At 35.6% G+C, this 72,089-nt stretch overlaps 1 long non-coding RNA gene across 1 annotated transcript; it reads right to left on the bottom strand.

Annotated features, from left to right (window-relative positions):
* Positions 1-40,381: 40,381 nt before the first annotated feature.
* On the bottom strand, positions 40,382-59,545 carry LOC140622367 (uncharacterized). Its single transcript, XR_012022133.1, has 4 exons — positions 59,253-59,545; positions 53,664-53,861; positions 49,693-49,839; positions 40,382-43,088 (listed from the first exon to the last, which is right to left on the bottom strand). It is a non-coding gene; the product is annotated as an uncharacterized lncRNA (long non-coding RNA).
* Positions 59,546-72,089: the final 12,544 nt, after the last annotated feature.

Raw genomic sequence — 72,089 nt, 5'->3', positions numbered from 1 at the left:
AAAGTATTTGAGCAGCAAGTGCAATCAATAATGAAAAGGCACCTGTGTAATGAGAAAAATATTTGCAAAGCATGTATCTAATAAGTTTAATTTCCAAAATACATGAGGAACTCCAACAACTCAATAGCAGAAAACCAAAACAAAACCCCAAATAATCCAATTAAATATGGACAAAGGACTTGAATGGATATTTCTCCAAAGAAGACGTATAAATGACACCAGTATATGAAAAGACACAACATTATTAATTACCAGAACACCGTAAATCAATACTACAATGAGATATCACCTTACACCTGCTAGCATGGCTATTAGCAAAATGTAAAACAAAACAAAATAAAAAAAAAAAAACAGCAAAAAACATGTTAGAAGGATGTAGAGAAATTAGACCATTTATACACTATTGGTGGGAATATAAGATAGTATTGCAGCTAAGGAGTCCTCAAAAAATTAAAAATAGATATTTCATATAGCCCCAATAATCCAATTCTGGTGATATATCCAAAAGAATTGACTGAATTCAGGATCTCAAAGAAGTGTCTCTGTCCCCATGACACAACATTATTCACAAAAGCCAAAATATGGAAACAACCCATTGTTCATTAAGAGATGAAAGAAAATGTAGTATATCTATGTATTTCCAATTGAAATTTAGCATCTACTTCTATCTTGTATGTAAGCAGCAATTCATAGTTACAGCAGTGGTAATTATCAATTAGCACCAATGGAATAAAAAAATTTTATACCTATGATTTATTATGTATACCGAAAAATATCATACGTGCATATCAATCCTTTCAAATGTAAGAATACTTTGTTTAACCATAATAATGAAGATGTGAATACAAATAGATACAGATCACAATTTAATAGTAATATTTTGCCAACTGTATAATTGGTTTCCTATAAAATACTGTTTATTTTGTGTGTTTATTTTGGATGTTTTAAGTAAGGATTCATGGATTCATTCGACTTTTAAGTCCCATGGCATGGGATGCCATGGTGGTGCAGTTGCTTAAGCATGGACTCTTGGTTTTGGCTCTGGTCCTGATCTCAGGTTCTTGAGATCAAGCCCCATGTTAGACTCCACACTCAGTGCAGAGTCTGGGTTAGATTCTCTCTCCCTCTCCCCCTGGCCCCTATGCACTCTCTCTCTCTCTAAAAAAAAAATATATATATATATATACATATATATATTAATATAATATAATATAATATAATATAATATAATATAATATATATAATTTTCTTAAAGAGTCCTATGGCACATAAGGTTTAAGAATCCCCATGTGAAATATTGAATACCTAATATGTGATCAATAAATTTAGAGCAGAATCCTACATACTATCTAAGACTTAATTAAAAGGTCACATTTTCTAGAATACTTTCTCTGACTCTAATTTCTTCTCTCCAAACTCCAAAAATTTCAACAGAGAAACAGAAAGACAGTATATACTCTCAGTCTTCTTTTTATTTATTATTTTAAAAATAGACATGTTTAGAGCAGTTTTAGGTTCACAGCAATATTGAGCAGAAAATAAGAGAGTTCTGATAATCTCCTGTTCCCACATGTGCACAACTTCCCCCATTAATATCCTCCAACAAAGTGTTACATTTATTATAATCTATAAACCTAAATTGAAATATCACTATCACCCAAAGTCTGTAGTTTACTTCAGGGTTTGTTCTTGGAATTGTATATTCCATGGGTTTTATTTTTTTTTATTTTTTTTTTATTTATGATAGGCACACAGTGAGAGAGACAGGCAGAGACACAGGCAGAGGAAGAAGCAGGCTCCCTGCACCGGGAGCCTGATGTGGGATTCGATCCTGGGTCTCCAGGATCATGCCCTGGGCCAAAGGCAGGCGCTAAACCGCTGCGCCACCCAGGGATCCCTATTCCATGGGTTTTAATAAACATGTAATGACAGATATCCACTATTACAATACCATATAGAATAGTTTCACTGTCCTAAAAACCCTCTTTTCTCTTGTTTACTTATCCCTCCCTGCCCTGTAAACCCTGGCTACCACTGACTTTCTTATTGCCTCCATAGTTTTGCCTTTTTTGGACATCATACAATTGGAATAATGCAGTATGTAGCCCCTTCAGACTGGCTTCTCTCAGTAATATATATTTAAGATTTTTTGTGTCTTATTATGGCTTGATAACTCATTTCTTTTTACTGCTGAATAAAGTCTCGTTGTCTGGATGTACTATAGTTTATTGATTTGTTCACTTACTGAAGGACATCCTCGTTGCTTCCAAGTTTGAGTAATGATAAATAAAGCTGTTATAAACATCTTGTGCAGGTGGTAATGCTATTTGTACTTTTAGAAGAAGCTGCCAAACTTTTTCAAATTAACCAATTGTTGCAGGCCCATGGGCGATGAATGAAATGTCTTTTGCTCCTCATTTTCAGTAGTATTTGGTGTTGTCAGTGCTTTGGATTTTTGCTGTACTAAGAAGCATGTAGTGGTTTCTCCTTGTTTTATTTATTTTTTTATTTTTTATTTTTTTAACTTTTATTTATTTATGATAGTCATACAGAGAGAGAGAGAGAGGCAGAGACACAGGCAGAGGGAGAAGCAGGCTCCATGCACCGGGAGCCCGACGTGGGATTCGATCCCGGGTCTCCAGAATCGCGCCCTGGGCCAAAGGCAGGCGCTAAACCGCTGCGCCACCCAGGGATCCCTCTCCTTGTTTTAATATGCAATGCTCTAATGACAGATGATGGGCAACATCTTTCATATGCTTACTTTCCATTTGTGTCTCTTTTTAGTAAGGTGTGTTTTCATATCTTTTGCCAATTTTTAAAGTGATACTATTTGTTTTTTATTGTTGAATATTAGCAGGTGTTTTTGGTTTGAGGGTTTTTAAAATATTTTGGGGGGATAGTTCTTTGTTGGATATGGAGTTTGCAAATATTTTTCTCTCTTAGTTTATGGCTTGTCTTCTCATTCTTTTGAGAATAATTTCAATTAAGTTCATCTACCAATTTTTTTTCATGGCTTTTGCCTTTCATGTTGTATCTAAAAAGTCATTGCCAAGTCCAATGTCATCTAGATTTTCCCTAAATTATTTTCTACAAGTTTTAAAGTTTTGTGTTTTATATTTAGATCTTTCATCCATTTTGAGTTAATTTTTCTAATGGTTTCAGCCTTTTTGAATACAGGTAATATACATTTTTTCCTTTCCATCAAGCATATTTATCAGATGTTTTCTATAGCTTAGTAAATGTTTCACCTAATAAATGAAAATGTGTATCATTATTGTGAATCTCTGTTTCACTGTCCCTTTTTATGTTCCCCATTATTAAAATTCACCCCCACTGGGATAAGTGATGTGAGTGGATGATAAGAGAATCTCACTGATTATAGTTTTATGTCATTTCTGTGTAGTTGCCAGAAATATCCAGGAAAGACTGTCAAATTTAAACATGAAATTTATTTGTGTGAATGTGGACAAATCTAAATGATCAAAATTAACTTTTTTTTTTCCATTCAGCTTTTTAATGGCAAGCCAAAGAAGATATCAGTGCTTCTAGAATTGTCATGTATGTTGTCTTAAATTTTCATGTATGACATTTTAAAAGAAAGCAGCCTAGAGAGAGGTATATTAAGTATTTTCCTTGCTAAATGAGGTTGAAGTGGCAGAAATTCATTGATGATGGGAATAATTTGGGATTTATAAATGATGTTAATTTATCATTAGTGATTCTCCTCCCTGGCATGTACACACATACACGCACACACAGTCTTCTAGTATGTTCTCTGAGTAACCCAGAAGACAGCTCTTTCATAGAGACATCAGGGAGAGAGAGAGAAAAGAAGTAGGCTGCACAAGGAAATCTCTCTCTCTCCCTCTCTCTTTCTCTCTCTCTCTCTCTCTCTCACACACACACACACACACACACACACACACTGGATTTTCACTATACTAAAAAGCATGTAGGGGTTTCTCCTTGTTTTAATTTGCAATGCTCTAATGACATATAATGGGGGACATTTTTTCATATGTTTACTTACCATTTATGTGTCTTTTTTTAGTAAGGTGTGTTTTCATATCTTTCACCATTTTTTTGGCATGTGTGTATTTGGCATGTGTGTGTATTTAAATCATGAGTATGTCTCTAAAGCTATCATCAGATTAGACTATATTGCTGCAGCCTTTTAAGTATTCACTGTTTCATTTATCCATATATTATATTCTTAAAGAATTTCTTGATTTTCTTGTTGATGTTCTTATGTCCTTTCCCATTTTTCTTGTTTCTTTTCAGTAATTTCTATTACAGTAAGGTAAGATATGATCTTTATTCTACCATTTTAAAACAGAAATACATGCACAACATTTCTATAATGTTGAATGTTTAATTGCATGAATTATTATTGGAAATAATTTTATTATACAATATTTTAATAGAATGCATTTAAATCAAGAGTTTACCTTCAAGTGAGTGATCAAGCTACAATAAGATAAAATACACCAGGAGTAGATTCCTGTTTTGTAGGTGCCGGTCTCCAAAATAAGTAACAAAATCGGAACAGAAAGGAATACTGAATCTGGTTGCAGTTTAAAATATTCTAGACCTGGTTTTCATGATGGAAAGAAGGTGCAGAACAAGGGAATCCCACTGACCCATAATCAGATTTATATGCCAGCACTTCCCAAAGAGATAATCATAGAGTCATATATCAGAAGGGTATGCTTCCGAAGGGAAAAAAAAGACATAAGGTTTTGTTAATTTATATTCAAAAAATAAAAGTAGACAATTTACAATAAAGGGGTTCTGTGGATAGTAGAATAGGAAGAAACAAAAATGGAATCCCACTGAATTTATTAATGTTAGTCCCCCCACTAGAGATTCCAAATTAAATGTGATTGCTTGATAAGCTTGATATACAGGATATACAGTAGTTCTATTCCTTAGGTTAGTTGTCTAAAACCAAGAAATAAGGGTTAGATCACTAAATCAAGGTGTAATGATTTAAAAAAATCCTTGGAATAATGTAGAGAAAAGTATTGGAATAATATAATGGAATACATCCAACTAGAAAGGTAAGAATCTTGCATATCACTTACTGCATACCTTACTTGCCCACCATCCATATAATTTAACTTATCAGATCCCAGAGTTATTTTTATCAATGAAAAGTTGAGAAATACATTGATGAGGGTAGGACTAGCACATTGAAAAGTTGTTGGGATGGTTATTTTGATTTCAGCTAAGAATACGTTTTACAGGTTCTGGCTTTGAAATGGGCTCCCTTATTTCAATGAAAAAAATTGTATTCCAGGGTGAAAAAGGTCAAATTTTAAGAGGATCTGCCAGAGGCAAAGTGAAAGTGATCACTGTTATAAGCAGGAGGTCCAGACTTTTAATTAGAACAGTCTCACCCACAGCAACCTTTGACATTAGTAAATAAATTGTCAGGTCCTTGGAAGAAAGGAAATGATCTTCCATCAAGCATCCTCTATGCATACTAAAGAATAAAAATCTAACTTTGGAAAATGGAAATCTGACTTCACACTTCACTCCAAAATGGAGATTCATTGTCCCTAAACAAACTCTTGGACTTGAATCAGTTGAAAGTTCCAGAGCCCACTGAATGAAAGTGAGGAGAAATACATTGAGGGTGAATCTCTTAATACCTCACAAAAAAGTCCCCCCACCCTAAATTTCTCTAAAATTGCCAGCAGCTATATATTAAGGTGACTATTAAGAGGAAAGGGAAATGCACTATTTTCATGGCATTATTGGAAATTAGACCTGAGTTAATGCTTTTTCCTGAAAATCAGAATACTTCCTTCACCAAAGTAATGGCTTCTGAACATCAAGTGATAAATGAAGTTTTGAACTTCTTCAATCTTAGTGTGCCCCAGTCAGTTGACAAAAACAGTCGGTGATCACTTCTGCAGTGACGGAGTGTCCAGATGCAGTGAGAGACACTGAGTTTGAGTCTGTTAAAAGTGCTTGTCAGTGCCTACAAAAAAGCCACTGTGATTTTTATCAGGATTGCCATGGATCTCTAGATTAATTTGATAGAAATGAACATCTTAGCAACACTGAATTTTCCAACCCATGACATGATATTTTGCTTCATTTATTTTGATCTTTAGTTTCTGTCAGTAAGATTTTGTAGTTTTCTTAAAAAAAAAAAAAAGATTTTGTAGTTTTCCATATATGGCTCTTACACGATTGTGTTAAGCTTATTCCTACATGTTACAATGGTATTTTTTCTTTAATAAATATATTATCATTTATTTTTATTTATTCTCTAGTTGTTTGTTACTGATTATAGAAATACATCTGAATTTTGTGTATTGACACTCTGCCTTGCATTAGCTTGGATCACTGGTACAATGACGAATAAAAGATCTATGTTTAGTAATGCTTTTCTTTCCCAGTTCTATGGAGAAAACATGTAATCTTATACCATTAAATATGTGGTTAGGAATAATGGGAGGAAGAACATAGATTCCTTTCATTTTGAAGCAGTACAAATAAGTTCTATTCTATTCCTAATTTTCTGGGGTTTCTTTTCATAAATGTGCATTGAATTATATAGAATACTTTTTTCAGAATCAGTTAAGGTATTTATATGTCTCTTCTTTATTCTGAGAATACAGTGAATTACATTGAATGATAATGAATATTAAACCAAACTTTAATTTCTGGGATAGATTTCTCCTAGCTAAGTTGTTTTGGTTTTCGGTTTTTAGTTTTTTTTTAATGAACAAACCAACTATGTAAACTTGGATTCATATTAATAAAGTACCATGTTTTTTGTAGTCCTGAATTAACAAATGTGATAAAATATAATTAATAAATTGAGTGTTGAACCATATTTAAAAAATAAAGCTGTTTATTTCTCTAGAGTGTTAATTCATTAATTCTTTTGTAAAACGAAATAATTAATGATATGAACCTAGATTGATCCTTGGTCTCATTCATTCAAAAAACAAAAAGTTCCTCGGTGACCAGGTCAAAACAAAGGTCATGGGCTTTAAAATTAGAGAATATTAGACAATTATTTATTTTTAATCATATTGAATTACTCATAATCTGAAACAATGGAATACATATAAAAAGAGAAAATTTGGAGGAGGGGTTAAGATAGCGGAAGAGTAGGGTCCCCAAATCACCTGTCCCCACCAATTTACCTAGATAACCTTCAAATCATCCTGAAAATCTACGAATTCAGCCTGAGATTTTAAAGAGAGAACAGTGAGAAGAGTTCACGCTTCTACCAAGGCAGGAAGACGGGGGAAAAGAAATAAAGAAACAAAAGGCCTCCAAGGGGGAGGGGCCCCGCGAGGAGCCGGGCTGAGGCCGGGGCGAGTGTCCCCAGGACAGGAGAGCCCGGTCCCGGAGGAGCAGGAGCTGCACCGACCTTCCCGGGTGGAAAGGGGCTCGCAGGGAGGTGGAGCAGGACCCAGGAGGGCGGGGATGCCCTCGGGCTCCCGGGGACACTAACAGACACCTGCGCCCCGGGAGAGTGCGCCGAGCTCCCTAAGGGCTGCAGCACGCACGGCGGGACCCGGCGGGACCCGGAGCAGCTCGGAAGGGCTCGGGCAGAGGAAGAGGCCCCGCAGAGGGGACTGCGGGGTGGGAGTAGGAATCCAACAGCGCAGGCCCCGGAGCACAGGGCGCCGGGACACAGCCCAGGATCTGGCCTCCCCCAGGACAGGCAGAGGCCGGGAGGGCCCAGGACAGCAAGGACGCTCCTGCCCCAGCTGAGCAGATCAGCGGCCCCGCCCCGGAGCCTCCAGGCCCTGCAGACGGAGAGCTCCGTGGTGACTGCGGGGGCTGACTCCAGGGCTGCAGAGCTGGCCCCGCCCCTGCGGTTGTTCCTCCTGGGGCCTCACAGGGTAAACAACCCCCACTGAGCCCTGCACCAGGCAGGGGCAGAGCAGCTCCCCCAAGTGCTAACACCTAAGAATCAGTACAGCAGGCCCCTCCCCCAGGAGACCCCTAGACGGACAAGTTCCAGGGGAAGTCAAGGGACTTAAAGTATACAGAATCAGAAGGTACTCCCCCGTGTGTTTTTTTTTCGTTTTTTTTCTTTGTTTTTTTTTTTTTTATTTCTGTTTGCTTCCCCCACCCTTTTTTTCCCCTTTCTTTCTTTTACTTTCTCTTTTTCTTCTTTTTTTCTTTTTTTCTTCCTTTTTTCTTTCTTCTTTTTCTCTTTTCTTTCCTTCTTTCTCTCTCCTCTCTTTTTCTCCTTTTCACAATACAATTTGTTTTTGGCCACTCTGCACTGAGCAAAATGACTAGAAGGAAAACCTCACCTCAAAAGAAAGAATCAGAAACAGTCCTCTCTCCCACAGAGTTACAAAATCTGGATTACAATTCAATGTCAGAAAGCCAATTCAGAAGCACTATTATACAGCTACTGGTGGCTCTAGAAAAAAGCATAAAGGACTCAAGAGACTTCATGACTGCAGAATTTAGATCAAATCAGGCAGAAATTAAAATCAATGGATTGAGATGCAATCCAAACTAGAAGTCCTAACGACGAGGGTTAATGGGTTGGAAGAACGAGTGAGTGACATACAAGACAAGTTGATGGCAAAGAGGGAAACTGAGGAAAAAGACAAACTATTAAAAGACCATGAAGATAGATTAAGGGAAATAAACGACAGCTTGAGGAGGAAAAATCTATGTTTAATTGGGGCTCCCGAGGGCGCCGAAAGGGACAGAGGGCCAGAATATGTATTTGAACAAATCATAGCTGAAAATGTTCCTAATCTGGGAAGGGAAACAGGCATTCAGATCAAGGAGATAGAGAGATCCCCCCCTAAAATCAATAAAAACTGTTCAACACCTGGACATTTAATAGTGAAGCTTGCAAATTCCAAAGATAAAGAGAAGATCCTTAAAGCAGCAAGAGACAAGAAATCCCTGACTTTTATGGGGAGGAGTATTAGGGTAACAGCAGGCCTCTCCACAGAGACCTGGCAGGCCAGAAAGGGCTGGCAGGATATATTCAGGGTCCTAAATGAGAAGAACATGCAACCAAGAATACTTTATCCAGCAAGGCTCTCATTCAAAATGGAAGGAGAGATAAAGAGCTTCCAAGACAGGCAGGAACTGAAAGAATATTTGACCTCCAAACCAGCTCTGCAAGAAATTTTGAGGGGGACTCTTAAAATTCCCCTTTAAGAAGTCCAGTGGTACAATCCACAAAAACAAGGACTGAATAGATATCATGATGACACTAAACTCATATCTTTCAATAGTAACTCTGAACGTGAACAGGCTTAATGACCCCATCAAAAGGCGCAGGGTTTCAGACTGGATAAAAAAGCAGGACCCACCTATTTGCTGTCTACAAGTGACTCATTTTAGACAGAAGGACTCCTACAGCCTGAAAATAAAAGGTTGGAGAACCATTTACCATTCGAGTGGTCGTCAAAAGAAAGAGGGGTAGCCATCCTTATATCAGATAAACTAAAATTTACCCCGAAGACTGTAGTGAGAGATGAAGAGGGACACTATATCATACTTTAGGATCTATCCAACAAGTGGAATTAACAATCTTCAATATATATGCCCCGAACGTGGGAGCGGCCAAATATATCAATCAATTAATAAACAAAGTGAAGAAATACTTAGATAATAATACATTTATACTTGGTGACTTCAATCTAGCGCGTTCTACACTCGATAGTTCTTCTAAACACAACATCTCCAAAGAAACGAGACCTTTAAACGATACACTGGACCAGATGGATTTCACAGATATCTACAGAACTTTACATCCAAACTCAACTGAATACACATTCTTCTCAATGCACATGGAACTTTCTCCAGAATAGACCACATATTGGGTCACAAATCGGGTCTGAACCAATACCAAAAGATTGGGATCATCTCCTGCATATTCTCAGACCATAATGCCTTGAAATTAGAACTAAGTCACAAGAAGTTTGGAAGGACCTCAAAAACGTGGAGGTTAAGGACCATCCTGCTAAAAGATGAAAGGGTCAACCAGGAAATTAAGGAAGAATTAAAAAGATTCATGGAAACTAATGAGAATGAAGATACAACCGTTCAAAATCTTTGGGATGCAGCAAAAGCAGTCCTAAGGGGGAAATACATCGCAATACAACAATCCATTCAAAAACTGGAAAGAACTGAAATACAAAAACTAACCTTACACCTAAAGGAGCTAGAGAAAAAACAGCAAATAGATCCTACACCCAGCAGAAGAAGAGAGTTAAAAAAGATTCGAGCAGAACTCAACGAAATCGAGACCAGAAGAACTGTGGAACAGATCAACAGAACCAGGAGTTGGTTCTTTGAAAGAATTAATAAGATAGATAAACCATTAGCCAGCCTTATTAAAAAGAAGAGAGAGAAAACTCAAATTAATAAAATCATGAATGAGAAAGGAGAGATCACTACCAACACCAAGGAAATACAAACGATTTTAAAAACATATTATGAACAGCTATACGCCAATAAATTAGGCATCTAGAAGAAATGGACGTATATCTGGAAAGCCACAAACTACAAAAACTGGAACTGGAAGAAATAGAAAACCTGAACAGGCCAATAACCAGGGAGGAAATTGAAGCAGTCATCAAAAGCCTCCCAAGACACAAGAGTCCAGGGCCAGAAGGCTTCCCAGGGGAATTCTATCAAACTTTTAAAGAAGAAACCATACCTATTCTACTAAAGCTGTTCCAAAAGATAGAAAGAGATGGAGTACCATCACCTTAATTCCAAAACCAGACAAAGACCCCACCAAAAAGGAGAATTATAGACCAATATCCCTGATGAACATGGATGCAAAAATTCTCAATGAGATACTAGCCAGTAGGATCCAACAATACATTGAGAAGATTATTCACCATGACCAAGTAGGATTTAACCCCGTGATGCAAGCCTGGTTCAACACTCGTAAAACAATCAATGTGATTCATCATATCAGCAAGAGAAAAACCAAGAACCATATGATCCTCTCATTAGATGCGGAGAAAGCATTTGACAAAATAGAGCATCCATTCCTGATCAAAACTCTTCAGAGTGTAGGGATAGAGGGAACATTCCACAGCATCTTAAAAGCCATCTACAAAAAGCCCACAGCAAATATCATTCTCAATGGGGAAGCACTGGGAGCCTTTCCCCTAAGATCAGGAACAAGACAGGGATATCCACTCTCACCACTGCTATTCAACATAGTACTGGAAGTCCTAGCCTCAGCAATCAGACAACAAAAAGACATTAAAGGCATTCAAATTGGCAAAGAAGAAGTCAAACTCTCCCTCTTCGCCGATGACATGATACTCTACATAGAAAACCCAAAAGCCTCCACCTCAAGATTGCTGGAACTCATACAGCAATTTGGCAGTGTGGCAGGATACAAAATCAATGCCCAGAAGTCAGTGGCATTTCTATACACTAACAATGAGACTGAAGAAAGAGAAAATAAGGAGTCAATCCCATTTACAATTGCACCCAAAAGCATAAGATACCTAGGAATAAACCTAACCAAAGAGGTAAAGGATCTATACCCTCAAAACTATAGAACACTTCTGAAAGAAATTGAGGAAGACACAAAGAGATGGAAAAATATTCCATGCTCATGGATTAGCAGAATTAATATTGTGAAAATGTCAATGTTACCCAGAGCAATTTACACGTTTAATGCAATCCCTATCAAAATACCATGGACTTTCTTCAGAGAGTTGGAACAAATTATTTTAAGATTTGTGTGGAATCATAAAAGACCCGGAATAGCCAGGGGAATTTTAAAAAAGAAAACCATACCTGGGGCATCACAATGCCAGATTTCAGGTTGTACTAGAAATCTGTGGTCATCAAGACAGTGTGGTACTGGCACAAAAACAGACACATAGATCAATGGAACAGAATAGAGAACCCAGAAGTGGACCCTCAACTTTATGGTCAACTAATATTCGACAAAGGAGGAAAGACTATCCATTGGAAGAAAGACAGTCTCTTCAATAAATGGTGCTGGGAAAATTGGACATTCACATGCAGAAGAATGAAACTAGACCACTCTCTTGCACTAGACACAAAGATAAACTCAAAATGGATGAAAGATCTAAATGTGAGACAAGATTCCATCAAAATCCTAGAGGAGAACACAGGCAACACCGTTTTTGAACTCAGCCACAGTAACTTCTTGGAAGATACATCCACGAAGGCAAAAGAAACAAAAGCAAATAGGAACTATTGTGACTTCATCAAGATAGAAGCTTCTGCACAGCAAAAGAAACAGTCAACAAAACTCAGAGACAACCTACAGAATGGGAGAAGATATTTGCAAATGACGTATCAGATAAAGGGCTAGTTTCCAAGATCTATAAAGAATTTATTAAACTCAACCCCAAAAAACAAACAATCTAATCATGAAATGGGCAAAAGACTTGAACAGAAATCTCACAGAGGAAGACATAGACATGGCCAACAAGCACATGAGAAAATGCTCTGCATCACTTGCCCTCAGGGAAATACAAATCAAAACCACAATGAGATACCACCTCACACCAGTGAGAATGGGGAAAATTAACAAGGCAGGAAACCACAAATGTTGGAGAGGATGTGGAGAAAAGGGAACCCTCTTACACTGTTGGTGGGAATGTGAACTGGTGTAGCCACTCTGGAAAACTGTGTGGAGGTTCCTCAAGGAGTTAAAAATAGACCTGCCCTACGACCCAGCAATTGCACTGTTGGGGATTTACCCAAAAGATATAGATGCAATGAAACCCCGGGACACCTTTACCCCGATGTTTCTAGCAGCAATGTCCACAATAGCCAAACTGTGGAAGGAGCCTCGGTGTCCATCGAAAGATGAATGGATAAAGAAGATGTGGTCTATGTATACTATGGAATATTCCTCAGCCATTAGAAATGACAAATACCCACCATTTGCTTCCACGTGGATGGAACTGGAGGGTATTATGCTGAGTGAAGTAAGTCGATCGGAGAAGGACAAACAATATTTGTTCTCATTCATTTGGGGAATATAAATAATAGTGAAAGGGAATATAAGGGAAGGGAGAAGAAATGTGTGGGAAATATCAGAAAGGGAGACAGAACATAAAGACTCCTAACTCTGGTAAACAAACTAGGGGTGGTGGAAGGGGAGGAGGGCTGGGGATGGGGGTGAATGGGTGACGGGCACTGAAGGGGTCACTTCACAGGTTGAGCACTGGGTGTTATTCTGTATGTTGGCAAATTGAACACCAATAAAAAAATTATTATTAAAAAAAAAAGATAGAACATTTGAGGCACCTCGATGGCTCATTGGTTGAGCTTCTGCTTTTGGCTCAAGTCATGATCCCAGAGTCCAGCATTGAGTCCTACTTCAGGCTCCCCACAGGGAGTCTGCTTTTCCCTCTGCTTATGTCTCTGCCTCTCTCTCTGTGTCTCTTATGAATAAATAAATAAAACATTTTCTAAAAAGAAGATTTAACAGTGTTAATTAATAGAATTCAAAATGGTACATACACCATATGTCATCTGTGAGACATTTTATTAGGTGCATACATGGAAAAAAATAGGAAAGTTTCAAACTCTTGAAAAAAATCACTTTATTTCTTCATATTACATAGAACATTTGAGCTAGACACTCACTAAATATAAGACATATTTGAATAATATGACTTAAAATATAGTATTGTTGGCATACCAGAAAATCACCTTCCATGTCACTCGAGGTGCAAGTAAAATATTATCTTCTTTCATATAGGATAATGTGACACACTGGCTTAAGTATTCCTTGGTATCAGTTCAAATATTCCAATATGACCCTAAATTTATTAATGAGAATAATGGTCCCGGTATGAATGCTCATTATTTTTCCATATCATTTAATTTTATTTTTATAGACATATGCATAAGAAATTATACCAGGAAAGAATGTCAACCTGGAAAAAGTACTTCAATGTTAGCAAGATCTAACATATAAAAGAATTCCGAGAGAATCTAAATGTCAATCTGAAAAATATAGCCACTTAATGGCCAATTAAGGAAAGAAACTTCCAAGATAAAAAAAATGTCCAAAAAACAAAATCTTTGAGTGCCATTGACATAAGTCATTTCCTTCCAGAGCAGTGAAATAAACCCTGAGGCTTAGGTTAATGCAGAGAGGGAAATAGGTAGAATACAGATGCAGAAATTGGATTCACCTAAACCTGGTTCACAATGTAAAATATTTTACAGTATTGAACCCTGACATTATGGGTTGAATTGACCCCCTACAGAAGATGCTGAAGTCCTAAGCTTTGGCCAGATGTGGTCTTATTTGAAAATAGGACCTTTGCAGATGATCGTGTTAAGATGAGATTACTAGGATAGACCCTACTTTATATAGTCAGTGTCCTTATAAAAAGGGGACATTGGACAAAAAGACCTAATGGAAGACACAAGGGAAACATGATCTATAACCTAAGAAATGCCCAAGGCTACCAGAAGCTACGAGAGAAGTATGGAACAGATTCTCCATCACAGCCCTTCAAAGAAACCAGTGCTGTTGACAGCTCTATTTCAGACTTGTAGCTTCCAGAACTGCAAGACAATACAGTTCTGTTTCTAAATCACCCAATCTCTGGAACTTAGTTACATGAGTCAGGAAACTTGTATCTCTGAGGAGAAAAATTGGGAAGAAGCAATTTAAAATGCTGTTTGGCTGCAAGTAACAGAATATCTAATGCTAGTGGCTTAAATCTAGTTTGCTCACTTAAAAAAGTGTTTGGAAGACAATAGCCACTAATTTCTGTGCAACAACTCACTGAAGGAATCAAATATCAAAATATTTCTATTTGTGTACTCTACTGATTTTAGTGTTGGGACAGTCCGACTGGTGATGCTGTAGATCTGGCCATCAAGGCAGATGAAACAGATATTGACACAAACTGTATTTATCTCTTCCATCTAGGAATTCAGTGTTTTCAGTACAATGTATATTACAGATCTCAGAAATTTTCAGTACAATGTATATTACAAGATCGTGTCTATAACTTTGTTGTATGACTTCTCCCTATCTATTAAGAAGGATATGAAAGCATATATTTAGGTAATTTAGTCTCTAAGGTGGAGGCAGGCCAAAAAGAGGGAGCTTGAGAATAAAATGAGGATATCCAGCCATAATGTCTTCCAAAGGGGCTGTTATAGTGGTTATGTCATTTTGGACCATTCAGACAGAGCCTCCAGAGCTTACAACATCGCTGTTTGCACAGTAACACCCAGAATCCAGTCACAAAGAAAAAACATTGAGTCTGGACTGGTATACCCAATGCAGAGGATAAGACAAGAAGAATAAAGCAACCATGGGCCACTTGATTTTTTTTTTAAATCCTCCTTTGCTTTCACATATCTGGATGCTCCTGGGAAATTTTGTTTTGGATGGTTATTCATAAATGGCACAGGAAATGTATCTGATTAATAGGCACTAATTTGATCTCTAGATGCTTCTTACTTGGGCAAATAACTCTGTTCTATCTGAAAGGTGAAAAAGAGCAAGGATTTATTAGTGTTTCCCATGTGGTCAAAATACAAATGTCATCCATCAAGATATTTTCATAAAGTAAACCATTGTAGCAGTTATTCATTGATATAATATTAATTATATTATTAATTAATAATATAATATAATATTAAAATATATTATCACTTTAACACTATATCTTAAATTTTATACTTAAAAAAAATTTCCCCTGACCAATTCTTTAGTGTTGTATTATGGGAAAATATATACAATAAAATTTTTTATTAATGATGAGCTCATTCTTCCACTTGTGTATGTAACATTCCCAAATTATTACTTTATAAAGATCTAAGTAAATGCTTAAAATATACATAATAGCATGTGATGCAACAGAACAGTAATAAAATGTATTCCCTTATCAGTATTTTTCAAATATGCAGAGAGGATAAACTAAAATGTGGCCTCCATTGAGAAAATGAAAGACCAGGCGTTTTGCATTGGTAGAATTTTTAAGAAAATTTGGATGAACTAGAAAATATACATTGAAAATATACTCAGTGTCATTAAGTAATGTAATGTTTCAGACATAACAATTCAATGATTATAACTAGGTGACTGTAACCTGCGTTGACTGGCATGCTGCCTATAAACCAAACATTCACAGAGCTCCTTACGCTTGTCTTCATTGATGCTAATTAAAACGCTGTGGCATTGAATCATTTAAGGCTGCATGTTTCTGCTAATCAGAGAATCCTAAAATAGAAGTGAGTTAAGCATATGCAAGTATTTCTTCTTTTCTCACATAAAATGAGTGTTAGCCTCAGTCCAGGGCCAGTAGGGTGGCTCCATGGCCATCTATTATTTGCTAGTGACAAGTGGTAGGTGGCTCCCAGACTTATAGTCCTGGTGGCAGGGAGGAGAAATGGTCAGGAAAAAAGGTGCATCTCCTAACTGATCAGTCCCCTTTCAAGACATTTCTCGAAAACTCCCAGGCAAAGCCTTGCAAGCACAGGTCACTGGGCACTGCTACTTGAAGACCTTAGAAAGTCATCTTTAAATTGTATACCATGCTGTTCCAAATAAAATTAGGATCCTGTCACTGTAAAGAAAAGAAAAAATAGATACTGAGATGACATATTTAGAAAAAGCCAGCAAAGTCCTGTGATGTGTGTTCATGGAATGGTAGGTTGGGTGAAGAAATTCAGGTGTTTACCAAAGAGGAGAAAAGTTTACCATGCTCTGATGTATGTTGGAAGTGTAATGCATAAAACCACCGGGCCTGGTTGTTCAGATGTGGGACCAAGGCAAACAGACAACCTTCAGTTCACAATATGGAACCTTGAAACAAAGATCCTTGAAAATACTGAGACAACGATAGAAACACATTGGAGACAAGTCAGTGGATTCAACTTATGACCAGGTCGATTACATTAGAAGTGTGGGACCCAGGAAATTTAACAAAAATCCCCTACCCCTGGCCAAGCAGAGCAGGACTGACTCTATTTTGTGCTGCCCCCGCCTTGTGCCAACCTGCTTAGGGCACTGCCCCGCCCTAGTCAGGACACCCTAACCAGAAATCCGGCTCAGGGATAGGCCAGTTCAAATGGATACTTTACGGTAAAATGTAATTCTTTAGGGTAAAATGTAATTCAATTGGCCACCTGCGAGTGGACCAGCATGACTGTGCAACTTTCTGCGTATCCCATGGGCCACTGGCCCCTATAAAGCTGCTGCGCCTCTTAGTCTCGGGGTCCAAGTCCCTGCTCCGCTGTGTCGGGTGCACTTGGACCCAGGCTCCAGCTTGTAAATAAACCCTCGTGTGGGGATCCCTGGGTGGCGCAGCGGTTTGGCGCCTGTCTTTGGCCCAGGGCGCGATCCTGGAGACCCGGGATCGAGTCCCACGTCGGGCTCCCGGTGCATGGAGCCTGCTTCTCCCTCTGCCTGTGTCTCTGCCTCTCTCTCTCTCACTGTGTGCCTATCATAAATAAATAAAAAACTTAAAAAAAAAATTAAAAAAAAAAAAAAACCCTCGTGTGTTTGCATCGGTGTCAGCTCCTTGGCGGTTTCTCGGATTCGCGACCTTGGGAACAACAAGAAGTCTCTTCTAAGCTCTTATATTTATCATTTTGTGAGGTACTATAGGAGTACTATAGGAGTACCTATAGTACCTGACTAGTGCCTGGTTAAAGAATAGTGGACACACAATATTTTTAATGGTTGATTCTTTTGGTCGTCTATCAGTGAGGTTTGTACTGAGTCATTTAATCTCTTATCAACAGCCTAAGGCTATATAGAAGAACTCTATTTTGTATGGAAATAAGGAGAATAAAAGTACTACTAGAGCGTACTGAATTTTGTTTTGTTTTGTTTTTAGGATTTTATTTATTTATTCATGAGAAACATGGAGAGAGAGGCAGAGACATAGGCAGAGGGTGAAGCAGGCTCCCCAGGAGGAGCCCGATGTGGGACATGATCCCAGGACCCCAGGATCATACCCTGAGCTAAAGGTAGACACTCAAACACTGAGCCCCCCAGGCATCCCCCCCTTTTTTAAGTCTGAAATTCTAACAGACATGGAAGAGATTGTTCCAGTGACTTTAATTTCTACTAAACAAACCCCTTCAACTGTTATTTGAAGATTTCTATTAGAGGGGCACCTGGTTGGCTCAACTGATGGAGCATGTCACTCTGGATCCCAGGGTTGTAAATTCAAGCCCCACATTGGGTGTATAGAATATATATATATATATATATATATATATATATATAGAGAGAGAGAGAGAGAGAGAGAGAGAGAGAGAGAGAGACCCTTGCCTTGGGTGGTCAGTTGGATGTCTGCCTTCAGCTGGGATCATCATCTTATGCTCCTGGGATCAAGTCCTACATCAGGCTCCTTGCAGCGTGCCTGCTTCTCCCTCTGCCTATGTCTCTGCCTCCGTCTGTCTCTCATGAATAAATAAATAAAATCTTTAAAAAATAAAATATCTATATGATTTTTATTAAAATACCCTATTTATATAAAATGAAAATCATCTCCATTTTATATTGATGGATTTTATTTATATTGCTTTGGTATTAACTTTTCAGAAATGAGAAAGCAATACAAAGCTTTCCAGAATATTCTACAATTTACTGATAAATGAATTCAGTCAGTAAGCATATTTTGTACATTTGAATATTTCAAGGCCCTACATTAATCCTATATCATCTTTACTAGAACATTCACGATTTTTCTAAAAGTGTGTGCTGTCTATGCCTAATGGCAAATGGACCTACAAATATTGTCTCAATGATTTCAAAATACGTATTTTTCAGGAAATGAGAACACATATAATCATGAACAATTTAAACAACTTTGAAAATCAATAGTGTTTGAGACATAAAATGCACCTTAAAAAGCAAAAACAAAGAAAAGGAAAAACACTGTATGTTTCCACCTGTGTGTGGAAACGAAAAAAGCCAAACTCATAGAAACAGAGAGTAAAGTGGTGGTTATAGGGTGTGGGGGTTGCGATGGAGGAAAGGGTAGATGTTAGCCAAAGAGTATAAACTTCCAGTTTAAAGATGAGTAAGGTCTGGGGATCTAATGTCTAATTGGTGTTTATACTTTCTTTTTTTCTTTTTGTGTGTTTATACTTTCTAATCCTGTATTGTATACTTGAGAGTTGCTAAGAAAGTAGATCTCAAATGTTCTCACCACCAGAGACAGAAATTATGTGAAGAGGTGCAGGTATTAGCTAAGGCTAAGGCAGTAAGAATTTGATAAGCTATAAGTGTATCAAATGGACACATTGTACACCTTCAACATACAATGCTATATGTCAGTTATGTATCAGTAGCTTGGGGGAAGAAAGTAAAACCAAGCTGAATCAATGCTTCCAACAGACTTTGGGGAACACGTCAAGTTTTTAATTTATAAGTAACTATGGTCGAAGTATATATGACCATGATCGAAAATATTTTACTTCAACTCTGTTTACATTAGGAAATTGTATTTGATATCTTCACTAGTCATCACATTATTTCCCTTCAGAAACTGAAATATGCTGTTAATAATGCCTTCTTTTCCATACATTTGAAATTGCTTTTGATCTTCATCTCTCCAGCAGTTTCTTTTTTACAACCAGCCCCCCAAGAGCTATATTTCATATTTATCCCTTTTACTTCTATTTGCTTCTTCCATTGGAATTTTATTGTTTGTTTGTTTTTTAACCTATAGACTCACACATAAAGAGAGATGCATTTTATTGACTTTATGTTCAGAGTGGCTAAGAGCCTGCCGGAAATTCTGGAGGAATGATCATTTGGACTATGCAATGATATATTGCTTTTGCGTAATAAAGAAGAAACTTCAACCCACCCTATACTTTCCAATATAATGCATATTAAAGAAAAATTTGTTTTATAAATTTTCAAAAACAACGATCATATATATATAAGCCACAAAATCTAGGAGAAAGAAATATTAGTCCCAAGTCAAAACCAAATCAACAATATAATATAGAAAGGTACTTTTGCATGAAATTCACAGTAAGACACTTAAAAAATATTCGTATCTCCAGGATTTTGTCTAATCATGTCCCTGTGGAACCAGTGATTTATACTGCCATTCTTTCACAATGACATGGAAACAATACAACCTTGCTTTTCTTGTGTTCTGCCATAAATATTAAAAGCGAATGGTACTTGGGTTTTAATGCATTACCATTTTTTGAAAGATATAATTAAAAAGTGTATAACACATTGCACATTTTCCCTTTAACCGAGCCTGATCATATTGTCTCTATCTGTTCCTTCCCTAAATTGTTTTTATTTTGTAAAATCCCATCAGAAAATAAATGCTATCTTGTACTAAAACAACTGAATTACAGTAATACTTTAGAATATTACAAGAATCTTAAAAAGTGCAAGTAATAAGTTAAAATATTTCTCTAAAAGCAAAAGGAATTTTTAAACATCACAAACTTCTGGCTGACTGTGTATCCTGTAATAGGGGTCTTGGTGAGAAAATGCTTTCTAAAGCATAAGAATCCTACAGAACAGTTCAGATTAGAACTTTGAGTTATTCTTACTGCAAAACACAGATTTAACAGGCTATGACTTCAGAAGCATCTGATTAAAATAAAATTTAATTCCAAAAGAGTAGATGTTATATGCCACTTGAAAATTTCTTAAGTTATATTTAAAAACAAAATACATACTTCAGTCTTCCTAGAAATGACACAAACATTCTAAACAGACTGAGGTTAAAAAAAAAAAAAAAAGAAGTAAAATAATTTCAAAAAAACAAATTGTATTTCCAGGCTTAAATGTGATAACAGAGACATTTCAGACTTCAGGTAGTATAACCTTGATCATTCTATTAACCAAAGTGACAAAGACACGAGTGCCATCTTTGGAATGCCTTGCTTAAGGACATCAATTCAACATCAAAATTGCCTTCATTTTGATTTTGTTTCTATTTTATTCCATTTTATTTCAGGTATAATGTCTGTGTTGTGGTTATTAGTATAAATTCAACAATGTGTTTCAATTGTTCCCTCACTATTTGCAGTTTACTTATTTCCCACTTTATTTAGCACTGATCAATTTGAATCAATCTGGAGAGAGTTAACATTTACGGTGATTAGTATAGTGCTAATGTAACATTTGGATTGATAAACAGAAAGGAAATCATACTGAGAGTCTCTTCTATAGGGGTTTATTTTATCTTCTTTTCTATCTCTGTGTAAATATCCTTTGGTTCCAATTACATGAAGACCTTCATTAGGACAGTTATAATGGGCTGAATTGTGTTCTTCCCAGATTCATATATTGAAGTCTTAATCCCTAGCACTTCAGAATGTCACTCAGATAGGGTCTTTAAAGAGGTCATTAAGGTTACATAAGGTCATTAGAGTGGGACCTAATGCAATTTAACAGGTATCTTTATAAGAGGAAATTGGGATACAGATATATACAGAGGAAAGATAATTTGAAATTATAGGGAACAGACAGATGCACCAAGAGGAGAAGCCTCAGAACAAACAACTCTGTGGAAACCTAAATCTTAGATTTACAGCCTCCAACCATGAGATAATGAACTTCTGTTGTGGAAACCACTTTGTGATATTTTGTTATGGCAGCCCCAGAGAACTAATACAACATTGTTATTAAATGGATCTGATAAAAATAACTTTTTAATCATAATAGGGAATTTTTTAAAAATTTTTATTTATTTGTGATAGTCACAGAGAGAGAGAGAGACAGACAGACAGAGAGACAGAGACACAGGCAGAGGGAGAAGCAGGCTCCATGCACCGGGAGCCCGACGTGGGATTCGATCCCGGGTCTCCAGGATCGCGCCCTGGGCCAAAGGCAGGAGCTAAACCGCTGCGCCACCCAGGGATCCCCATAATAGGGAATTGATAGCATTATTATTTATTTTCTTTTTTTAATTACTTTTTCTTTTTTTAAAAAAAGATTTTATTATTTATTCATGAGAGACACAGAGAGAGATAGAGGCAGAGACACGGGCAGAGGGAGAAGCAGGCTCCCTGCGTGGAGCCCGATGTGGCACTGGATCCGAAGAGTCCAGGATCATGCCCTGGGTGGAAGGCGGTGCTAAACCACTGAGCCACCCAGGCTGCCCAAAATAATTGATTGTTCTAATGAAAATGATATAATATTTTCTACCCTTACAGTTATGAATTAATTGGTATTCAAACTTTTCAAATGCATCTGTACCCTGACATGCTGATAGCACTCTGTGAGAGCCTATTTTTTAGATAACTGTTAAAATCCAAATAAGATGCTGTCACTAGAAGTTGCATTGAAAACCATGAAGTTAAATTGATTGCGTTGTTCAGATCTTCTATATCTTAGTGTTATTTTTTTCTTATTTTATCATTTCCTGAAAGGCACATTAAAAACTACTACAATAGTTATAGAATTGTCTACTTTTATTAATGTTATTACTTAATATCTATTATATAGTGACATATTTAGATTTAATATAATATATATCTAACCTATAGCTATATTAATCTATGTATAGATATATAAGATCAAATATGATATATAGAGAGAAACATAGTATATGGATATGTTATAGCCCTTGAATTCCATCCGTTTTTGTTTTACTGACTTGAAGCTTTAATATTAGGCACATACTCATCTATAAGAGTTGCATTCATTTTCTACTGTTGTGTAAGAAATTACCACAAAATTATGAATTTGAAACATCTACTTACCAGTTTGTGGTTCTGTATCAGAAGTTCAGCATCATGTGGCTTAGTTTCTCTAGCAAGAATATTTCAAGGCTGAAACCAAGGTGTCAGCCAGACTGAGTTTTTATCTGCTGGCTCTAGGGAAGAATATCCTTCCAAGAGAATTCTAGTTTTTGACAGAATTCATTTCCTTGAAGCTGAGGTCCTTGTCTGCATGCTTACTACCAGGTGCAGCTGCTGTCAGATTTTGGAGACCACCCACATTACTCGACTGGATATCAGACACACATATTTTAGGACCCATTATTGTACATTCTTGCACAAATCTATAAGAGAGGTAATGGTGCTTGAGATAGCAGCAGTGGATTTGGGAAAACAGAAATGCCTCGGCAACTGGATAAGAAACGTGGCAGAGAACATGCAGCATTGGGCAGAAGAAATAATGACACAAGGTGGCCTACAGCAAAACGGTTCGATCTGAAAGTCATAGTGTTGAACAGAAAATACAAGACACAGACAGGGATCTATAACATAAAACTACATATAAATGAAAAATGGCTATATATTTAAATTAACTTCATGTTGGGAAAGCAGTTAGATGAAAAGAAAAAGATAATGAAACTTATATTACACCATATAAAAATATGAGCTTCTTAATTTTTGTCAGTCATCAAGTATGTTTGTCAGTGGGAAAAATATTTGAATTTTATATTGCAAATAATTAATTTCTCTAATAAACAAAGGGAATCTACAAGCTGAAAAGAAAAAAAAATATCTAAAAACCAATGGGGAAAAAGTGAACAAAAGGCATTAAGATAGTGTTCACAGGAAAGGAAAAATAAAAGGCCAGAATCTTATAGAATATTTTGAACTTCACCTATAAAAAATAAATCAAATTCCAAAAAGAAAGAAAGAAAGAAAGAAGAAAGAAAGAAAGAAAGAAAGAAAGAAAGAAAGAAAGAAAGAAAGAAAGAAAGAAAAACATGCTATCTTTCTCTTTTTATGATAACCTGGAAGGATCTGTTTAAAAAAAATCAACAGTCTATTGAAAAGAAACCCAGTGACCTTTTGCCCATTTCAGTGTCTCACAATTTTTCTTGGCACAAAGAATGGTCTATAAATAGAATTGGCAAAAAATTTTTGTAGAGGGCCCGATAGTAAGTATTTTAGGATTTTCCAACCATACAGTTACCCTGTTGTGGCTACACAAGTGTGCTGTGGTAATGTGAAAGGAGCCACAGATGACACATAAACAATTAAGCATGACTGTTTGCCAATAACACAAAAAGCAGGTAGCACTTAGGATTTAGCCTGCAGGCTATACTTTGCAGACCTCTGTTCTATGGCGTGTTCCTAGAGCCTATTACCAAACAACATGTTAAAGTTATGGCTCATTTGGTCAACACAACAACTACACATGATAGATTAAATATTTACAATATTCTTACTGGCATCACTCACCATAATTTGGTACATCTCTGCTCAAAACATTAAATTAACTCCAGTGACCATATTGGATGCAAAAAATCAATCAGTTCAGTCATATAATAAGAATCATGTTATCCTTGAAATTACTTTACATGAAAATAGACATAATTTGATTTCAATGACATGAATGAATTTTGTGTAATTCTTAGATATTTTATTCAATTATTTATTTAGTTAATTATGACTAAATCTTACTCATTTATTGTTATTCCCTAGCCTTTTGTAAAACTTCTCTTAATCTATAAACCAACTGTTTTTTGAAAGAGAGCGAGCAAGCATGAGTGGAGTGAGGGGCAGAGGGAGAGGGAGAGAGAGAAAGAATTTTAAACAGGCTCCTTGCTCAGCACAAGTCATGACTTGAGCCAAAATCAAGAGTCACATGCTTAACCAACTGAGCCACCCAGATGACCCTACAACCCAACATATTAACGTCACTTTAACTCTCTACAATTTCCAGTTATGTTCAAAAATTACATTTTATTCTTAAAAAAATTAGCCTAATTTGAAACTTCTATCTTACTAGAAAATTCTACTTATTATAGACTGAATGGAAAGTACAAATTTCAGATCAAATTTTTGGAACATGAATTTACTCAGATAGAATACTTTTTGAGGGAGAACATCATTCTTGCTCCTTGGCACTCTGATCATGGTTTAGAGGTGATGCCACTGATGCACGTGACCTAGAAAGAATATAATAATAATAAACATTTTAGTCATTAGATAACCCAATAAAGTAATTTTTAAGTGATAAAATGGAGACTCAGTATGTTTAATCCAGACTAACCCAGGGTTATGTGTTTTATTATATTTACATTCATATTAAAATCTTTTGAAAGTGCACTTTTAACCATTTTCTTACAATAATTCTGAATTAGTCAAGGCAGTGTTATTATCCCAGTTTTTATTTTTATTTTTTATCCCAGTTTTTAAAAAATCAAAATCATATATACAAAGTTTGAACATCATGAATCTAGGAAGGAGTAAACCTGAAGTTCCAACTCATGTCTTCTGCAATACTTTACTGGTAGTATTATGACTTGAATCTATTACAATCTTGATCTGCTTCTTTGCTGGTCTGAACACAATTTGGAAGATTTGAAAAATGATCCACTGATATTAAAATACAGTTTTAAAAGTTCCCTACAGAATATCAACCCTCATGTTAACTTAGACCTCATTCTTACACAGTTGGAAGGGATGAAGGCAGCTCACGGAGTCCCTCAGCTTCCAAAGCAATATGCATGAAGTCAAAGGTGTTTCCTGATCCTATACCTCAAATTAGAGGAAAATAATATTTGTGCATAGTATCAATTACAGGAAATAATGTGTGTTAAGTTAAATAAGATGGCTCATCCTTCTTAGTAACCCATGATACAGTGTGTCCCATTTCCAACAAAAAGTTTCTATGAAGAGGAGGAAGATGAAACTCATGAAAATTAAAATGACTAGGGAGTAATCCTGATCCCCCAAATAACTTTAATAAAACTAATAACTTCAAAAGTCAGAAAAATGGTATGCCAAACAGAATACATAACTTAAAAAGCAAAACAAAAATGCAGGGATTGATTTATTTTAATACCCTAGGTAGTCTGACAGAGCCCTTTCCACAGACACCATGCCATATTTATTTGTTGCATGAATGAACAAAATATTTTTTATTTAACCTTGAACGATGACAAATAGTATAACATTTTGAGTATGACCTTAAGTAGGGGAAGCAAACCATGGAAGGGAGTGATGGAGAGAAAGAAGGAAGTGAGAAAGGCAGGAAGGAAGAAGAGGAAAACATGTGTAGGGAACCAGTGGCAATAAGGAATATAACAAATGCCAGAAATCAAAACACTGTAGAGTGATGATAAAATGTAGCGTTATCTAATTTTCTTATGATTTTATATATGTCTTATATTTTCAACAATTATTTTACATTTAAAATTTTAAAAGTTGGTTCAACTCTCAAAATCATGTGATGGTATTTTTCTAATTAAAAGCTAACTCCTGGGGATCCCTGGGTGGCTCAGCGGTTTGGCGCCTGCCTTTGGCCCAGGGCGCGATCCTGGAGTGCCAGGATCGAGTCCCGCGTCAGGCTCCTTGCATGGAGCCTGCTTCTCCCTCTTCTTGTGTGTCTGCCTCTCTCTTTCTCTGTCTATCATCAATCAATCAATCGATCGATCTTAAAAAAAAAAAAAAAAACTAACTCCTGAGGAGCTTGGGTGGCTCATTTGGTTAAGTGTCTGCGTTCCGCTCAGGTCCTGGTCTCAGGGTCCTGGGATGGAGCCCCGCCTCGGCTTCTCCCTCTCCCTCTGCCCCTCCCCTCTGGTCATCCCCTCTCCCTTTCTCTCTCTCAAATAAATAAAATCTAAAAACAAAAATCAAAAATTAAAAAAAAAAAGCCTAGCCCAGTGCTTTCAGGAGAGTAATAAATAATTCAGTACCTAAGCCGATATACAGCTGACAAAAGGGGCATGCCCGGGTTCTCCTCTCCGGGATTCCTAACTGATCCCGAGTCCCGGAGACCTGGTTGGCGCGACTCGCCCACTTACTTGAATGAGGTTGAGAGCAAGGAAGAGGACTCCTGGTGACTAGACTGTACTCCATCCAGTTCAACATAACACAGTTCTGAATATAATTTCTTTGAAGAAACGTTTTGATTCCCCCCTCCAAAAATAAGTTTAATATTCTTGTCATCTAAATATCTGACATGGCCAACTGCAAAGAGAATCAGTCCCTGCCTCTGCGACTCAGTAAGTAAATGTCATTTTTTATTCCATTCTGCCAGCTGGTTTCCCATAAATTTAAAGGAACATAATAGCAGCTTGCTTGTTTTATTGATTTTACGACCTTGAAGGTGTTTTTAAGCTGGGAAAAAGTAAACCTTTATTAACAAGTTGTCACTTTCACAGCAGATAATTTTAAGTTACAGGATTTCACTGGGAAAGGAAAACATCCCTTTCCAGTAATTTGGAGTGGTTAAGTGTTATTTATTTAGCCTGCTGAGTTTTAATTTTGTAAAAGTATACATTTAGGAATTTCATTTATGTACATCATGCAATATTTTGGAATTATTTATTTGAAATTAATGTCCACCTATATGTACTCATTGGAGTACAGTGAGTGGTGGAATAATGAATACAAAAGATGAGCATAAAAGAACAAAAGATGCCTTTCATCTTAATGCAGCAAAAAAAAGGTGCAGCTAAAAATAGAATTATTTTTAAAGGCAAAGTTACATAAATAAAGGATGCATTAAAAGTGTGAATTCAAAGTCTGAGTCAATTAATCCTTTCTGATTTTGATATGTTATAAAATAGTAGTGATCTAAATAAAGAAAGCCTTCTCTAATTCTATCTCTGCTTTTTTCCACCTTAACCAGATGCCTGTGTGACTCAGAGCAGACAGTTACCAGGTCTCTCAGTTCTCAGGTCACATGACTCCTAGATGTTCTGCTCCTACATTTGAATGTGACTCGTTGGAAAAGTGCTAAAATCAGCTGGGCTTCAGTGAGATTGATTCAGGAAAAAACAAAGCATTTTTCCTCTTCTTGGAAAGAATATGTCCTAAAGAGGCTGAAATGCACCCCTACTGTCACATGTAGTTTAAGATAGCAAAACGGTTGTTTTTAATAGTTCTCTTTATCCTAGAAATTTGGAAAACAAGATCAGAATTCTAGAACTTGACCCTAAATAGGTGTCTTGGTAGCCCAAATTGTAGTTTTTAACAGGAGAAGAGAATTTCAGGCTCACTCCCTGGTGTAAATGAAATTTAATCCAAATCTGAGTTTGGAAGGCAACGTTTTGAAAATGTAAGACCGGTGTCTTTATTTCTATTCCTTGTGAGCCGGGCAGCCACTCCTCGCTCTGCACCCGTCTCTGCAGATGAGGGAGACACGACTGCCAGGGCAGGGCACGGGGCCGCCTGGAGACGGCCCTGCCCGCGCACCTGTCGGCCCGGCGGGGGCTCGGCCGGGGCAGCTCCGGGAAGGCAGGGGCAGCTGCGCGGAGAGGGAACGCCCTTGAGCGCTTTTCCTGGGAAGAAGATCACAAATTCCAGACAAACCGTGTGCCATTTGAGGTCATGATACAGTTAGTGACGATCAGACACATCTAAATGGTCTTAATTCCTAGTACAAAATAGAGTACGTGCATGACAGCTTTGATCCCTAAACTCTGACGATCCCGGTTGTGAATCAGCTCAAAGCGCCTACAAGGCCACTGACACTTCACGCAGAAAAAGGTCAGTTCTTTGAGATATTTTAAAATAAGATTGAAAGCAAAAGTTCTTTGTTGTATCTTAATGTTCTTGGACTGTATTTTCTTTTAGCCAGTCCCTGGAAGAACATAATGGGATAATTATTTTGTCAGAAAGAGGATGTGATTATTTGGGTTAAAAAAAAAAAAAAAGAATGAAAGGAAAAAAACATTCAAGAGGTGGTTTTTGTTCTTTTATGAAGATAAACACTGTGCTTCTCTGTATTCATATAGAAGTATAATTCCATGCCCATTGTGTATACAGGAGGGAATTATTTCTAGGCTTTCAATTCTTTAAAAGATTTAAATAACTTAAAGAAAATGATGGCCCTATTAGGATCCCAGAATCTGGATGTTGGCCTTCCCTGTGTTGTCTTTCATGAAAACAATTTTAATTCATTAACCAAATGATTTTATTCCCTTCTAGAATACTTTACATCTAACAATTCATGCTGATAACTTGTCCCTTATCTAGTATAATTGAAAGGTACTTAAAATAAAAAGTAAAATACATAAGGACATGGGCCCTACTTTCAATGTGTGTCTGTGCACACACACACATGTGTGGGGTCAGGACCAAGGGAGTTGTTGTGGAGATTTGTTTATTTAGGTCAAATGGTAAATACCATAAATATCTAGTTCTTCACTCTCCATTAGTCTTGATCTTCCTAAACTCTTGCATGATACATGAAGACTGAATGCTCCAAAGAATAATATATTATGCCACAAGTATACAAAAGGGAAAGAGAAATCAAGAAATTGAACCATGATCCATTAAGTTATGTCTATTTGTAAAGAAAGAATTTGCCAGTGTAACTTAACAAAGTTTAGCATTTTGAATTAAAAGAGCCATTTTACAAATAAAATTGTGTGCAGAGGCACATTGATAAGGATTGCAGAGGATAAAATGCTACTTCTGAATATTGCCCCAATTTCTCTCTGGTGTTCAGTATTTTGTCAAAATTTGTCATATTTGTTTCCTTTCATATTTGTCACAAAAAGTTGGAAGGGACCCCAAAAATACCACAAATGAATAAAGGCAGAGAGGATGGAGATGAAAAGAATGTATTATTGTTCTAAGTAAAGGGTTTGTAGAATCGTCTTCAATTCTTATGTCAAAAAAAAAGGAAGCTGATTTTACATTGATACATTTTCAGACACGAACTCTGAAAAGAAGCAAACAAATTTTTGTCATTCTAAATTTTGTGTTTCGTTTCATTGTTTTCTGCCAGTTTTAAGTATAAAGTTATCAGGCAGTGATGGTATGTAAAGAAAACAAAATCTAGCCTAAGATGGCATTGGAGTTCAAATCCAACATTGGCAATTACTGGCTATTGAACCTTGAGACCAGTCCTTGATACGATCAGTGCTTCAAGTCTCTCATGGTTAATAGGAGCATCGATGTAGGTCTTTTTGGGTTGAATTGAGTGCTAAAAGTAATCATGGATATAATGCACATGGGTAACACCCTCAAATAGCAGCTACTCAGGATACAAATACCGTTGTTTTTTCTCATTAATCTCCATCCAGAAGAGAGAAGCGATTGTTGCCTTTTCTCTGCATCAAGAATCTTGGAGAATTTTTAAATAATTCAGATGTCTGGAGCCAAAATGTGATCATGTGATATACTGATTCAGTTGGTGTTGGCTTAGCCTGGGTTACACACACACACACACACACACACACACACACACACACACACATGTTTTTGAGGCATATTACAGGGAACACATCTATGTAACCAGCATAGATGAGAAAGGACAGCTAGAAAAAGGACATTACCAGCACTGCAGAGACTCCACCACCTGTGCACCTTTTCAGGCACAACCCCCAAGGACAGCCACTATTCATGTGTCTAGCAATAGATAATAGTTTTGCCCATTTTCTGTGAGTGGAAACTACCTCTCAACATTCTCTTTGGGAGAGTCATCCATATGGTTGTGCATAGATGTAGATAATTGCATCTACTAATTGTATCTAATTATACTAATGGTATCTAATCTCATTGCAGAATAGTAAGCCATGCTCTAAATCTATCACCACTACTGTATCTGTTCTCTTGAAAGGTATATGGGTAATTTCTAGATTTGGGCTAATAAGAACACAGCTGCTATTACATTAAGGCATATGGCTATTCAAAGGCATAGATCTGTTAGATATTTTCCTAGGAATGGAACTGCCAGTATATGATATTTATAAGGTCAGATTTAGAAGAAACATCATTTTCCAAATTGACTGTCCCAATTTCCCTTCTTGCCAGCACTACGTGAAAGGGCCAAGGACTCCACATCTTTTTGCTATCACTTGCATTTTCCATAGTTTTTCATTTTAGCCACTGTGGTGGAAGTTTACTAGTATCACATTGTAGTTTTAATTTGAATTTCTTGAGATTTATGATACTGAGCAACCTTTCATGGTTTATTGTTTTTTTGGATGCCTTTTTTAAGCAATGTTTATTCAAGTCTGCTTGCTCTGTTTTCTATTGTTTGAGCATAAGGAGCCCAAAGTGACAACAAGGTAGTGATCTGAACTTTAATTCATGAAGAACACTTACTGTATTCTTGTGGTAGACATGCTCCCCACAAACCCTAGGAACTGGGACGAGAGCTAGAACTTTAATTTTAAAGGATGTAAGTGGGTAGCTGAGTGATGGTAAGCAGGTCTAATCTGCTCCCTGTACCTTAGCTACTAGAGCTGTATATTCTAGCTATTGGCAACATAGCACCACATCTGAAGTGTTTGGTGTCAGCGGCCCAAAGAATAGAGCTTCAAACACTGCAGGGTATTGTCCCCTATTGTCCTTTCAATGAGCTTTAATTAAGCTTCTCTACTATTCTACCTGTTGGGTTCATGCCAATGGACACTTATCCACTGACACTTGCACCTCAGTGTCATCTGAATTACAGAGTTAGGGTTGGGAGCATAAAATCCTTGTACTTCTGACTTCTGTATGAGTATGGCTTTCCAGTTACTTATGGATTTGGAATAAATCCAAAATAAAACAATGTCTAGAACAATAAAACAAGGTTGTCCATGTTTGATATAGGAAACTAGCAAAGTAAACAAAATTTTCCAGTGGACCTGACCTGAAAATTGGTTGGCCAAAGGCACATGGCATGGCTCATCAAAAGTATTTTTTAGAGTATATACTAGTTTGTCTCCTGCCATGATTACAACCCTCATGAACAGGGACTGTCTTTATCACATTCAACATTATGCCCAACAAGTACTATAGGGCTTGGCAAATGGTAGGTCTTCAATTAAGATGTACTGAATCATGATTGAATGAATGTATTCATTTTGTGAATAAGTATATGACTTCTCTTAGTCCGTTATGTGAAATGTAACAGTGTTGAGATTATTAAATGATCAAATGTAACCTCTCCTTAAGGTCAATATCAATGTTTTATTAATTGAAGAGTTGGTAATGACGTGATAAATTTCACTAGCTTATCCCAGATGACATTTTTCATCCTGCCGGTACATTGGAGAAAGCGCAGATGTGGGAGTGTGATGAAATAAGCTTAAACACTAGCCTTGACATGTATTTACTCAAAATTTGTTTCTAGGGATGCCTGGGTGGCTCACTGGTTGAACGTCTGCCTTCGGCTCAGAGCATGATCCCAGGATCCAGGATCAAGTCCCACATCGGGCTCCCTGCATAGAGCCTGCTTCTCCCTCTGCCTATGTCTCTGCCTCTCTCTCTGTGTCTCTCATGAATAAATAAATAAAATCTTTAAAAAAATTTGTTTCTACTTCCACAAATTACATTTCATGGTGCTGATTGAAAAGCTTTAAAATAAATTACTTTATATCGTACTATGAATATGCGAGTATATAATACTGATTCTAGAGGATTAGAGATAATTCTACCTTAAGAGACATGGTGTCTCACATAAACTACATTTTAAGCCACAATAGAAATTATCAATTTAATCAATTATCAATTCAATATAATTGTCATCTAAACTAGTGTTTATATTTAAAAAAAAATCATATCTAAATTAGTAACAGATAGAATTAAGAAAAAAGATGTCATGAAATGAGTAACTTTTTTTTTAAGATTTTTGTTTATTTATTCATGAGAGACACAGAGAGAGAGACAGAGACAGAGACAGAGACACAGGCAGAGGGAGAAGCAGGTTTCACGCAGGGAGCCTGATGTGGGACTTGATCCCAGGACTCCAGGATCATGCCCTGGGCCGAAGGCAGGTGCTAAACCCCTGAGCCCCCCAGGAATCCCTGAAATGAGTAATTTTAACATTATGTCCCACCTACACATGCAAAATTTTGAAGAATTATTATGATAGATATAGTTCAATCAGGCAAATTTACTGAAATATGCAAGTCACAATCCTGGTTGATATGGTCTTTAATTTCACATCACTAGCTAAAATACCAAATATTCTTATTCATTGATCTTAATTTTAGGCCCATACAGAATTACATTTTACACTCTCACCAATAATCTCTATTTTGAACTTGTTGATAAACACCTTGAATATCCAGTTCAAAGTATGTGTGTGTGTATGCATATACACACATATATAAATTTTTTTGATGTCACACAAAAACCTTAATTCATCTTTAATTCAATAACGGGAAGTTTAGGAACAGTACTAGGTGACTGGAATTTATGATGTGAAGATGGATTAGTTGTGTCTCATCTTGAAATAGCATTGAACTTTATTTAGCTTTAGAAACATCTCTACTTGCTCACAAATATGAACAGCCACATATTTCTTCTTTGACAAGGGAGAATGAAATACACAATAATTGCAATATGCATGAAGCATCTGTTGCTTCTGAGTCAAGAAACATGTATGTAAGGGAAGTCTTCTCTCAAAGGCTGGAATTTCAGAGGTTGACTAGCTCTGTGTATTTTTTCTTCCTTTCTCATCTTTTATTAATGATTACATGTTCTTAAATAATATGCTTTTATTACAATTTTCACTTACCTACGTGTGTACAATAAGTGATTTCCAATAAGATTGTCCATCTTTGAGCATATGATTTTATGCACATATAAGTATTTGGAAAGATGGATTTCTGGAATTGGAATTTCTGGTTGAAAATGCTTATGTACTTATAATTTTAATAGACACCTCCAAGTTTTCTTAGAAAAGGACTTTCTTCATGTACACACTTACAAATACTATTTGAAATTTTTATTTCCCTGAAAACTTCAGCACTGGACATTATTGAGTTCATTTAAAATATTAAAATAAAATAAAATAAAAATAAAATATTTTTAAGGGGCATCTGAATGGCCCAGTGGTTGAGCATCTGCCTTTGGCTCAGGTCATAATCCCCCTGGGACTGAGTCCTACATCAGGCTCCCCACGGGAAGCCTGCTTCTCCCTCTGCCTATGTTTCTGCCTGTCTCTGTGTCTCTCATGAATAAATAAATAAAATCTTAAAAGAAAAAGCAAATCTTAACTTTAAAAGAAGTATTTTTAATATTACAGGTTAGAAATATAATTTAAAATCTTTTACTTTAATTAATTAATGCTGAACTTTAGTACCTTTTTATATTTGCATCCATGATCTTTTTGACTTTTCAGTGAAAAACTCATTTTTTCTTATGTTAAGGCATTTTACATATTGAAAAGCATATCCTGTTTATTTTTCCTCTACCTGAAGTGAATCTCCATTTATTTTGTATCTTAATGAACTATTCCTCATAGTGGTGCTTCACTTACTCTCTACTCACACATTTACTGCACCACATCCCAACCACATCAAAAAAATGGGAACAACATTGTAATAAAAATCAATGGTACACTTCTATTTTAATGTCTCTTCTTTCTTTGCTGACTCTTACTTCAGATGCTTCTCATCATTACCTACATGCCTGTCACCTCTGACTTTTCTGTCATGTCCTGAATGGTATCATCCAAAATCAGGAATTGTGGCAAGATAACTATACAAGATTTTATGCCTAAAAACTTCTCTCTCTTCCTGATTTCCAGTAAAATTATCAAAAGATGCTTTTTGACATCTCAGGGATTTCAACATTTATCCAAATATAATTTAGGAATATTATATTAATGGAAGAACAGCCATCCAGTTCTGTTTTTCTCTGAAACTTCAACATGACCTAAACATATCTGAAGAAAATTGCTATAGAATCAGTGAAGGACCTAGTTAGGAAGTAAGACCAGGTGCTAGAGCAGTTGGAGGTCACTTTTATATCCTCTAATGCCACTAGCTATTCCTACTCACTGTAGCTTCCTTCATTATCAAGATCCCCCACCAAAGTGGTACATCTGTTACAACTGAACAACCTATATGGACACATAATTATCATCCAAAGTCCATAATTGACATCAATGTTCACTCTTGGCATTGTGTATACTATGAGTACGGACAAATGTAAAATTATATACATTCACCAGTATAATACCACACAGAATACTTTCACTCCTTAAATATCCTCTGGGCGCCACTTGTTCGTCTTCCTCCCCAGTCCATGGCAACTACTTATCTTTTTTCTGTTTCCATAGTTTTGTCTTTTCCAGAATATCATGTAGTTGGAATCATAGTCTTTTCAGAGTGGTTTCTTTCACTTAGTGACATGCATTTAAAGATCTTTAATGTTTTTCATGGATTAATAGCTCATATCTTTTTTAGCTCTGAATAATATATTGTCTGGATCTACTACAGTTCATCCATTCATCTACTGAAAAGCATCTTAGTTGCTTACAAGTTTTGACAATTATGAATAAAGCAGCTATAAATATCTGTGTGAAGTTTTTACATGGACATAAGTTTTCAATTCCTTTAAGTAAATACAACAATGCTGAATCATAGGGTAAGAGTATATTTAGTTTTATGAGGAACTGCCAAAATGTCTTCTGAAATGGCTGTATCATTCTGCATTCATAACGCAATGAATGAGACTTCCTTTTGTCCCACATGCTCCTCAGCATTTGGTTAGTCAGTGTTCCAGATTTGGCTAGGAGACGTGTAGTTGTATCTCATTGCTATTTTATTTATTTACTTTTCCTAAAGATTTTATTCATTCATTTGAGAGAGAGAGAGAGTGAGCATGAACAAGCCAGGGAAGAGGAAGAGGGAGGAGCAGACTCCCCGCTGATCATGTAGCCTGGTGCAGGGCTCCATCCCAGGACCCTGAGATCATGATCTGAGCCAAAGTCACACACTTTACCAACTGAGCTACCCAGGTGCCCCCTCATTGTTGTTTGAATTCACATTTCCCTGTTGACATATGATGTACAGCATCTTTTCATATGTTTGTTTGCTATCTTTATAGTTTCTTTGTTGAGTTGCATGGTAAAGTCTTTGGCCCATTTTCAGATTGTTTCTTTTCTCATTGTTGAGTTTTAAGTGTTATTTGTATATCTTGGATAACAATTTTTTGTCAGATGTGTCTTTTGCAAATATTTTCTCCATGTCAGTGGCTTATCCTATCATTCTCTTGAGTATTTTTTAATATAAGTATCAAAAGAGAGTAGAAACATTTTCCCCACCACATTTTTTTAAAATTTTTATTTAGTTTTGATAGTCACACAGAGAGAGAGGGAGAGAGAGGCAGAGACACAGGCAGAGGGAGAAGCAGGCTCCATGCACCGGGAGCCCGACGTGGGACTCGATCCCAGGTCTCCAGGATCGTGCCCTGGGCCAAAGGCAGGCGCTAAACCGCTGCGCCATCCAGGGATCCCCCTTCCCACCACATTTTGATCATTGTGTAACATGTTACATAATTTCTAGGTAATGAAATTAAGAGAAAAAGAATTAGGCAGAACGTCTATTACAAAAGAACAACAAAATGATGTCTTGAGTCAAGAATTCATACAATTGGAGAAAATAAAATAAACTACAATAAGAATTTCTTTGTATTTAAGTCTTCTCTGTATATGAAGAAGTGTATTCTTTATGACTAGAGTGTTGGCTAGCATTAACCTTAAGAGTATCATGAATTCTTTATTTTTTTAAAGATTTATTCATTTATTTGAGTGGAAAAGAAGACAGAGAATGTGAACTAGAAGGATATGGGGTAGAGGGAGAGAGAGACAAGCAGACTCTCTGCTCAGTGGGGAATCTGATGTGGGGTCCCATCCTAGGTTCTCAAGATCATGACCTGAGCTGAAATCAAGAGTTGGACACTTAACAGACTGAGCCACCCTGGTGCCTCAAGAGACCCATGAATTCTTTTACAGTTTAGACAAATCATTCCATTTTAGATGTTGGATGGAACAGGAAAAGAATGGAGGCAGATGAGAAAGTTATAAGAGCACCCACATAATTGACTTTTAATGATAGCTTACAGGAAGGCCAGTAGCTGTGGTGATGATTTAATGATAGAAAACTAAATTAGTAAGACATCTGTATTAAAGGATTTTGATTATTTGGTAATTAGAAATGAGGGAGGATAAAAAAGAAGAAAAAAGAAAAGGAAGGAAGGATGGAAGGAAGGAAGGAAGGAAAAAGAAAGAAAAAAGAAAGAAAATGATATTTTTCTTGTAGAGATAGATATGAGGAAAAACAATGTGATGGGTATTGATGAGTTGAATGTGGACAGACTGAACTTGATAATCTTTATTTTTTAAAGATTTTTTCAGTTTTAAGTAATCCCAATGTAGGGCTCAAACTCATAACTGCGAGAACAAGTTGCATGCTCCACCAACTGAGCTAGTCAGGTGCCTTGAACTTGATATTCTTGTGTAATATTACAAGATAAACATCTATGGGTAGCTATATATAATGGTCTGGAGTCCTAGAAAATTCTTTGAGCTAAATATAGAGATAATGGAGTTAGAAGCATAGCTATCATTTAAATGTCCACAAGGAATAATTGCTAGATCCTAAGTACTGTTCTAAGTGTCCCGTATATGTGTACTGCCATATATACAATTTAATCTCCATGACAGCTAAATGAGGTGCAATGATATTATTGGATTCTCATGCCAGAGGATTAACTGAGACACAAAGAGTTAAGTGCATTGCCCAAGCTCACAAATATTATTAGTGGTGCTGAGGCTTGAACCCAGGAAATTTTTAGCCAAGTATAAGGTCTGAAACATAGCATTATATACTGCTCCTCAAGAGATGATAATTGAAATCATGAGAATAAATGGTACCAATCAGAGATAACCTCTAAAATAACAATAAAATGGCCTGAGATTCAAACCTTAATGGAAAATCAACATGGAAAAAAGCCACAACTAATAGAAAGGAAAAGTAGGGTGTTGGTACCAAGTGGCTGGTGGTGGGGAAAATGGGTAGAAATGGGTAGAAATGGATGCATCCCAAAGGCAGAAGATTAACCATGGCATCGAGGGCCAGAATATCCAGGAGAAGTAAATTTCTCAAGAAGGAGAGAATGGCGGGCTGGTAGTGTAAAAGCCACCCCAAGTGACATTTAATACAGGAATAAAAATATTGACTATGCTTAGCAATGAAGTTCACTGTGGTCTTGCTGTTAGAGCTGTAGCAAGGTGTACTGTTGAATAGTTTAAAGGTGTAGGAAAGAAACACTACAAAAAAACCCTAAGTGGTGGCTTGTCTTATGAATTTGAGGGAAGAAATCAATTAACCTTTTCAAATTCTGAAAATAAACATTTCATTGTAAAATGGGCATGATCCCCAGTGTTCTAACAATCTATATGTAATTCTACTTTGAAAAGGAATCTACTTCATTATTGCTATTATAAGGCAAATTATGTCTCCAGTAAAACATACGAGGGAGTGGAGGACAGGATTTGAGCGAAGATATTTTCTATCTTGGCACATTAGGAATCACAAACTAGTTGGTGCTCTAAGGAAAAAAAATGACCAATTTATTTAGTTCTCTCTGAATTTCATGGCAAATGGCCTGTACAGAAACAACAGATGCCCCTGTTAACTTGATGTCTTCTCTGAAACACAAAAACTAAGAAAATTATGACTTATACTTTTAAAAGAGAAATAAAAATAAAAATAGCACATTAATGTAAATAAAATTTATTAGTGATCAGAAACACACATTGGAATTTAACATTTCACAAAACATTTCTGCAGCAGCAGTCTTGCATTTTAAAAGTAAATGAGCCTGGATATATTAAAAATATTCTGATACTACTAAAGCATTATAAAAGGTTTTTGAATATCTGTGGCTTTTATTGCTTCTGCCTCAAAATAATATGTTTACAGGCTGACATTTCTTACCCTTGTTGCAGTAACTTTGGGACCAGGAGGTATGAACTTCACACGGCATTCTAAATGAATTTCATAAACACAAATCCTTGGGGACATGAAGGATCCAAAGCAACCCTTTATCTATGAATCAATTTTGATGTTCCAATAAATATATGCTTTTCATGGAAAGAATAGTGGTCTAAAAAACTCTTTTCTAAAAGAATTCTACACTAAAAGCCTTTGAAATTGAACATTAAAAAAACTCAGAATTGCATTAAAAATAAATGTGATTGCATTTAGCAAATATCTATAGCACAAGTACCAGTTACAAATGTTGCTCCAGATTCCTGCCTTTAGTTCAGAACCAAGAGAAGGAGTCAGACAGGAAGCAATTACATATAAAATAAAATGACAATAAAACACAACAGGGGTATCTATAATTTGCTATGGAATGCAAATCCATTTACTTGGAAAATTTCTCCAAAAGTTGTATAATTTTACAGCATATAAAATAATGTCATCTATATTATCTGCCTTTGTGGACAACTTTCTTGGCTCAGCAGTGGATAACAAAAATTTGCCACACTGATTTGGAGTTTTGGGCCCATAGTAAATTTAAGAGCACTTGAAGATTATTTCCCCACTTCCAGAAGAGCCTTCATGGTCAGTTGCTGCAACTGCCAGTGCTCCTAACTCTGCGGAAGTGAGGATATCTGAATTGGAAGCAGGTTTTCTCAAGTGCATCAAGATGTGTAATTTTATACTCTCTGCTACTATTAGCATTATCCCTGAGTGAGTTAACTCTGAACATAATCCTGTAAGATTTTCTGTTGGTTTTCCTAATTTACTCATTATGCAGTGTCTATGTCCAGGCTCTTATGTAAGCCTGGTTATGAACATTAGAAACCACATCCTATCGCATTCTAGCCTATGTTATGCTATCCAAAGATCTTTCTGTAGATACACTCCAGAAAACCTGGGATGCATTTAAAGCAAGGTGGCAGCATTTGAAGGAAACCATATAATAAACTTGCTATCTCCTATAAATTTTACATGCAAATCCCTGAGTAGGGTGGAGGGAGAGGAGGATGATCAGTCCACCTTAAATATAGCTTGAAGATACTTAATTATGGGATTGCTTGGGTGGCTCAGTTGGTTAAACCACCAACTCTTGGTTTGGCTCAGATAAAGATCTTGTGGGATGGAGCCCTTTCTGGAGCCAGGGGTGGGGGGTCTAGATGCTGCACTGAGGGTGGAGACCGCTTGAGATTCTCTCCCTCTCCCTCTGCCCCCCCCAACTCATGAGTAATCTCTCTCTCTCTCTCTCTCAAATAAATAAAATCTTTAAAAAACTAAAAATAAAATGTTTTATTATCCTGATAGAGTGATTGCACAGCTTGAAAACATAATTTTCTGAGTTGTTTTTTTGTATGGGAATCCAAACTGCAAGACTAATCAGTATAGACTACTCTACTCAGGACCTAATCAATTGTTTAACTAGGACCTTTAGATTAGGAGAAGCTCTTCTTTGACCCAATGTGAAGTTAATGAGAAGAAGTATTAATACAGTCCTTGTGACAGCACAAGGAAAACTGTCATGTTTATGAACAAGTCTTGAAAGTAGCTCATGCAAAGTGCAATGCAGCTTGTCATCCCTGGATCTTGTACTCTGTGGGCAGAGTTGATAACAATGGTACTGACAGGTTGCAAGAAACAAAAACAAAGAATTGGGTAACAGAATATTGGTAAGAAGAAATATATTTTAAAGAATGAAAGAGTAAACACATTTACAGTTTGACAAACACAACTTGCTAAAAATGAGTACTGTCCTCCAAGAAACCAGGAAAATAGACACGCAGGGTGATCACTGCTAAGTAGATCAAATTAAAGAATGAAAAATAAAGAGGGAAACATATTTGCACATAGAGGAAAGAGCCAGAAAGGATTATATGGTCCACGAAAAGGTGAGGTGGGAGTTTTTTCTTTCCATCTTTGAAATTAAAATGAATGAGGAGGTTTAATTTTAAACCGCCTAAATAAATTAAATCATTATCTGCACACAAAATAAATAAGTCATGAACTTCATTATTTATGAAGATACTTGTTATAAATTTATATTTCATTGTAGCTCCATGTAATCTTCAGAGCATCTCTGTCTTCTGAGTGTTTGTTCTGGAAAATTGGACAGTGAATTGTAAAAAGCACGGAAAATGCTTTCCGAAGGAACATGAAATACTGAATCCCTGGAGAATGCAGAACAGAGCTTCTGCGCAGGCTGAGTGGAGGATGGAGTGCGGGTTTTCTGGGAGAGGAATCTTTTTGTTTTGCTTTTCTTCTTATTCCCAAGAGTTCTGTAGACTTCTGGAATCACTAGGTAGATTGTGAGGCTGTCTTACCGAGCTAAGTCCTAGCATGTTCTCAGAAAAAGTTACACATAGGTATGCATTGTGCATTGAGTATAAAGCCTCCAACTGGAACTTGGAGGGCCAACTAGGTGGCTCAGTAGGCTATGCATCTGCCTTCGGCTCAGGTCATGATCCTGGAATCCTGGGATCGAGCCCCACACCGAGCCCCATATTGGGCTTCCTGCTCAGCAGGGAGTCTGCTTCTCCCTCTTCCTCTACCCTACACCCCGCTTCTCCTCTCTCTCTCTCAAGTAAATAAATAAAATCTTTAAAAATAAATAAAAACTATACTTTCTACAATATTATACTAATAAAACTGATGTGTAGCTGTGTTGCTTATTCAGGCTGTTGACATTTTTAGAGCGAAATCCAAGAAGAAGCCACTTATTCCATAATTACATATATGTTACCAAGATGTTATCAAAGAAATAAAAGCAGCTAAGTTTATATTACTTATCCTCAGTGCACACAGAGAGAAAAAATAAACTAACATTTATTCAAACAGCCCATAAGTAGACATCAAAACTTGTGCGACTGTTATATGCTAGAATGGGGTGACAAGAACAACGTGCCCTGTTAAATGGTACCATAACTATGCTGTTGTGTTAGTTGTTGTCCATGGTGGTAGTGTTAGGGTCTTCATATCATGTTACTGTTTATTCCTCACTATGATTTGTGTTAATCCTCTTCCAATATATGGTATTATAGAAAATCAGGACCAATACCTTGTGTACAATTATAATCCCCACAATTTAAAGACATAGAGCAAGTAGATGGGCATGAATCTCACTCCTCTTTCTCTCTCAGGTATCAGTAGTGTCTTATGGTAGATTCATCGACTTCTCTTGACATTTCTTGCAGTTTTCTGGCATATTAAATTATCTTTTATTCCTTCACTCAATAAGTGTTTATTGAGCACTACTATTAAAGTTACTTGAGATGCAGTGATAAACCAAACACAATCCCTGTCTTTAAGAGTAGGTAGGTCGTGGTAACTTCTCCTATTAGAAGCAACTCTTAGGCAGCTGCACTGTGTACCACATGACTGTATCACCAGACATCTGTCATGAATGGGTGACAGCAGCTAACCCAAGAAGTTTCAGGTCATGGCTTGGCCAGTAACTTCTATCTGACCTGATGTGGAGGGCTGACCCGGACTTTTAGTGGACTGGTGTCTTAGGGGGTGGCCTTCCTTCTTAAGTGTTTTCCAGTGTGATAGTTTTTCCTTCTACCTTCTTTTCATCCCTAGTATCATCATTCCCAGTCTATCTCTTTGAAGCTTTTACACCTGTTAATTTTTTTTTCTTGGTGGTGGTGGTGGTGTTTTATTTTTTTCCTTTAGGTGAGATAAAAATGCTAGATGGGGCTGGAATAAGAGGAATACCTTTCCTATAAGTAAAATAAAACCCTATCAGATCTTTCCCCTCTGAATATAGACGTTGGCTATGGAGAAGGCCTTGAAGCTATTTCACAATTTTTCTCTTCCCCTGCCCCTTCCAAATACATGAGAGGACTTCTCTCAGATAGTGACAGTGTGAAACTTCTGAGGTTCCTGCAGGTAAGGTACAACTGCAGAAGTATAAGGGCACCCATTCCCATTAAGAATGCAGTTCCCAGCAGGTGCCCAGGTGGCTGAGTTGGTTATACCTTCAACTCTTGATATGGGCTTAGGTCATGATCTCAGGATCATAAGATTGAGCCACACATCAGTTTCATCTGCTTAGGATTCTCTCTTTCTCTTTCTCTTTCTCCTTCTGCCCCTCCCTGACCCCCCACTTGCATGTGTGTACTCTCTCTCAAAAAAAAAAAAAAAAAAGGAAAAAGAAAAAGAAAAAAAAGAATGAAGTTCCCAAGAATTTCTCATATTCACATTATTCCACACTCTGTCTCAAGCTACTTGTTAAAGTTACCATTTCAGTGTTTCTCCATTTATGGATTCTGCAACTTCTCTTCCAGACAAACTGATCTCATGATGTCTCACTAAATGAGCCTGTCTCTCCAGATAAACAGGTAGTAGTTTCTCCCAAAATGAATTTTCTGATGGGTCCAAGGTAAGTGACTGCTTTTCCATTTCTCCAGCCTTTGCTTATTGTAATGAGAGGAGTAAGGACTTGCAAACTCTTTACAGTGGGAGCTGAAATCAGAAATCCAAATATTAATATTATTAGCTTAGTTATGCCAATGCATCATTCCATTCGAGACTTTATAGAACAATGAGCATGGCATAGGGAATAAATATATTTTAACCATAGCCATAATGTGCAAAACCATGCATGTAAAACCTACTTCAAGGGGTATATATAAGAATAGGAATAAAGTATCTGGATCTTGCTTCTGATAGAAATGGTTTCAACAGAGGCGTCTGATAGCTCAGTTGGTTAAGCATCTACCTTTGAATCAGGTCATGATCTCAGGGTCCTGGGATCAAGCCCTATGTCAGGCTGCCTGTTCAGTGGGGCAGGGCATGGACAGTTTGTCTCCTTGTCTCTCTGCCCCTTCCCCCAATCATGCTGGCTCATGTGCATTCTCTCTCTCTCTCTCTCAAATAAGTAAATAAATCTTTTTTAGAAAAGAGGAAGAAGTGATCTAGATCAAAAGCAGAAATCAAGTATGGAGCTAAATAGCGGAAAGTGAAAACCAAAGAGGTGACAATTAAAAAGAGAAACTGGATGTCAAATTTTGGGAAATCACTGATTTGAAGCCCAGAGGTTCATAGATTTTTTTTTTCCTGAGCATTTTCATAGGTGTGAGACATACATGGAAAAAGTCATAACAGAGGAAAGACCAGCTCCTTTGGGGTGACTTGTTTCACATAGGACTTGTAAAGCTTATTATTATTATTATTATTATTGAATATTTGTTAAGAGTGTAGCATATTCATTACAAACCAAAAGTATACTTGATTGATTTACCACCTTATCACTAAAGTCTGCATCCTCATCAGGTCAAAAGTGCCTAGAGTCTTAGATATAAAAGCAAAGAAAGTTTTCATCTTCCAGGTAAAGGGAAGTCATAGTTCTCAAAAGTTATCATATGTAAATCATGTTCCATATTATAAAGCAAAGTTTAATGTGCTGTCAGATTTAAACTTGGGTGAGGGGAAGCTCTCGTCTGGGGCTTTTAACTTAGACAGCTTTTGAGAAATTAGTGTCACCTAGAAGCATTTTATTGACAATTTAATGATTGAGTTTTCTTCTGCTAAGGACAGAGATTTAAGGTGAAAGCAATGTCACTAATATTAAAAACAACTTTATCACTCAGAAAGACAAGTTTTTCAAGTCTGAGTCTCTTTGGAAACCTTGAAAAAATAATTTTGATTCTGGAACATGTTGGTTTTATGCCAGGTTTTGCCAAAGATTGCCAGCTCTGTTGATCTAGAAATTACCTTGCATAATTGTGGTTTCATTAGAAATCATGTTCCCAAATATCCCTCTTTATTGTTCTATTACGAGTTACTCACTGTGTTCTATTTTTTTGTTTGGGTTATAGTAACACTGAATATGCCCACAATATGACATCAATATTAATTAAACTCAATTTATCACAGCAACTAGGAATGGTAGCACTAAATTTAAATTTACCTCAAATAATCTGACAGTTTTATATTTGCATTAAAAATCATAGTAACTAAAATTGATCTCCATAGCCCTCTCTAACTTAGGAAATGGGGCAGTTAATCTAATTTTCATCTCTGAATAAGCTCAAAATTGTGTTTATAAAACAAAACGCATGAGTTCCATTTCTTCTGTGTTGGCCTTAGCCTCTGCAGCTTATCTGCAGAAGTAGGTAAAATCTGGAAGGTATTCAATACTGGGAGGAAAGACGAACATCCCCTATTTTTCCTTTGTGTCTTTTTGCTCTTCTGAGTTGCTCCCAAGGATGGACTCCAGCTACTGATCAGTGCAGCAGATGCACTGTTGAAACTTGCCTTCTCTCTAGCCATAGAAACCAGGGAAAGAAGCCACAGTAAACAGATAGATTAGGAAGGAATTTTGGAGAGAGCCAAAGAAGTAAATCTTTTAATTCTGATGTGAATAGAATTCTTAACTTGACTTTTGAATTGTACATTCCCATGTACAAGCAGACCCAAGGCTGCACCAAGGATGCTAACTATCTGAACTGAGTCATGAACTACATGCATCAATCTGAGTCTAAAATAAGCCCCTTCAATCATTGTAGACCACCCCTCTTTCTCTATAGTGATATTCTTTTTTTTTTAAGTTTAAAGTCCTATTTGACTAAATTAAAACTATTTGCATGTTTTAATCCTTTTAAAATTCATTTACTCTCATGTATCTATATTTATATTAAAGTTGTACCTTCTTTAGGTGCCATGTACCTGAGTTTCTCTTTTTGAATCACTATGTCAATAGGCGCCTTTTAAAAAGAGTGTTTATGGTATTATTCATTTTCAATACATATGGGAAAGCTTAAGTCAATCTTTTAATTTCACTGTATTACATTCTAATTTTTTATTGCATTTTCCTTCCTTCCTTATTTTGTCATTATTTTAATATTTTATTTTTTAAAATTATTTTTATTTATTTATAATAGTCACACAGAGAGAGAGAGAGAGGCAGAGACACAGGCAGAGGGAGAAGCAGGCTCCATGCACTGGGAGCCCGATGTGGGATTCGATCCCGGGTCTCCAGGATCGCGCCCCGGGCCAAAGGCAGGCGCTAAACTGCTGCGCCACCCAGGGATCCCAATTTTAATATTTTAATAGACTATTTTAAATCATCTATTTTTGGCCAAAATTCTATTAGTTTGCAGTAATTGTTCCTGAGATTACTATATACATGTTTAACTTTTCACAGCCAACTTGGAGTTAACACTTTTAAATCTAACATCCAGTCAGTCTCAAAGACAGTTTGTATCTCCTGTACTTTTTTCTGGTGTATGGGCAATACTTTCCAATTTCTTTGCATGCCTCATAATAGTAGTTTTCTGTTTTTGTTTTTTTTAATGAGGACCTGACATTTTAGGTGATGGTTAATGGCAAGTCTGGGTACTGATACTCCTTCTTCCAGAGCTTATTGTTATATTCTTTTTCATTTTTTTGTTGGTTGGATTATTTCTGTGAAGCATATGCTCCATCCTACATGTGAGGCCTTAGATGTTGGTCCTCAGGGAGGCCACAACTTTGAGCATTGGCATAGTCATCCTGGGATGACAGTGGTACAGATCTCTTACTGGCTTCTTGACTATACACAGCTGTTACGTTCCACTGATGGCCAACTGATTATCCTTTCGTTTTGAGCTAGGCCCTAAATTGCTCCACAAACTAATCTAATTGTGGTTTCTTTGAAGGAATAGTGTCTGAGGTCTGTGTTTGATGTTTTTTGGCTATATAAAGGCTCCTCTCAACTCTCCTGCTCTCTAACCCTTCTTACTGAATTTTCATAGATTTCCTTGAGTAGGTGTTTTTTCATTGCTCTTTGCCCTTAGCATCCAAAATAATATAATTCACCAAGGAATAGATCGGTGGAGGTTCTTTTATTGCCAGAAATTGATCCTCAGGAATGTAACATTATTTAATGTTTGAAAATCAATAAATGCACTTATGATATTAACAGAATCATAAACCATATAATTTAATTCCCATTCATGATTTTTTAATGCTAAGCAAACTAGAATAATAACAAGCTGATGAAAAACATTTATGAAAATTTGACAACATAATATATAATGGCAAAACATTAAAGTGTTTCCTCCTAATAGATCTTTAAAAAGACATATATGCCTTTGGCTTAAGGTATGATCCCAGGTTCCTGGGATCGAGATTGGGTTCCCTGCATGGAGCTTGCTTCTCCCTCTGCCTGTGTCTCTGCCTCTCTTTGTGTCTCTTGTGAATAAATAAAATCTTTTAAAAATAATAAAAAATTTAAAAAGACATATATGACAAATTTAACCATTTCTATATAGCATTTTACAGGTCATTTTAACCATTATAATAAAATAAGAAATTAAAATCCACAAAATTCATAATGAAATAAAACTTTTTCTATCTTGATATAATGTCTGTACATGGAATACTCCAGAAATCAATAAATCATTTCTAAAAGTAAGACATAAATTTAATTAGGGTGTAAATTTGATATACAAAATCAGTGTTCTTGTGTAAATACCAGATAGCTGGAGAAAAAGAAATTTTAAAAATTATAATTACAGTATGCTCAAAAATCTTTGAGATACCATGGAATGAATCTACCATAACCATAATCAGGATCTCTACACTGAAATTTACAAAATAATACAAGGTGAAATGACAGAAGATATGGAAAATTAAATAATATACTATGTTCACATAGAAGAAGAATCAATATTTTTAAGATGCCAATTATCCTCAAATTAATCTACAGGCTAAACACAATCTAAATCAAATTCCAGCTGGATTTTTTTAATAAAAATTACAAGTCCTTCCTAAGCTTCAAAAGACATAAAGAGCTCTAGACTAACCAAATGTATGGGCCCCTTGATTTTCAACAAGTATCAACACAATTCAGGAAATTAGTGTTGTTTCAAAAATCCTATAGTTTCAACTGTATATTCATATGGAAAATCATAATCATGAATCATTGACTCCCATACAAGTTGGAATGAATCATATACCTAAATGTAAAATATAAAAATTAAAAATTATGGAAAACAGAAGTGAAAATGTTAAATGTGGAAAGATTTCCTTGCTAGAACTCCAGGTGGGCAAATTATAAGAATTCTAAAAAAAGATAGATTGGACTTATCATAATTAAAATTCAAGAAATTAAAAGGCAGACCACAAAGAGCAACTTTCTTGAAATATACTCTTAAAACTCAAGTATAGTAATAAAAACAACCCTATATAGATGGTCAAAAAGGTCTGAGCAGACATGTCACATAGGAAGATATATGAATGTCAATAAACACACTGAAATGTTCTACATATTAAAGGTAAAAGAAAATTAAAATCATAACTCAAAAACACCTTAAATTCATTAAAATGCTTAAAATTTAAAATGTAGATAGTACCTAATAATAACAGACATGTGGGCAAGTAGAAGCATCCTACACTGCTGTTATAAATATAAAATAATACATAGGGTTCTGGGTGGCTAAGTCATTGAAGTATCCAACTCTTGATTTCAGCTCAGGTCATGATTTCAGGGTTGCAAGATGGAGCCCCAGGTCTTGCTCTGTGCTCAGCAGTGAGTCTGCTTGAGATTCTCTCTAGCCGTCTCCCTCTAACCCTTTTCCCTGCTCTCTCTCTGTCTCTTAAATCAATCAATCAATCATCAATCAATCTTTAAAAAGAAATGCAAAATAATACAGTGAAAAACAGTTTGGAGTTTCTAAAATGTTAAACATACATCTACTCTAAGTCCCCACAATTCAGCTCCTAAGAGTATACATAAGAGGAATAAAAGCATAACCTTATAAATATTTTTGTGCAAATGTTTATAACTATTTGTAGAAACAAATAAACAGAAATAACCAAATGATTCTGAATAGGTGAATAATGAATAAACAGTTTGTGCTGTATCCATACAATGAAATACTACAGAGCAGTAGAAAGAAATGACCTACTGCGATGTGCAACAGTGCAGAGATCTCAAAATAGTTATGCGGAGTGAAAGAAGTCAGACAATACTGAGTATGCACTGTGTAAATTCATTCAAACAAAATTCTGGAAGATAAAGTCTAATCTACAGTAAAAGAAAACAGATTAGTGGTTTCCTAGGAAGAACAATGAAAGGAAAGACAAATTACAGATGGACACAAGCAAACTTTTGAGGGTGAGGAAAATACGCTTTATTTTGACCATATTGATGGTTTCCCAGTATGTCCATATGTCAAAACTCAATAGAATCTACAGTAAATAAGTGCAGTTTATCATCTATCAATTATCACTCTATAAAGTGGTAGAAACAACATATTTCAAACATATTTTCATTGGCTCTAATATATAATTTTAATTCTAATATTTTTTTCATCTATTAAAATTAAATGTAAAATAGAATGGAACAAAAAGCTTAATAGATACAAGCATCCAAAAGGTAAAGCACCATGTCTTAGATCAAATTTGAATAGAATTTCAGCAGTAAACATAGTCTGGTAGCCTCAGGTGAAATTGGAGGATTTTCGCAAAGGGAAGTGTAAGAAATGGAACATTATCTTTCCTTACCACTTCTGGTTTTTTTCTTCCTTCAATCCTGTTTCTTTCCTCTGATTCTTCCTTTCTCCCCTACTCTTTATTTCTTTCTCATCTTCTTTCTGATCTACATTCTTTTCTTTTTAAATATTGTTTTTATCTTGTATCTAATCTCTGTTTTCTATTCTTATCTATACAAGCTCCTATTTTTCATATCTTCATTATTTTCCATTTATTTCCTCTTTCCTTTTATTGCTCCCACCCTAAAATCCGTCTTTATTTTTCTTACTTTTTATCTCACCATCTTAATTATATACTTTTGATACATAATTAAAACTATTAGTATATAATTATTGCTTGCATTTTTATGGTATTTACAAATTTCAGAGCACTTATAGAAATCTTACTGTTATCTTTATCATGTCACGTTTGGGGACAATGATACCTGCAGGAGTTCATATTCATAATTTGCTGTCAATAGAATTGGTTGAGCTATCATTTGCATCCAGGTATTTTCAACTTTCATTTACTATACCTCATTGTTAGTGAATTCTCCTGCATGATACTCTATGTTGAAAACAATGTTATAACATTCTATCTAACTACTTACTACTTTAAAATCCTGGCAAGACTTTCTCATTTGGTCCGCTAGAGTCATCTTTCTTTTGGTTGATGTCAGAATGAGGAATCACTCTTCTACATTTTTTTTAAATAAACAATGCAAGGCACAGCTTGTATTATTGATGTCAGCATTACACTAATAAGAGACAAGATATGAATTTTCACTTGATAGTATTAAACACTTAGGAAAACATGTATGTAGAATTCAGTATCTCCAGAAAATACCTTCAAACAGGTTTTTTTCTTTTCTGGAAGATTTATGAACAGAAGCATAGCAATACATTCCATGAAGGATTTATAAATAATATCAGAAACATACTTTTTGTATACAATTTAAGGCCATTTGGGTATAATTTTTTTTATTTAGAAAATATAAAAGGGAATACATATTGTCAAAGTTTTTCACATAATTGTGCATTTATGATAAAGTTCAAATGCTGACCAAAAAAACTACCTAATATAATTCTAACAAAATATTTAAGAGGTTAAATAGCCTCAAATGTTCACAATCATAATTTTAAGAACCTGTCTTCAATATATCTATCTTGTTGATTGCTATACTTTTAATAATTTGACTCAGGCAACATATGGTAGTCTTTAAATTATTATGTAAGTATTCGGTAAATATTATTTACCTTAATAAATCCTCTAAGTAGATAAACTTGATTGTCTAACTTTTAATTTAACTTAATAATATTCAGGTGACCAAACAACTTTTATTAAAAAAATTATGAAAATATAAATACTAAGCAAAGACTGTGTTAGCTTTGGTTCCAGGCTCTGGTCAGAATAAGTAGCACATAAAAAATTCTGTCAGAGGCATGAGACCCTCAAGATGAAGTCATTACAATAATAGTTGCAATCTTTAGCAATTAGCACCTTAACATTTGAGATCTGGCACATGATTATGAAACACCAACAATCATTATTTGCAACCTCATTAAGGTAGTGCAAAGGCAATGTTTTCAAGTGTCCTTGTAAATATTTATATGTGGCTGCTTTGACCAGAGTCAATCATTGACTTTTACATAAAATTTTCATTTTTCCTCATTTATAGCTCATTTGCAGGAATGACGGCAGGATATTATTTCATTCAGCTTAATTTTTGTGCATATACTCTCTGTGTTAATTAACTTTTCATGAAGTGTTACTTTTAACTCAATATTGTTCATTCTTTTCTGTGTCATTCATCTGTCTTTTGAATCACTTTATTTCTATAGTCACCATGAACTCAGCAATATATACTTTCTGTGAAGGAATGAGAACAGTGAAATAATCTAGTTCAGGTCATCTCTTTTTGATATTCTGCATTAAAAGGCAATAGTCCCAATTCTAATGAAGCACTTGTTGCGGCCTATATTTAATTATGGGACACAGGGCATGCCACAGAAATTAGTAAACTCAAAGCCATTGGCATGCTGAAGAGAGGCATCCTGCAGGAACAGTACATAAGTTTGAAGTTCAGACTGTTACTCAATGGACAGAGTTTTGACAAAGGCTGCATTACCTACTGGAATTCCTTTCAAATCTGGAATTGTACTTGAGAATATAGGAGTGCATTATCATAGACTCCCCTCAATTGACCAAGAGTAAAATCCAAACTCTGTAGAGGCAAGAGGGTAGGAAGTCCAAGACAAGATACAGGTAGACAGCCATGTTCATCGCAGTTAAGATGAAAGCACAGAAAATGGAGTAGAAGGTTCAGGTCAGCCCATGGTCAGGTACCCTAACCTAAAACTACAAACCCTACACGAGTGGTGATTGCTTCTATCAATAGAAGCAGGAGCTGATAATGACTAGAATGCATAATTATTTTGAAGTTCTAAAGACAATTGGGTAGAATGTAGACATCCAAAGAATGTTTCTTCATAAACTTGTTTCTTTGTTTCTTTTTTTTTAAAGGAGTTTTAGGTGAGTTGGGGGATGGGCGACATAGGTGATGAGGATTAAGGAATGTACTTGTGATGAGCACCATATGATTAAAATAAAAACTTAAATAAAAAAAGAAATTTGGGAGCATCTGGGTGGCTTAGTCAGTTAGGCATCCAACTCTTGATTTTGGCTCAGGTCATGATTTCAGGGTCTTGAGATCAAGCCCTGAGTCAGACTCCACACTCAGAGTGGAATATGCTTGAGATTCTCTATCTCCCTCTGCTCCTTCCCCTGATCACTCTCTCTCTAAATAAATAAATAAAATCTTAAAAAATAAATTTAAAATTTTTAGGTTACCTTTACAAAATATCAGTACTGATTTAAAAACACTGTCAAACATTATCTTACTGATGTGGGGGGCTTCCTTCCATTTATTCGTTTGTATTTATATAGCAACTACAAAGTGATGTTTCCTCCATATTGGTCATTAGACATACTGAGTTAAGAAGCCCAAGCGATGCAAAAAGGTGTTAATTCTCTATCTTGTTTTAATCATCTTGTTTTCAAAATCCGTATCTAAATTTGATTTGGATGTCAAATTCCTGTCCCTTCAGCACTGGCAATTGGTCACATTTCCTTCATGTACTGATAGATTCTTACATCCTCCTCTAATCTTCTTACTCTTTCTTCTAGTGTAATAGTAATATCCTCCTGCTCTTGGGAAAAGATCTGATAATAGCCATATATGTCATATGGCTACTTCATCCTTGAATATTTCTACTTAAATGCTTCTGAATAATTACAGAATACAAAGGTTTATTCTATCTTAAATTGAGCCATATAGGGGGATCCCTGGGTGGCGCAGTGGTTTGGCGCCTGCCTTTGGCCCAGGGCGCGATCCTGGAGACCCGGGATCGAATCCCACGTCGGGCTCCCAGTGCATGGAGCCTGCTTCTCCCTCTGCCTGTGTCTCTGCCTCTCTCTCTCTCTCTCTGTGACTATCATAAGTAAATTAAAAAAAAAAAAATTAAAAAAAAAAATTGAGCCATATAAATTACTTGAGCAGGTCACTCTGTAAGATATGAAGTCTTCGTTGATATGTAAATAGTAGGTGAATTTTAATACTGGAAAAAGCCATTGTGAAAACATTTGTTATCAGTGTTACTTCAAAGGTTTGGGGGAGTCTTAATCTCAAATATCATCCACTTTGGCTCATGAAACAGTTAAATTAAAAGTATAAACTATCTTTTAAAATTACACCAGATGTGCCAAGATTTATTTACTAAACTATGTTGATTTAGATCTGAGATGTTTGCCTGTATTCAGATCAAATTATTGAAGATTTGTAAACAGAATTTCATCAAGTTGATTGAAATAATTCAGTAAGTCACCAGATGTTCACCTATTATTACCATGTACAAGTAAAAGCACAGAGATTATTTTTTTTCTGGAATTTGGAGATGGATAATACAACACAAACAACACTTCTGACCTCACCTACAAAAATCAGAAGTTCCTGGTGTTTGTATTACAGAGTTTTTGATGTATTGACATCATTTTAAATGTGATACAATGAAAATCATCATGTCCAAAGCATCATGTGGGCTTGTCATCTTCTATTTTACAATGCATTTTAAAATGGAGAAATGCTCACTATTCCTGAGGGAAAAAAGCTAACTTTTTTTTTATTGTTTATTACATCCTTTAATAATTTATCACCAAAGAAACCAAACTGTCAAAAATCACTGAGGCAGAACTGGCAGCTTGTCAGTTCTCACTGCTCAGTGAAAAAAGAGCAAACAGGCACAATCCATTAGAGACCACACAGCTCTAGTTACCAATTATCATAAAGCTTTATTTAAAAATATTTTCTAGGATCATCCAAATACACACGTATATACTATAAGTTAAAAGAAAAAAAAACTCTCAATAGCTATTAATTTATTTTGTGAAAAGGTCATTTTGATGTCTGTAAGGAAGAGAGCAGATTTAAAACATGATTACTTTCCCTAAGTCTTTCAGTAGAAAAGATACCTGCTGTAAGCATTGAAGAAAAGCTTTCTTCTGTAATTTTTAACAAATTTTTACCTTTGTATTATGTTTCCATATTGTTCTGTCTTAAGTTCTCATTAAGAATTTCAGTCAAGGGACACCTGGGTGACTCAGTGGTTGAGCTTCTGCCTTCAGCTCAGGGCGTGATCTCAGAATTCTGGTATCGAGTCCGACATTGGCCCCCCACAAGGAGCCTGCTTCTCCCTCTGCCTGTGTCTCTGCCTCTCTCTGTGTCTGTCATGAATACATAAATAAAATTAGAAAAAAAAATAATTTAAGACAAACTCCAGATAGCTCTGACAATACTTACATTGAGAGGTAGACAAACCTTTATACTTAATGATAATAAGTTTTTTAATTTGCAAACACCAGTAACCAAAGTCTAACAACATATTTCAGTTTAAAGAGAAAAAAATATCCCTTTCTCTCCAATTACAATCTCTCCAAACATTACGGCTTTTACACTAAAATTAATAGCTGTACTTTAAAAGTAGAGCACTGACACAGGTGGTTTTGATTATTTAGATAAAAAGTACATGCCTATATAGAGTAGATGTAGTGAAATTATGACATTCATTTCAATCATTATTTCCTAAATCACCCATCATAAAGCTATCAATTATTAGTTTTTCACTCTATTTATCTTATATGTTATTTTACTTATTTTTTAAAAAATTCAACTCAATATACAATATTTTCTCAATCAATTGATTGCAACTCAACCTGAGATCTTAATAAATCAATGAAAACTGATGGTTATCAGTGCCTTGTAGTCCATTTTCGTGGTGAATAGACAATAAAAATAAGATGAACAGAGACACCTGGGTGGTTCAGTAGTTGAGTGTCTGCCTTTGGCTCAGGTCGTGTTCCCAGGGTCCTAAGATCAAGTCCTACAGCAGGCTCCCCACAGGGAGCCTGCTTCTCTCTCTGCTTATGTCTCTGCATCTTTCATGAATAAATAAATATAAAAAATCTTAAAAAAAGCAAAATGAACAGTGATGGGATGATTTTCCAAGATATATATGTGTTTTACACAGAATTGAAAAAGTGTCCTTCAATGATATATTGGAAAAACCATTTAGCATCCTCATACAAATGTCCAGTAAAGTCTATAAAGCAATGGCTACTTAAGGGAAAGCATGGTGTAGATAATTGCTACTTTTTTCTTTAACCAAAGAATTTTACTCAAGGAAAACAAGTGAATTATATATATTATTTTACATAATTATAAGCATAATTCACATTTATATATGTTTATATATAATTCACATGTTTATATATATGATTATATATAAATATACATGTATATATAAAGAATTTGAAAATAATTTTACTGTTAGCAGTATGTCTTCAGGAAATAGGTTTTATTTGAGTTTTATATATATAGATATATATAAGATTATAGTCATTAATGGATTTTAATAAGTCAAACAGTTTAATCCATCTTATTACACATTTGTACTAAAAAGACATGGGCTAACAAGCTATGAAATGACACAGAATAAACTTAAAAACATATTAATAAGTGAAAGAAGCCAATCTGAGAAGGCTACATACTACAGCATTATAACAATATGACATTCTGGAAAAGGCAAAACTGGAGACCATAAAAAGATCAATGGATGCCAGAGGTTGGTGGGGAAGGGGGAGAGGAGGATGAATAGGTGGAGCAGAGATTTTTAGGGCAGGGAAACTACTTTGTAAGATGCTATGATGGTGGATACAGGTTCTTTTTGCATTCCTGGACCCAGTTCCAATGAGGGGGTGGATTCCTTCCCACACAATATCAAGAAATTCTTGGACACCAGGAGGATATCTGAAAGTTCAACTTATTTCTGACACTATCTGGAGATGGCATGAGATTCCGTGGTTTAAGAGCTCAGTCCTATGAGATTGCCTTCCACCTCCCACTTTAGAGGCAGTGGCAAGCCCCAGGCTATTTGTTAGTGGTACTTCTGACCACATGCTTAGAGATTAGAGGGTCCAACAATTTCCCCTTCAGGTCCTTGTAATTTGCCAGAGCAACTCACAGAATTCACTTATTTAGGGGCTCCTGGGTGGCTCAGTTGGTTAAATGGCTGCCTTTGCTCACCTCATGATTTCAGAGTCCTGGGATCGGTCCATACACCAGGCTTTCTGCTCAGTGGGCTGTCTGCTTCTCCCTCTCCCTCTACTCCCTGCTCATGCATACACTCTCTCTCCCTCTCTCTCTTAAATAAGTAAATAAAATCTTTAAAAAAAATAATTCACTTACTTATGTTTACCAGTTTATTAAAAGGATATGACAAAGGATATGAATCAACAGCCAGATGAAGAGGTACATAGGGTGAGATATGGGGAAAAAGCAGGAGCTTCCTTGCTCTTTCCAAGGCACCACTCTTCCCACATCCCCACATGTTCACCAATCCAGAAGCTTTCTGAACCCATTCCTGTTGGATTTATATGGAGACTTTATTGCAGTGTCATAATCAGTGAAGCCTTTGGCCATTGGCTGATTCAACCTCCAGCCCTTCTTCCCTTCCAGAGATCTCAGGTGGGGATGGAAAGATGAAAGTTGCAACCTTCTAATCATCTGGTTGGTCCTCCTGGCAACCAGCAACCCCCTTTCCTGAGGTCCAAAAGTCACCTTCATTTATATAATAAAAGGTGCCTTTATCGTTCTCAACACTTAAGGACTTCCAAGGGTTTGGGGAGCTCTGACCCAGGAGTTGTGAACAAAGACCAAATGTATTCAAGGAATGTATTTTGGCCATCTGAATGAAAGAATATATTTTTCTTTTATCACATGTGTCATTACATGTTTGTTCAAACCCATGAAATATACAATACCAAGAGTGAACCTTAGTGTAAACCATGGACTTTGGGAGCTAATGATGTTTTAATGTAGGTTCATCAATTATAAAAAATGTACCACTCCAGTGGAAGATGTTGATAATGGGAGAGACTATGCATGTGCAGGGGCAAGCAGTAGATGGGAAATCTCTATATTCTGCTCAATTTTTCTATAAACCTGAAACTTCTATAGAAAAATAAGTCTTTTTTTTAAAGTTCAAGTTATAGTAGTTCATACTATTTATTTCAGGGTGCATATTACTTAACATGTTAAATATTATAATTACTTCAGTAGAAAATTATATATGAAAAAGTATTTTTGCATTTTAAATATATCAACAATGATATTTGTGATTTATAAATCTGTTTATAACTGAATTCTGTATCTGAAATTATTTCCCATCCATGCCACTTTTTAATTGGAAATCTCACACACATAGCCCAATGAATTATTACATTTCATCTGCTTTGAAATTAGAGTTTTCTTACACTACCAAACTAATTGCCTCATTATTCCCAGAGATTACGGCTGATACTTCCACTATCTCATCATACAGTTTCCCATAGTGAAATCATCATATATTCCTCTTTTCTTAAAATTCTTTATCAACTCATCTGAAAGATTATTCTTTAAATGATTTCAGTTCACCTTTCCCTTTTATTCTTGCTATCAAAAATTATTCAAAATCAATGCCATTTTGGATGGGATCAAAGCGAACTGGTGTGTTATAAACTCCATAGACTTTAACAAAACAAGACAATGTTTGTTGGATACTGCAGAAATACATAATTATAAAAAATAGGATTTGAGAAGAATTTAGATGGAAAGAACAACATAAATTAGGGGAAATGTACTTTTCTCATTCTGTTAGAGACAACACAGTTGGCTATAAACATCCATTCAGAAAATAAAGCCCAGGAGAAAAATTAGGCCTAACATTTTGACTGGAGTGCAATGCTTCACCAGTGACATTGCACTATCAATCTTGGTCTTAATGCATTTTTCCACCATTCATTGTCAAGAATTCATGATCTGCTGCTAGCATTAGCCACCTCTATGCAGGAAAATAGACAAAATATCAGCAGTATCTGCAACAGCTCCCCAAATCACCACACACCTTTCTATGCCACGGAATTGGTCTGATTCATGAAAAATGTGAGTGAAAAATTTAATGAAGCACCTGAAGAATGAAAAGCCATATTTTCTTCTAAAACAAATTGGCTATAGCTCAAGACATTCCAGGGTTTTAATATTAGTGAATGTACTTTGCAGTTTCAAAATGTTTCTAAAACTCTTAAAAAGCAGTAAGGTTAAGAGCATCATTCTATGAATAAATCTTTGTTGGAGACAACAGAATGATGTTTTCAAAATAAGCTTTCTTCAGTAAATGAGATACATGACTTTTACTCACCAGTGAAATGGTAACAATGTATCCATCCTTGAAAACTGTCTCCACATAAAAACAACCCTTTTAGAAAATCATAAGAATCAATTTTTTAAAAGTAATGACTAGGAAAAGTGTAACATTTTTTATTGTTTACTTTTAACTGTATGATAAAAATACTCACCACATGGGATGTTTAATAAAAAATTAGAATCAGTTCTCTGACAATCATTGAAGAGACCAACTAAAATGTATTAGAAATAACATGGGCAAAAAAAAAAAATCAGAACAAATCTGGTATCTTGGAAGAACCTTTCTGTCTTGACAACAGAATAATAGATTTTGTGTTCTCCTCCATTAGTTACTTTTTCACCTTGGTCAATTATTCAAATCCACCTGTACAATTGCATAAAATGGTCTACAATTATGATGAAAATAAGACCTTCATCTCTAGGATATTCTGTTGCATAAGTAAGAGAGATCATACATGGGAATGCTAGATAAACTGCAACATCCTTATGCAAAATTTAGTTGCAATAAGTCAGCTTCTAACACGAATTATTCTGTTGATATGGGACCTTAAGTCATTAAATTTCTTTTCATCATTAAGTGCAACATACAGGAATACGTATATCAGATAGATGTATATATTCAAGGATGATAAAAATTTTCAAAACATGTTACTTATATTTTTGACATCTCCTTTTGCCCTTCCTGGTAAAATTCCTCACACATTCCAAAATCCAAAAGTGTAGCATTTTCTTATATTTTGTGATCATCAACAACTTGTTTGTCGTTATAGATTTATTATATGTATCCCTAAATATGTATGTTTCAGGTTGGCTTGTTTACAGAGTTCGGGGAGTCAAAGTAGCTGTCTTGGGCTTCCTCACAACATGGCAGTGGACTTTTAGAAAGGAATATTCCAAAAGAAAAATCCCTAAGGTGTAAGCATTTATCAATCTTTGTTTGCATAATAATTAGAAATGTTCTATTGGCCAAGCCCAGAGTCAATGTTGGAGAGCACTTCACAAGGTTATGGATTCTAAGAGATATGATTAATCAGGCATCAACAAGGCAATAGTCCACCACAGAGATCTAAGCAGATAGGTTGATGATATCACAGAAATATTTATCCACATTTTGGCTGCCTATATATCAAGCTAAAATTTAATATCAAATCTTTATCACTTGGCTGCTAAGAAAGGAGAGAAGAACTCCAGCCTTAGATGAACAGGACATACTCTGGGAAATAGAATATAAAATCTGAGTAACATTAACAAAATCAATTCATAATTATTAGAGTCTGGAACTGAAGCTTCTTAAGTTTCTCAAACATCCTCCAAAAGGAAGTAGAGTTAAAGGCATGTTTGAAAAAGAGATGTAATGATTTAATTATGCTACTCACCTAGTGGAGAGAAAGGAAATCAAGGGCTAGGCATCAGGAAGTTCCATGTTTCACTTTTTGGCTGTGGTCCAAATTAAAAATGTAATTTATATGCTCTCCAAATAGAAGTCTACCTAGTAGCCTGAGGATTTTTTGGTGACTATTCTGAAGAAACACTTGAAATTTTGGATTTTGTTTCCAATTGTTACCTTCCTTCAGAATTAGCATTGCCAATATCAAGGCTGTTTTCAAATAATAAACATATTGACAAAACTCTCATGCATAGTGAGAAGAACTGAAGTGTTGTCTCTAGAAGCAAAGAAACTGGATGAGTACCATGGCAACCGTGGAATGACCATGAACTCAAGGGCTAAGCGAGCAGCTGTTGGATTCAGAACATTTACCACAACTAGTTAAACCAAGGTCAGCAGCTGGAGTAATCTATGAAGTGAAGAGATAGAATTCAGTGACAGGCTTTGAAAATGTGGTCCCCAGACAAGTAGAAATTATTGTATTTGTGTTTGGATATTGCAAAAAGGGCGATGTTCAGTTCAATAATTTTTGCAACAATGGACAGCTAAATTGTCTTAATGAATATCTTCAAAAATGAAATATAAAAGATAAAAAAGATATATTGTCTTACAAATAAGTATGGCTTAAGTGCAAATTCCTCTCTGTCAACTCAGTTATGTTCTCATTTATCCCTTGGATTTATTGAACCACATTTTGTCACATTTCATTCCAAAACTATACAAGTTATTTAGATCATTTCCTAGGATAACATTGCTTCCTAAACTCTGGCTTTAAATATAATACATATATGTAATTTAAACTTTATGAATTATAAAAGGTAACTCACCTTATCTACCTGTTATGACTTTCTTATTTTTAAAATAAAGATTGGTCTCTCCTAAAGTCCAGAAAATAATGTCTGGCTCTAATATTTTTTGTCTTCTATTATTAATCAGTCAGTAGATAAATTCTAGCTTAGAGCTTAGAGTAGCATGAAGCACTAACTTCAAGAGATGATTAGTTATTTGGAGGTCTAAAATAAAAACATACAAATGTAATAGTATATACTAACAAAATCTAACCATAATATTTAAAAAACATTCATAGCAATTCCCTCAAGAATTGAGAGAAGGTAAAAAATATCTTTAGCTAAGCATGTTTAAACAGTTTTCAAAAAGAAGGTAAACGTGAGATGCAAGAGAAAGAGTTGAACATGCATCAAGAAAAGGAATTAAAGTGAGCATAGCTGTGAAAGCAGATATTTAACTGTTGGCCTAAAATAAGTCGTTTGAGATCATTTGCAAGTCTCCATTCTCCCAAATGGTCTCCCATTGGTCATAATCTCCCAAATGGTCAAATATTCAGTCCAGATGTGTGCATGCTCCTTACTTACATCATTCAGTCCTTTTCTCTGATTCAATCTCAACCTGGGAAGAAGCCCAGACTAGCACATAGTATTAAGGAGAAAATTGTATTGTCCTCAAGGACTTATCCTCTGAGATAGACCTTTCAGGACACATGATGCTGTTGACAATGTCCACAGGGATGCTGACACAGATGTTCATCACAGGAGATTCTCACTGTGGAGCACAAGTCATCAGAAATCAGCCACTATGAGTGTTAAAGATGGAAAGTAGAAGTGACAACAGGAATTCTGAAGTGATGAGAAACCCAGAACAAAGAAAGATGAAATCTACTGAACAATACTGTCTTATAAACTTTAAAGCTGCTAAGAGACTAGACTTTAAATGTTCTCACCACAAAAAAAGAAATAATTGCATGACATGATAGAGGTGCTAACTAATGCTCAGGGTTAATCATATTACAATATTAAAATGTGCCAAATTAACACATTGTACACCTTGCAGATGGTTGCAGAGAAGGCCTATGGGTAGGTATTCCCCATTGTTCAGAAGTTTGCCTTATAGCACTATGCTCTTTAAAGGACCTACATTAATGAAAAAGGGTACCAACATAGATTGTTTTAAAAAGAAAGTTGTGTAAGGTGAACTTTTGGAAAGCAAGGGATACCTATATCATTTCGCTATAAAATAGTGATAGTAACTTTTTTCTTATCACAATTAAGGGACTAGAAAAAATCAAAAGAAAAGTAAGTCCTATATTTCCTTTTTTTTTCCCTGAAGAAATCAACTCCATATCTTGAGTAAAAATGCAGTGTGTCACATTTTGAAATGTAGACATTGGATTTAAATAGAAAATGTGTGGCACATGCATTCTTGTTTCAATCTCTTTATCTCTTTATTTGCATCTGATATGTCAAATTATCAAGGAACTCTTCAGACAAAGAATGGGATTTGTGAACTGAATAAGTGCTCATAAGTTTCATCTTTCATAAATTGTTATAAAGCATGAAGATAAGATCTAGGAAAGGCTGATATTTAAAGTTTCTGCTCAGAGAATGACTACTCTGATCTTGCCATTGTTCTTCCACATTTTTTTTCTCTTCAAAATCTGGTAATGTGATATTCCACATGGCAGTTTTTGTGAACAGAACTTGAATAATAAAACTTTGCCAGTTGATAGTTACAAAAACTGAAAAGGGTTGATTTCTTAATTACAAACACAGTTAAAATTATGCTGGTTGTTGTTAGAGGTTTACACAAACTGAAGTTTTATTAATATGATTAGAGGAAATACTAAATATAACTTTTAACTGATGTATTGATACAAATGAAAGAAAACATAAAGAAGCTTAACTGAATAAAAATATCAAATATGTTTTCTTTCCTTCTAAATTAAAATTTTAAAATTATTAATGCTTTAACAAATTCACTTTTCTTCACTAGAAGTTATTTAAAGATATATTACAAAAAATCATATCTAAAGATCATTTAAGGTTAAGGAAGATGAGCATTAAAGAAACACTTATAACCAATAAATTAATAAAAATTTAATTAATAGTGTTATAAGTGTTATATAAATATTAAATTTATCTTAATAAACCATAATGAAAAATCAGGGGAAATGCAAGAATACATATTTTGATCCAAGGAAAAGAAGACATTTGAATGAAACATATTTTTATGGCTAAAAAAATTAATATAAGAATTTCAGATTTTTAAATTTACAGATGACATGTTTTTGAAAATAATCCGTACCCAAAAGAAATACTGAAATGATAGGAGAATATAACAAGATTACAGTTTAAGTTGTTTTTTTTCAAAGATTATTTTATTTTAAAGAGAGAATGAGAGAAGGTGCATGTGAACATGTGAGTGGGAGAGCATGGGAAGAGTGGGGAGAGGTGGGAGGAAGGAGGAAAAGGGAGGGGAGTGGGGAAGAAAGGGGGGAAGGGGACTCCCTGCTGAGCACAGAGCCCCTGTCCTGCTGATCTCAGGAAGCTGAAATCATAACCTGAGTGGAAACCAAAAGTCCCACCTGATGCCTCTGGTTACAGTTTAAGTTTTAATGAGTTTAATAGTTAATATTCAAAACTCAATTGCTTTTTTATATGCCACAAATGAGCAACTAGAATGTGAAATTTAGGAAGTGACATTTACAATCACATCCAATAAAGTGACATACCTAGATACAAATCAAACAGAAATGTAAAATGTTTAGATGCAGACAACTGTAAAACTCTGCCGAAAGAAATTAAACGTCGAAATAAATAAATGTATAGATACTTAATTTTCATGGATTTTGAGACTCAATACTGTGATGTGAATTTCTCACAACTTGATCTATAGAGCCAACACAACTGCAATCAGAATTCCCAAAAGCTCATCCGGACAGATTGTCAGTACGATCTGGTCCTAAAGTGTATATGGAAAGGCAAAAGATTCAGATGAGCTAACAAAATCCTGAGGGAAAAGAACAAAGTTAGAGAACTCACGCTACCCAATTTCAAGACTTCCTAAAAACTGCAGTAATCAAGGCAGGTGATATTGTTGAAAGAATAGACATAAAGTCGATCAAACAGCAGGGAGGGTCCAGAAAGAGACTGAACAAATATAATCAATTTATAGAAGAAAGTTTTAGAACAACTGGACTTGCAAAAATTGGACTTTCATATACATAAACACAGACCTAGACAGAGATATTACATAATTTATAAAGAAAAATTCAAATGGACTAATGATGTAAAATGCAGAAATATACAACTTCTGAAAGAGAGCATTGGAGAGAATCCTATGGGTTTGGTGATGAGTTTGTAAAAAATACATCAAAAGGTCAACAAATGTAAGGAAAAGTGGATAAATTGGACTTAATTAAAATTTAAAAATTTTTTGAGAAAAACATTATTAGAAGGCTGAAAAGATACAGATTAGAAAAATATTTACAGATATGGTAAAGAAATTGCCTTCAAAATACACACAGAACTCTTAAAATGTAATAAGAAAGCAAACAACCCAATTAAGCAATGAGCAAGTAGTCTAAGCAGAGAAACATCACAAAAAATATATATACAAATGACAAAAAACATCAAATTTGATTAAAATAAGGAGATAATTTAGAATAACTACACACTTAGAAAAGCTAAAATTCAGCAACTAAACCATTAATTGCAGAGCAACAGGAACTATGGTGGAGATCCATAATGGCGCAGACACTTTGCCAAACAGTTCGGCTGTTTTGTTTTGTTTTGCTTTGTTTTTTTTGTTTGTTTGTTTGTTTGTTTTTTTGGCAGAGCTAATGTACTGCCGTGCAATCCAAAACTCTTGCTTCTAGGTATCTGCTCAGCTAATTTAAAATTTAAGTTGCCATGAAAATCTGTATGCTAACGTTCATGGATATTTTATTCATAGCTGTTAAGTATTGGTAGCAATCTGACTTCCATTAATAGGATAAAGTGAACTGTGATCCATTCATACAATGTAATGCTAGTCAGCAGTAAGACAAATGAGCTATGGAGTCACATAAATGAATCCTAAAAGCATATATCGACGTAAAAGAAGCTAATCTGAAAATACTCCATACTATATGACTCCAATTATATTGCATTCTTGAAAAGGCAAAATTATAGACATAATAAATAATCAGTGGTTGCCAGGAATTCTGGAGAAGTGAAGAATTGAAGGGGCAAAGCAGAGGACATTTTTTGAGAGCAGTGAAACTATTTTGTACTATGCTATGATTTTGCCTACACAACACTATGCTTTTATCAGAATCCATAGAACTTCCAGGATGGAATCCAGTACGTGGCAAAACAATCAAAGCATTTTGCAAATGCATGAAACAAACTTATCAAAGTGGGTTAGGGAAAAATGTGCTGACCTAGGTAAGTTTGGAAATGAATGAAGTCTGTAATAAAGGGAAAATAAACTCGTATCAGTTGAATAAGGCTGTTTACCATGGGGTACTGTTGAAAAATTCTGGCACTATATTCACATCTACTGGAATTGGACAATTAGTTAAAAGGATGGCTGATATGATGGACAGCCAATCTTTCACTGCTGCATTGAGAGTTAGTAAGGAAGTGGCTAGAGTGATCCAGAGAAAGCTCTAGAACTTGAATTGCACCACAGAATAGGTCTCTCCCTTGAATCAAGTTCCTGTACCCTTAACCCCATGTCTTTGGCTGAGTTCTGTGGAGGATGAGTATGAGAGATGTACACAGCCTTTCCCCACTGGAGGAGTGGATCCCATCTGGCCTGGGCACCAATCAGGGAGAAAGACAGCTGGAAATGCTTAGCAATCAACTCTCAACAATATCCAGTGAATGGAGCATGGACTGGCAAAGACCCTTCAGAAGGGCTCTCAGAGCATCCTCAAGAGCCTACCACAATAATGAGCATCTTTTCTTCCTCTTGTCCATACATTATATCAGCAAATTCCCAATGAGAATTATTGAGGCAGAATTTCCTCAAATTTCATCATAATGACATCTAGTCATTCGGCTCTCACAATGACAATTCATTTAATTCCTTATAAACATATTGTGTTCTCATATTTTCTGGATTTGCTAACACCTATATGTGCTTTTCTGTTTTTTAAACATGATCTTCTGATAATTTGTGTATTTTAATGACATGTATTTTAGTGAGAGTAGTAGAACTGTTATACAACTTTAATCAGTGATACTTCTAGGTTATTTCAAATGACTACATGACATTTAGCTCATGCCTTCTTCCTTTAAAAATTGAGTTATTACCACAAGGTTAAGCAACAGCATGAATAAAGCATAGTTAAGCATCCACAAGAAGATGAATACCCTTTGTTTCTAAGTACACACCTCTCCCCACACATAGAATGGATTCACAGTGACGCATCTCATCACAGTCTTAACATGTAGAAAATTTCCAGTATCATATTAAATCCCCCTTGCTCCTAACCTGATTAAAGAGACTACGTCAAGACATTAGAGCACTTACTTCTTGATTCTATTTACTGAGTAGTGGTTAAAAACTATTGTACTAATAGAGTAGTACCAAATAAAATATTGTATTGTATCATACCTAATTTATTTTTCTTCCTGAATGTCTGGTATTTCTGGACTTCTTTTTAAGCCATTTCTCTCTCTCTCTCTCTCTCTCTCTCTCTCTATCTATCTATCTTTCATTTCAATTTAGGAGTTAAATTCTTAAAAGTGAACCATGCAATGCCACCAGAGCAGATTGTCATTACTTCAGAGACTATTTATGAAGAAAGCATAAAAATATGTCAGTGATCCATTTCCTTGCCTGCCTTCTCTCTTTCTAAAACAATTCTCAGAAGAATGAAGTATGCCAATAAATAACAACATGAAACGTTTTTAAACCTTAACTCAATATTTTTATTAAATATTAGGATCATTTTATTAAATAGGATCATTTTTCCATGTAGACATTTAGATGTTAACTGACAAAACTGATGCCATAGAAATGTTAAATGAGAAAAATAATGAAGTTTGTCAAAGTTCTCTCTTTCATAACATTCATAAGTGAAAAACATTTTAGGAAAACTGAAGACCTCACCTACCACATAGAGAGTTTACAAAAGTAACTCTGTCAGCCAGTGCCTTGGACTCTAGGATAACTGCTATTAAGAATTCATCATTGGGGGGATCCCTGGGTGGCGCAGCGGTTTGGCGCCTGCCTTTGGCCCAGGGCGCGATCCTGGAGACCCGGGGTCGAATCCCACATCGGGCTCCTGGTGCTTGGAGCCTGCTTCTCTCCCTTCCTATGTCTCTGCCTCTCTCTTTCTCTCTCTGTGACTATCATAAATAAATAAAAAAAAAAATTAAAAAAAAAAAAAGAATTCATCATTGGCATCTTATGCCACGCCCTTTGTAAGGAACCAATCTACTCTGAAGTCACGTTAGCTTGGTAAGTGTAGGTATTTAGCAGATCACTTCAAACTGGCAATGTAATAAGTAATACTGGCACTATAATAAATAATAAATAAATCAATGATAATGAATTGTATTCACTTCTCTAAACATATATTCATTTAAGTTTTAAAAGTAAAAAAAATGAAAAATAAATTTTAAAAGTCAATATTTTACAAATAAAAATACACAGAAGGTTTATGTAAGTTGCCCAACTCGTTGAAGCCGAGATTCAAATCCAAATTTAGGGTATTCCGTAGAAAATCTTTCCTGTTTGTGATAGGTCTAGGAAAACTGTGTTGTTAGTCAAGGAAAGCAAACCTGTAGTTGGGGAGAGGGGAAAAACTGTAGAGAAATATTTAACAGGTTCATGCTATCCACAGAGTAGAGCGATCCAAGATTTAGGATGTGGATTTCAAGAGTAGTACATACTTGAGAAAAATAGAAAATAACAATCAACCCAGAATTCAATGCATAGCCAACATCTGCATAAGATTTAAAGCAAAATAACATTTTTTTAAATTGTATGTATGTTTTCAAATGCTAACAAACAACCTTAAATCAAACCAGAAATACGTTTCTAGCTCCTCAGTTAGGGCTCAGACTTTCTTCCTGGTACCTGTTCTTTCTGCCAATTTGGCTCTGCCCTCTGAGTCATCTTTCCTTTCCATGAAGGTAGCTGATGATTTCAGACGAGTGGCTTAGATCTTTCTGAAGTTTTTACAAAGAGTTTTACATCACACTCTTGGTTTTATGTCTATTTAATTTGCCTGATAGCAACTTGGATGATATCTTTGTTTTGGAAGCTATTATTTGAGAATTATGTGCCATCTGGAGAGAATGAGAGTGAGAAAGAGTTTTCTTTTTTAGTCGAGGAGGCCCTGCCTTTTTTATATTTAGCTCATTTCTGTCTGGAGATCTTCTGAATTCCATTTCCAAGTTCATTAGGTACATATCATGTTTTTCATGGCTTGCAGGTTACAGCGTGTCCAAATTACCACCACTAAATAACATAGGTCTTCTTTTCTCCAATTTCCAGCTAATATTCTTATTTTCTCTCAGTTCCTTACTGACAGCCTCTTCCATGCCTTTTTGCTTTTAAGAATCTGCTTGGGGTCCTTCCTTTTTGACTAACCCTCTTCTCAAGTTTCCTCAGTGGGTCATTTTCCCTTGGACACGCGGTCTGAAATACAGTGACACATATGACTAAACACAAGCAAAATGCACCAATTTTCCAGATAATAGATTTTTTAAATCTTCTTTCATGCCCTATCATATTTTGATTTTGTTATTTTAGTCCTTCTAAGAATGGCTTTTACTGAATTGCATTTTGTTATTACACTACCTCAACACAGGTCTAAAACCTAAGAAATGACCATAAGAAAATATATTTCCATATTTATAGTCATTACTTATGCATGACTTGAATGTTGTTTCCAACCACTCAGTGCATGCTGAGTGGTATCCCCAGGGGGGAAAAAAACCTGTCAGAACTAACTGGTTTATATTCCTTCTAAATGCCATAGGTTCTACCTTTTTTTTTTTTTTTTTTTTTTTTAATTTGGACCCTAGAAATCTTCATCGATAAATTGTGGTCAACTTCTAAGAAATAAGGAAGAACTATATCCCAAGTCAATCTTATCCCAGGCTTGATCATGAGTTCCTATATCTATTTCCCATTTGTTTTCATTTTCTTGAGCATTTATTTTTTCTACCTGCAGAATATAGAACTGTGTGAACTATTTCAAGAGATTTTAAGAACTAAGCTAACTCTAAAAGGGAAGTCATGTGACTTTCCACATGTAGAATTAAAAAAAAAACTAATATTTTTTTTCTGCCTTTAATATAATAAACCGACTGGCCATATTATCCAAGTGATTCCACTGGGTCATTTCTTAGGGACACCATTATTAGAATTCCAGATGCTCTTACTACTGTGTTCAATCCCAAACCCAACATCCCTCACCATGTATACAGCCTAATGCCAGAGAGTGACCATAGATCTTAAGAAGTACAAATTGACTACGATACTATTGATGTCAGTTTTTAGTACGGTTGATGTCTACACACTCTCCTTGATGTGATCCATCCAAATCAACTTTCAAAATCTCTATCCAAATCACCCTAGCCAAAGTATACTCTAGTATTTTTTAGGGTTGAAGAGATTAGAGTCCATGTAACAGGTTACAGGTACATGGTGATGCAAGAGAGCTTGATTCTTATGTCATGGAGTTGAAGAACAAATCTCTTGGACAAAGGAGAGTGAGTAAAGTGATAGAAGTTTATTAAGCAAGGATTCAGAGAAAGGTCTCAGAGATGAGAGGGTTGCCCCTGGGGGCTTTTATTTGGCTGGCCTTTAATTGAAAACCTGACTAGGGAGTTGACGGACTTGAGATTTCTTGTGCTGTCTTGAGTGGATGACATAGGACTGTTTTGAGTCTTGATGATTACTTGATAGCCCTCAAGGGAAGATACTCCCTAGCAGTGTGGAGCCAGGGGCCAGATTTACTTCCTTATCTCTGTTTTTGTTGCATCTCAGTGTCCTTGGGATGGGAGCCTGACCTTGGGCCTTTCCCTTCTCTTTCCCTGCCTAGCCCTATCTGTCACTAACTCATTAGCATGCCTAGGATCCTTTTTTTTTTTTTTTTTTTTTAATGCCTAGGATCTTGATACAAACAATTAACTACTAGTTGTTGCATAGCTTCACAAAGTTAACATAGTTCTTTTTAAATTTGCATCTGCCTTAGAAGTAAAGCTCTACTTTTAAGATGACATATAACCTACAATGGAGGAAGATAGAAGCAAGAGTTGAAATACATTATTGATATCTTTTGATAATATGTGTAGGGATAAGCATACATTGGTCATCTACATGGGAAATTAGTGTCTCAGAATCAGTCACTTGATTAATAAAATATGAAGAAAAAGCTGTTTTGAATTGTATTTTTTAGACTAGTTGTAGCTGCCTTAGGGTTTTCATCTTGAAATTGCTTTAAATCATATAAATTATAATAAAGAATTAAAATTATGTATCTGTTCAGGAATTCCATTTAAAAAAAAACAAATATAAATCCCATTTAATGTTTGACTTGAAGAACTGAAATGAGAAAAAGCTTGGTATAAGTATGTTGAGTGAAAAGCATTGTATCCAATAATCTACGTTGAAAATACTCCTACTAAAAGTATACTTTTCTACAGACCCAGAAGGACCTTCAAAGTAGTGTTAAGTGGAGATCCCAAGTTGTAGTAGGATTATAGAGGAGAAAATATTTTCGTGAATCTTCTTGGGTCTAATTTATTTTTTTATGCATCCCGCAATCCATACTTACTTATTGTATACCTACCCTTTTGTACATTCTCTACCTATTCCGTGAGTAATATTGAATTGTCTTTCACATCTGATGTTCTGGGCCTTTATTTTCCCAGTCTCCAAAGATTTTTATTAATATCTGTTGTTTAGAAAATAGTTTTAAGCTATAGGATTAAGCATATCTATGTATATAAACTGTTATGCTGCACATAGGAGTAGACCTAGCCTGAGACTTAGAAACACGAGACTAACATGGCTCATAAAAGGATAGAATTAGACAGTCAATTAGAATTTATATCATTTCACACGGAATCCAGAAGAATCCATAAAATGAATACTCTTCATTTCATTAGAGCTTAAATTAAGTCATAGTGCTGACAGAGATATTAGACAAATAATTGTAATAAAAATTAAATTACTGTGATAAATACTCCCATAGGAGAATATAGGGTCATATATCATGAAGACCCTAAGTTTAGTTGTCATAAAAAACTTACCCAGGAAATGAATTATTCTCTTCATCTCTTAAATAGAGTGTTCCTACAATGAATGTGAGAACAATAGAATTTGATGCAGAAATAGTATTTTAGGAGAGTAAAAAGATACATATTTTTTTCAGTATCCAACAACTAGAATTGTACTAACAATTGCTTAATCTTTGCTGGTGTGTTTTATGATAATTATTAACTTCAAAGGGTATATTTGAAACTTTTCTTGTCTTTGCAGCTGTACTACCATCTATATGTACCAAAACAAGCATTTATCAAACCTTTTGGTATGTCAAAATTATATATTTACAAGTTCACCTCCTACTATATTATGAAACATCTGAAATATGATATCAGATTTTATTACCCTTCCTTTCTCCACTTTTAACACAATACCTAGAAAATAGGAAGCAATTCATAAACTGTTTATTTACATTAACCAATTAGTTATTTGCATTGCTGATTACTGCATAATGCAGTGAAAGTATAAGAACACAGGAGGAACAAATTCAAAACAGAGTAAAAATTTCTCAAGGATAATAAAATTAGAAAAGAATACAGAACTCTCATAATTTTAACATCTGTGTCTTTAGAACTTTGCAAATCCTCCTTCATTCGATAGCGATTAATTTTCACTGGCAAAATCTCCATGGAATCACTCATCATTTTGATGAGTTACTGGGTGGAATTGTTATTTACTCGACTTGTGCAGTCAATCAGCAATGCTCATTCCTTACCCAAGTCATAACTAGCACATTACCATTTCCATAGCAAATATTAATCAGCAGGTATTATACTAGGGTGCCTGAATACCATGAGCTAAATTGTGCTGAATTATGATGCACATTAATAAAGTAGAACTCTCCAGAGATTGTTGATATATGGCAGTTATAACTCCACTCTTACTGATCATACATTAAAGTGTATTAAAGTGAGAAACACCCCTAAAATAAATAAATGAAAGCTTACTCTGCTTGAATAATTTCAATTTAGAAATGAGTGTGTTAACATGGCCTGTGAGTCACTTCCAGTCTTCTCCAAATTCCTTTGTAAAGGAGGTAGGGTGGGCTCACTTTATATTCTACTGCCCTCTGGCTGGTAAAACTTGCTGCCAGAATAAAAGATTAGTTAACATATGTTAATTAATGTACTTTATTAAAATGTGTTATTGTTGCCTTTATTCATTCTCATTACTTAATTAATTGCTGTAGGGGATATAATAAAACCATTAGGATTATCCAAATCATCAAAACCTCACACAGCTGAGTTAGATTTTAAATAGTAAGATCCTCCCTTTCACCTCTTGTTGCTTAAAATAATTATTTTTTTCTCAAACCATAATTTAAAAATTTATTGTATTGGCAAATCGAACTTCGATAAAAACAAATGAAAAAATAAAATAAAAATGTATCAAATGAATGAGGAAAATTCATTTGCAAAATATGTGGGAGGTTTATGCTAGGAAGCTCAATTGAATCTGTTTAAAATATTCTCTATTATAAAGATTAAATCTTATAAATTTACAGTGCTGGGAAAGCCATTTTAGTTAATGATATATATACTCAGGCATACAATAGAACTTTCTTAATCAATGTAGTTTATTCCTCCCACAAAGCTTGCTGACCAATGTCCAGGGTAGGCTAAGAACTTTCTGCTGATTGGCCAGGCTGAAGTACAACAATGTATGCCTATTCTCACCTGGTGAATTATTGTGGTTACCAAGAGTTGTGGTTACCAAGAGCAACTGCATTAGCTCTTAATCCTTTCACATCAGAGTA

This window comes from Canis lupus, chromosome 31 (genome assembly GCF_048164855.1).
Source record: "Canis lupus baileyi chromosome 31, mCanLup2.hap1, whole genome shotgun sequence".
NCBI lineage: Eukaryota > Metazoa > Chordata > Mammalia > Carnivora > Canidae > Canis > Canis lupus.
Note: the sequence above shows the minus strand (reverse complement) of the source record. Positions and strands in the feature narration are given on the sequence as shown.